Source organism: Amblyomma maculatum, chromosome 1 (genome assembly GCF_055883805.1).
Source record: "Amblyomma maculatum isolate TAMU_Amacu chromosome 1, ASM5588380v1, whole genome shotgun sequence".
Classification (NCBI taxonomy): domain Eukaryota; kingdom Metazoa; phylum Arthropoda; class Arachnida; order Ixodida; family Ixodidae; genus Amblyomma; species Amblyomma maculatum.
Window position 1 is genome coordinate 109,655,732 of NC_139344.1, and position 72,089 is coordinate 109,727,820.

Sequence of the window (72,089 nt, forward strand, 5' to 3'; positions counted from 1 at the left end):
GGAACGAGGGCAGCAGAAAAGGGAGGAATGTTTTTGTCATTGGCGACAAGGAGTTTTGCAGACCGGGTAGGGACGTCACACAAGACGGTATCACAAAGAGGTAAAAAGGAAACTTCCGCGCGGGCGCAGTCAATAACGGCACGATGGGTGAAAAGGAAATCGTATAGCCCAGGATGATGTCGTGTGAGCAGCAAGACAGTACAATAAACTCGATGGTATATAAGACGTCTTCGATTGGAACACGGGCCGTGCACGCCGCTGAGAGATGAATGCGCTGTGATGAGGCGGTGCGAAGCGAAAAGTCGGAAAGCGCGGTGGTCACCTTACGAAGACGACGGCAAAGATCTTCACTGATGACGGATACGGCAGCGCCCGTGTCGACAAGAGCGAGTATTGCGACGTCGTCGACAAACACTTGTATTACGTTAGTGGGAGAACACCGAGGACTTGAAGAGTTCTAACCAAGCGCAGTTATTGCCCCGGGAACTGCGACTGTTAGTTTCCCTCAACAGTGCCGGTAGAACGTCGAAGTGGGGACGGGGAACGGCGACGAGGGGAAGGTGATCGGCGAGTGGTACACGTTTGATTGCCGCGAGATACAAAGTCGGAACCGGGCGGAGTTCTCGGCGAGGGCTGGTCCGTATCGTAGGAGTAGTTCCACAGGTCAGCTCGAGAAGGTGGAAGTCGTTGGCGGCAAAGGCGTGCGACATGGCCCGGCAGCCCGCAAGAGTAGCAAATTGGCCGGTTGTCGGCGGTTCGTCATGGGTTCGTAGGGCGTTGGCGTACCCTTGGAATAGGGACATGGAATGCAGACCCAGGCAAAGGCGAAGGAAGGTTTGAAGGAGCGGCCTGGTAGGAAAGAGGTGCTGATGGCATTAGCGGCCTGGCCGCAACTTGGGCGTAAGTCAGTGGTGCCGTTACTTGCGCCGGCACGGGGCTGGGCGGCAGCACAGGGCTGGGCGGGAGCATGGAGCTGTGCGGAAGATCAGCGATGTGATCTTGCACGGCACGCCGTATGGTAGAGGCCAAAGACGGAGCCATGTCAGGAACAAGGTGGCCAGTATCCTGTAACTGAGGGATCAGTGATAGCTGGCGGGCGACCTCTTCTCGAACGAACACTTTGATTTGTTGAAGCAAAGGGCTGTCCTCTGATGGAGTTGAACCGCCCAGCGCTAGTGCAGAGATGGCGTCGTCTCTACCAGTGGACCGCCGGGTAGAAGCACGCTTTTTACGAAGCTCGTCATAGCTCTGGCAAAGTTTGATCATGTCACTGACCATGGCAGGACTTTTTACCCACAGCATCTGGCACGCGTCCGAGAGATGCCCTTTAGGATGTTTTCGATCTTATCCGCTTCGGACATTAGGGGGTCGACACGCTTGCAGAGGTCAACGATGTCTTCTATATAACTCGTGAACGACTCTTCGTCCTGCTGAGTGCGCTCGCGCAAGCGTTGTTCTGCTCGGAGCTTGCGAACTGCAGGGCGGCCGAACACTTCCGAAAAATTCTTCTTAAATGCAGACCAAGATGGCAGGTCTGCCTCATGGTTGCGAAACCAGAGGTTCGCCACGTCAGTCAGATAAAAGATTACGTTACTTAGTTTGGTAGTGTCGTCCCATCTGTTGTAGCTACTGACACGCTCGTACGTCGACAACCAATCGTCGACGTCTTGATCGGCCGTGCCACTGAAGAGGCATGGGTCACGCTGCCGCAGAGCTCCAGAGCAGAGGACCGTGGTTGGGAGGGGTGACGATGTCGAGGCGGTATCATCCGGCATAGTGAACGCAGATGGCAATATGCGGCTTCTTAGTTCCAGAGTGGGCGGGAACGTACTCAGGAGCAGTTCAGTTCAGCTCAGTCGTTCAGTCGTGTCCGACTCTTCGTGACCATATGGACCGATTCACGCCACGCTTTCCGGTCTCTCACTATCTTCCTAACATCACATAACTTCATCTGGAGTGCTTCGAGGATGCCATCTAACCATCGCGTTCGCTGCCTACCCCTTCTCCGGTGACCGTCAACCTTTCCCAACATCAAATCTTTCTCCAGCGACTCCTCTCTTCTCATCAGATGACCAAAGTAGCTGAGCTTTAACTTTAGAATTTGACCCTCCAATGAGCAGTCAGGGTTTATAGTCGACAATATCGACTGATTTGATCTTCTGGCAGTCCAAGGAACTCTCAAGAGTCTTCGCCAGCACCACAATTCAAACGCGTCAATTCTTTAGCCCACCCTACGCAGTACTTGGACAAGACAACTTTTGTTTTTAAAACTGGACTAGTGGGCGCAATGATTTGAAACAAATTTCCGTAGTTACGTCACAAAAATGCGGCATCCTCCATGTAGGATACTAGGCATACATTGATTAATTATGACTCATAGTTGTTGTTGGGTCATCTGCTCTTAGAGAATAGATGCTTTTTCCTGTGTGGCGCCAGTGAGTATAAAAAGGCGCTTATACATTCTAGCTGTTCGAAGTTAGTGCGTCCTGTCGTCATTCGAAGTCGGCTGTCAGATCACAACTATGTGGCTGAATTAAATTAACGTACCGCCACGTGCTATGTTAAATTGCATCTCATTTTGAAGACAACTTTCAGGAACGTGATTTGATTTTGCTTACCTCAAAGAACAGGCCGAATGTTTTGCGTCTCTCATAGCCTGAGTCGCTTCGGGACGTTAAACCCCACAAACCAACCAAGCCAGTCGGAATTTACGCGTTCGTTTGCTCATTAGTGCGCTATTTCCTAGCCTTCATAGTAGTCAAGTCTTACATACAGCTTCATGTTTAACTTGAAAATGATGGCATGATTGCCCTTTTCTCCAAATCACTGCAGCATGCTCACCGGCAAGAAGAATTTGAAACAAGCATACGTATTCCATTATCACTATTCCACAAAAATTAATGAGATGTAAACAGCCAATTGCCGCTAGTTGAAAAGCGGTGCGAGTTCTACATAGTTATTTAATGATCGCTAATTCGACGTGTGAGCGACATTAGAAGACATCTTGTCTTCATTAGCGTTAGTACCTTGAAATAGTGACTGTTTTAAAAATAATGCAGAATGAATTTTAAATGCGGAAACACTCGGCGGCTGTCGATAGATTCTTAATACCGTCCTTACCTAACCATGCGTGCATAGTTGGTTAACTTTGCTTCTTTAATTATATTATCGTCAGCACCATTGCACAGCGTGCACAGATCGCTGTTGCTACCAGAGGGTATCAATTTCCTTCACGCCGAAAACAGTTCCAGAGAGAGCATTTAATCTGTCCAAAGCAAACCGTGCATAAAGGCGTGTTATGTCCCGGTCAGACGAGCAAGTTTAGTGTCACTTTCAACGAGTGCCCTCGTGTTTAGTGTCCTTCGCATCGTGTCACACGATGAACTTTAATGACATTCGCCGCCGAGCACCCTCGGCTCGGAGTGAGTTTGGCGAACTCACTACACTTTGCCCGGCAGGCGAGTGTGTAGTCTCAACATGGTCTCAACAGCAGTGCACTCACATATCACTCAACATTATTGCAAATTACAGTGTTTCGAAATGTTTATCGTAATTTCATGAGCGTTTCTATTAATAGGCAAGATATTTAAGCTGTCACCAACTAAAAACGATGCGTACACTTGAATAGCTACACTCGCTCAGTGCTTAATTGCGCTAAGGCGAAGGCGTTCGTCTGCTGCTGCACTTCGATGGTATACGATAACTCAAGCTGCATCAACGCAGTTGGAGTTATTTGTTACCCAGTCTCTAGAAAGTCGTCACTTGACACGGCAGCATTTCGCTCAAGCGCCGGCCGCAGACACCACCGCTTTTCCGCCCGCAAGCCGCCAGTGCCAAGCCAGCACCTTTGAGGCGCATTCGGCCCCTCTGTCACCGGCGTCAGAAAAGTGTGGGAGAATTTGTTTTTCCCGTAAATAATAATCCCTGGAGTAAAGCAAAGCAATGTCAGTAATTATTACTTCTTGTGGATCGTTGACCCGTATCGAGTAGCTAGCAGGAGTAATTGCTGCGACAGAAGCAAATTTCTGCTCACAACTTCCATCGCGCCATCGTCGCCGGCGGCGCGGCCCAGCACCCTTGCAGTACAAGTATACGCTATTTCCGCTCCTAATTGTCGTCGTCGATTTGAATTGAGCCTTTAACTTATTATCAACAGACAGTAAGGTTGACAACAAGACAGTGCCACGAGTGAGCCATATATCCTATTAAGCTGACCATACGAAAGCGCCGCCCACTGAAACTTCAATGCGAAACAAACTAGGCCTAGCGACGACCACGAAGGAGCGCACGACCAAGCGCTGCTTGCACCGCGCGCTCTACCGTTCAACAGACGCTCACGGGCGGCACTACAACGGAAAGCTAGTAGCATCCGGTGCTGTGAACGTTGCGAACTTCTCGCCTACTTTCGTGATGCTGGTGAAACCGGACCTTTTTCGACGTTGTGTATCAACTACACGCCAAGCAAACGCTGTGAAGACGTGACGATGCTGCCGTATGTGCTGCGCCGTTGGACATGATTTCGTGTGAAAATATGCACGCTGTTCTCAATCGTACAGCTCGTGCTTTTCGCGCTCGAACACCGGTGATTCCGCTCCATATGTAGGCGCTACCGGCATTTTCTCGGTTAACGATGCAAATCAAAGTCGCAAAGCTACGTTCGCGATAACTGCGGTTAGCAGCATAACTATAGCATAAAACGAGGTCGGTTTTGCATGTAAACAGCAGTAACTATGTTCGTTAGCAAAAAGCGCGGTCAAGCTAACATGCCCGTGTGACATCGCGATGCTTTTTTAGCCAAAACCATGTACTCAAATGCACAAATAAACTGAATATTAGCTTGAAGTTATTGTGTTTGCAATAAAATTGAATTTTAAGGTATTTCCGTAAGAACTAATTAATTTTCACATAGGGCTGCAGCATCCGCATCGGCACTACTGTCATTTCAAAATGGCACTTGATCTTGCCGTGTGAAAGCGAGCACCGAAATGGTCATTCTTCCTATGTAAGTGCACTTCGTGAAAGTGTCACTAAACTTGCCCGTGTGACTGGGGTATTATTTCCCATTTTATTTTCCTTGGATATAAAGCTGCGGAAGTGGGAAATGAAACTGCAGTCGCTTGGGTGTGTTTTCGAGAGTTTATTATTTTCAGCACACAAGAAACCCGTGTGCCAAGGTTGAAAAATTTGCAGTTCTAATGGGTAAAGCACTCCGTGGAGTTAACTCCACCAAATACACTCCTGTGCAGTACTGCTGCCCCTTAGAATTCATTTTCGGGAACCGTTATTAGTTAGCAGCTTTTTTTCGCTACCTCCACATCAGTACAGTGTATATCGTGGGAATACAGATGTGATTTTTTAAAATTCTGGCCAAAAAGGTAAAAGAATGTCGCGAGTTCTCTATATGATTTTTTTTTTCGCTAAGAGTTAGACAGCCCTGTCGCTAGGATGGTGAATAGTACTGACCTACTAAAATATGTAGTGATTGAAGTCGTGACAGAGAACCAGCACTTAAACTGCTCGTTCCGATAGCTCAAGAAGACATCATGTTTGCGCCCTTTTTAGATGGTGGTAGTGATTATATTCAACCTTTACGATCGGTCGCATGATTGAAACCTTAATCATCTACCATGACTAGGCATGGGGACGGAAGTCATGGAATGATGATAGCGCGGAGTGCTCGAAAGCAGCAGACAATAAATGCTGAGATAAAGCCACACGAGTGCACCCTGCGCCGTGCTGCTTCCTCGTTTCAAACATAGCAGACTGAGCAATGCAACGAGCCAGCGCCGCTTATTATTACCAACAAAATATCGAAGTTCACATTATCTTGATTTACTCACCATCTGCCTACACACTCGCTCAAGGGATTGTCACCTTTTTCTGTTTGTTCTCTGCCGATACGCTCTCGAAAGCGAATACAGCATGAAGCAGTACATTTCGAGCCAACACTTTTTTTCCAATGCATGAAAGTATACCGTGCAATATTACGAATATTTTACTTAGATATTTAAGCGTTTTTATTACAGAATGCAAGCATGCGTTCATTTATAGTGAATAGTGAGGTGAGCACCAACAAGTTGGCACTTTCCGCCGCCAGTGGCGACAGTGAGCCTTCTTTCAGGTGGCAAAGCCGTACGCGCCGAAAACACGAGGAATGCCACACGATGGGATGCCGCAAGAGGTGCTGCTGTGACATTACCATTGGTTGGCTTCGCTCCAGAAGACTTTGCGTGACTGCTACAGGCCATAGACTCCTAACGTTTCATGTCGCGGTGGCGGGGCCGTTCATGATTGTTATCTAAATGCATGGCTGTTGGTGCCGCTTCTCGTGACATACCAAAACAAGGTGTTCGTCGAGATGATGCGCATTTTCGCAGGGAGGCGCTCGCACCACAAGGCTCCTGCTTTATGCAACGTGCATAATTCTGCATGGGGATAACAGCCGCAGTCACCGCGACCTGTTATGATCTATTGTTTGCGCGTTTTAAGGGGGTGAAACAATTCGTATACATTTAAAAGAACGTGTTTTGACAACAGCAGTGAGTAAAATTAGGTGAAATAATGGAAATGGGCCAAACATGCGGACTGGGAAAACGGAGCCGGAAAGGAATTCAAGAGCCGTATGTAGAGTCATGAGCAAAAGTGGACAGACCACGAGCTTTGAGAAAACTGCCCTCCAGCTTTTTCTGGCATGAAGCGCTTATTTGTGAGATACGCATTAGGTACCCTTCTTAACATACTTGTAAAAAGAGGTCTACAACACACAGCTGGTGGTGGAGCCTGCGAAAACTGAGTTGCAGCACTATCTCGCAACCGCTGTCTGGAATCTAGATAATCGTGCTGGTGCTCAATTTTATCGGCATGTGTGTGTCACAGTCGCTGTCCCTGTCGCTGTCGCTAGATGGCGTTTCGATGGAGTTTTCACGAGCTCCACCACCGGCTGCATGTTGTATACGACTTTTTCTCACGACTATACAATCTGCTTCACTGCTGTACGAAGCGGACCACAGTATGAAAATCTAATTAACGGATCCGATCACTCTAGGTAAATATGTTAAAGTTCACGTGTGGGTTGAGGCTTTATATTCGGGACTAAACGCGCATGTTACTTCAATAGCCTAGCAGCTTCGCTGGTCGAGATTTCCCTTTATTTGGAAGCTAATGAGATCTTTAAGCACTTTACAGAGATCAGGGTGATGCATGCAAACTGTACAGTGCCAAACCTTAAAAAGCGAACGCAAGCTTACAAAAGAATAAAAAGACCCAGAGACTGACTAACGCGTGGTGTATAGAATGTCAGAAAAGAAGTGCGAGGCAAGCCGCAGCGGGTCGTCTTCATTTCATTCCGCACGCTGGTGACAGAAAGTATTGGTAAAGCCACTGAAAGGCCACAAACGCTGGCACACAAGACGCCGCGGGCTACTGTTAAGATCGCCACGCAGATGCATGCGCGGCTGGTTGTATGGACATGGCGGAAGTAGAGTGGTGGCGAAGGCTAGGCCCAAAAGCGGTTTAGCGGTACCGCAGCATAGCCACAGGTCGGGGGCCAATCACTTAGATTAAGAAATTATGCTACTATACATTAAAAAGTATCAGTCAACATAAGAAGATAGACGTTTTGATAACTTTGCTTGTGAATGAGGTAAGCTATTTTATTAAGACATTCTTAATTAAAAAAACATATCTTGCAATACTTTTATCGCGCCCCCTTGATGTTGCATCGGTCTTGACAAAACTTTTCAGGCCTTGTTTAGTTCTTGCGAAGTAGGCAACCAGAGGTAACCAAGGCAACAGAGATAACGAAGCTCACGAAGCACGAAATGGCTTCTTATCGCCGCCTGCTGTGGCGTGGGCCATGGTGCGCCCGGGAAAGCGTATAAATTTAGTTCGCAAGTCTGAAAATATCACGGTTGCAAAGATTTCGACATCCTTGCTGGTCGCTGCTCTGTCGCCGTTTGATGAGATTTAATATCCCTCTGCAGCCGTGTTTTTTTTTTTTTCGCTTTCGTCTCCTTCGACGTGCGGGCAGGGCGAAGCCTTTTTGCAGCATTGTATCGGGCTTAGGGCTTTATCGCAAGATGAGCCCGCACAAAGTGAGGAAGTGATGCTCTGTGGCACTTCCCGGCTGACGTTCACCGGTGAGCAGATCTGGATGTTGCACATACACTCATGTATGCTCTAATGTTCCTGTGTTAAGCACGTTTGTTGATGCTAAAGCTGTCTTGACTGGTGCAACCTTTAAATTGCCTTGAAAACTGTGTATTCGTTCTGCCGAAGAATTTAAATGTGCAGAGTAATACTGTGATTTGTGCTCCACGTGTGCCTTGGTGCGCCTACTTTCATGACATTTTTATTTAAATTGCAGCTGTCATAGCTTTGTTTTCTGTACATGCATGTTCCTTCTCTGGTGATGCTTTGTGGCAGGCACTTCAAGCCTTTTCCATGCCTCGGCTGTGATCATTGAGATGATTAGCCCGCCTAAAGAGCGCTACTGTTTGTGCTGTCTCCGACATGCATTTTTCATTGTGATTTATTTCATGACGTGACGTCATTTCACGTCATGGCCCCCCAATTTTAATTGGTCGCTGGAGCCCATGAGCCGCCATGCTTTGTACGTATGGGCGTCTATGGAGCCTTCGATAGCTACCATAGTACTATAGTGCCTAGTATATTCTAGGCACTGTAATAGTACATATACCTTGGTGTGGAGAGCGCGCTCTCCTCCTCACCTCGTGACAGGCCGTGGTATAAGAAGCACAATAAGAGGCGCAGTTAGTAGATGAGTTCGATCAGTTCGATAGAGGAGCGCTTCCCGCTTCCCGCGCACAGCAATATAACAGCAGCAGCCTCGCGGCGCGAGCGCCCCGTTTCGGGGAATCTTGTCAACTTCACAAAGCACCTAGTTTTGGCGCACGCCGCGACGCGACGCTTCTAACATCCTACAACTCACCCACTCGGGCTCGCAAAGGCGTGGTCAAAACGGCGATCTCGCAGAGCCGCGAGACAGTCAGCGTAACATTTACGAATCCCGAGCGCCAAAGGCAGCACCTTTACTATGGACCTTTTTCTGTCGCTCTTTTCGCAGCCGTTTCTAGGGTGTGCCTCGCACAGGCCCTTTATTTCATTGAAGTTGTGCGCGTACTTGAGACGATTCTTTTTGGCTGGAGGAGCGTTCCTTTATAAACCTGCGCTCCGAATTCCGTATTTACGACCGCTGGAGGCCGATACCTTCTCCCTACAGGGCTCTTATTTACGGACACTGCAACGTAGAAAGCACTTCTTTCTATTGAGTTCATAGTTATGGCATTCTTTCCGTGCACAAAAACAAAATATTCAAGGCAGTGGATCAAGTTACCAGTGTGGAGTTTCAGTCGAAAGCAATGCACGAGGCTGCCTGTGGACATCGAGTTTCTTCAGTTACCTGAGCTGCCGCGATCTACAACCAGGAATCGACTTTGGCGACAAGATGGTATTACACGTTTTCTTGTCAGACTGAGCAACCAACCACCGGAGGCTGCGGTGTTGCCTCCATAGCTGCTCGAGGAGGCGACCCGTGTGTCTGCGCTCGGAAATACGGTGCTTTGGATAGTTATCGGCACAAAAGCTTCCACTTGCGTCTAGACGGGCGTTTAAATAAATAAAAGAGACATACTTTTATGTTGCAGAGTTTTACTGCTGGCAGAGGCTGCGAAATTTCATCCCGCGTACTACTTCCCCGTAGGAACGCCAGCAGGATCGGCAGAAAGCATAACACCTTGACTCTTCTGCAGCTGCTTCGCTTTTCTACATCGCACACCTGCTTCTTCGCACATCCTGGCAAGCTTCATTCGTACAGGCATATATCCACAAATATACAACATTGGCTGACACAATGCCACACAGCCTTCTAGTCCCATGGCTACCCTTTCACTCTACTGCCACCGTTGCCCATCTGGCTCGCGTCCTGGGACTTCTGCCTTCAAAATTCCCTCCACACCTTCGTGTCGTCTAGACCCGGCTGTGGTGTCCTTGAGGTCCCCAGACATTCACTGAGGAGTCGCGAGCTTTCGCTTTGTCAGCTTTGATTGAGCGGGGTAAACCTTCCCTCAAGTTATTTCGCCTCATTTTTCTTCGATGCGGTAAAACAACAACGTATAAGACTCATTTTTCTATTACAATATTAGCGGTACAAGACAGCCGGTGACCTTTGATGTGATACACGTGCGATCGAAGAAACACTTCCTGACAGTACCACGCGAGCGCATGCTACTGTCAGTAAGCACAGAAGCGCACAGAAGGGTTCAGTAGCCAGAATCATTTATCAACGCCTTTTCATGTACCACATACGTGTCGCATGTTTTCTCAAAACAACCGATTGAGTCTAAGGCAACGTGGATACTCCTAGGCCAGGTGAAAAGGGTAGTCTCCATCGCTCGAGCAATTTTTGCGTTAAATAAAGGCCGCCCCAGCTGGTCATGCAGCATTCGCATTCGTTCGCGGCGCAAAGCAAAGCGTAATAAATTACATGTTATTTCGAAGCTTATTTAGCTCTCATCTTGCACAGTAAAAAACTGCTTATACAGCGTCATAAAGTGCACAATAAAAATGCGGTAAAACATTTCGCCTACCGTTTACTCGCGCACGTAATACACTGGGTGTACATAATTGAAAGAATGCCCCAAAGGTGTGAACACGCGAGTCGTATTTTGTCGAATGACCACTAATTGCCCATGGACGCCCAGATAATGATAACCCGAGAGTGGCTCTAGATAAAGTAATAAAACTGGAGGGTTGAATTTCATGTCTTGACACCATTCATTCATTCATTCATTCATTCATTCATTCATTCATTCATTCATTCATTCATTCATTCATTCATTCATTCATTCATTCATTCACTCATTCATTCATTCATTCATTCATCCCAAGGCAACGTCAGAGCACAGGGAGATCTTAAATTTAGCAGACGCGGGGTATCCTGCCTCTGGTGTGCGTGTTGATCAGGGTGACCAAACTCCATAACGCACCCCTTCACCAGAAAAGGCTATGGAACGAAAAATGCTAGGTGTAAAGTTAAGAGATAGGAAGCGTGGAGAGTAGGCCAGAGAAATAACTCGATTTAATGACAATCTAGTGGATATCAAGAAGAAGAAATGGGCATGGGCACGACATGTAGTGTGAATAGAGGATAACCGATGGTCGCTTAGGGTAACCATATAGATTCTGAGGAAAGAAACGCGTAGCAGGGGCGGCAGAGAATTAAGTGGGCGGATGAGGTTAAGTTCACAGGGGTCAAGTGGATGCAGCTAACACAGGACCGGGTTAGTTGAAGGATAATGGGAGAGGCCTTCGCCCTCCAATGACTACAATCCGGCTGATGATGATGATGACGATGATAACCATAAAATGATTTGGCTACCGAGCTGTAGTAACTAGCCACTAGCCCAGCATGAATACACAATGTTTACGAATTATGTAGTGCCTAAGCTTGGCCTGTTCGACAGCAAGCACCGGTTCTTTTTGTTTTGTCAGCTGTAATTTGATCATAATTCAACAAAACGCATTGGATTATCATCCTTTGGTACTAACAATGGCTTGTTGGAGCATATGCTAACCAGAAATTTATTTTACTTACGCAATGAGGCGCATGATTGTCCACAAAGCTGCAGCGCGTTTTGTGAGAGCTACAAGGAAATCGAGAGAGTTTTAAACTCCCCTGTCGCACGCTGTAATTGCGCATCGATATCACTTTTACGAGGGTATCTGTTGCGCATTCCGTCGTCCAACTGCCGCTTCGGTGGCTAGACAACAATTATTGTCACGCCATCGTTATGGGTGCCATCGAATGTTTACAACAACGCCATACGGATTTTCGCGTAGTAAGGCTAGTAAAGTACTTTACGCTGTTTACGCCACAATCTTAACAGCCACTGCACATAGTCTAAAAAAAGACTTCGCAGAACGTGTTAGTAAGCGGCTAATTAAGCAGTACAACCCCGAGCAGAAATCTTGTCAGTCTTGCGTAGAAATGCAGATTGGTGAAATAGGACTGCGACGCCATCAACAACCAACGCGAATTTCGAAACCGTTAGTAAAAAACCACGCTAATTTAAGGGTGGACCATCTTGGATTCGGCCCTTGCCCAAACTAAACAAAAAACAGACTGTGCTTAGTTCGATGATCAATCTCAGAGGTGCGTCGGGCAACCTCTGAAATTTGACCCAGGTCACCTGGAAATCAACCGGAGCCAAACTGGATAAAAAGTAATATTCAAGTGTAATGGACCGCGTCCAGTTCGATGGTCGTAAAAAGCTTTTGCATGTACAAACTAAAGCATTGCCTCAGATCCCCAAACAAATGGCCATCATAAATTCTCCAAGTGGGCACAAATTTCGGGTGAAATCACGTTAAACCTCTTGGATATTTTTGTGAAATGGTCCAAGTTTCCACAATTTTATTACAGATGTGTCCAGAAAATTGAACATCATAAACACATTAAGTGAACCGTACGTTTTGCCGAGTTTTAGGTGGTACGACATCAAACCTCTGTGACCTTTTTGTTAATGGGGCAAATTTTAACACATCATTGCAGATGTGCAAATTGATGAGCAGAAGAAGAAATCACTTGAGGCTTGAATTTCGAGGAGCAAGAACTGGGATTCTGCTGAGTAATCGCGCAAAAAGAAAAAAAAAGTGGTTTTCTTTGCTGCCTCATCTGTGCTTCCTTGGTGATGTACAAAATAAATGCTTTGTACATCAAAATCGTTGCAAAAATCGTTAAGTAGGCTTTCCCACGCTGCTTCTTTCCCCAAACATGGCGTCACTGGCCGCCAGAAAAACGGCGATATAGACCTGAAATCGCATGTTGCTTCTACACAGATGCATGTAGTGGTAATAGAGCAATTATGCGAATATGTTCTGATGCATAAATGATATGAATTATGGCCATAATATAATGTTTCAATACATTGCTGTTCCTCCATTAGAGGGGAATGCAGCATAGAGGTGAAGCTGATTTAACATTTACGAAAGGGGTCTATACATCCTAAACAAGCCTGGGAGATTTCATTCCAGGGTCCACAATTTTCGGAATTTTCTCTTAAAATTCCTTTTTCAAAAACGGTGCTGACGCATATCTGTTTTAAAAGGTTAATATCAAACAATGCCAGTATTGATTTTCACCTAAATTTTGTACACATAAGATTTGACCACCACTGACAAGGCTATGACATAAAAAGGCAGGGAGACGTGACTGAACACTCTTTTTTGTTTTTCTTTCACTCACTATCAGGGATGAACCGAATGAACCGAATGAACCGAATGACCCGTTGACGTTGTGAAATTCCCCAAATGAAGATCGGTTCTTTGCATTTCCTATCTGACATATTACCTGAAGAGCTGTTCTTCTATTCTGTGCGCTTTGTTTAATGAACAATAAGGTAGTTTTAATTTCCTATACCTGGTCATCGTATGGCATGCTTTTGTAATTTGTCCTGGAATAGCACATTCGAGCGCTGCGTTAATGAATGTGTGGGTTACGGCTATGGTAATGTTTTCTATGTTTTTTCAAGAATTCGAAAATCCTCCAATTCCTTCGCAATTGCAACGTATTTCGCACCATTCTGGTAACCTGATGCTACGAACAGCTCGCTCATTTATTGCGCGGAAGTCTTTACAGGCTTATGGTGAAAATCCCGCATAGGCGAGATTTGCTCGCGAGATGTGTCAGCGCGATTCCGCACGTGACAGGTACTGCGCCTTTTCTGTAAACCAGTTATAAAACGCCGGTGAACTTTGATGCGTTCAGCAGAATGCAATTGATTAGAAATGACTAAAAATGCTCAGTAATGAGTAGTACTGCGGAAAATACCTCGAACACGAACTAACTATGGCTGCTAGATGCTACGCAATGTGTTCTCATCGCTTCTAAACAATCGATATGTTTCATAGCGGCAGTACTGTTTTTGTAAATGTATTATAGCGACAATATTTACGCCTTTGCCTTTTTCTTCATTGCTCCATATATTGTATGCTTCATTAAAAACTTTGTTTATCTTGCTATTCTCCTCGCTTATGTCTTGATTTTGTATCAAATCCTTCCATACTTAATGCGTTGTGTTGCATCCCCATTTGCTGCCAATGCCATGTCAAGGGGCCGTGAACCCTGTCAAGTCCAGTTTTTTTGTTCACGGTCGTATGTATCTGTAATGTTGATGTTGGAATAAATGAAATTTATATTGAGTAAAATGGCCTAATAATAACTGCTTAGTAATGACTACTTATGGCTTCTAATAATAAATGTCTTTAAACGACTTGTAACGACTACAATTGATTACAAATGACTAAAATTACTACTGTCTCAACGTAGAAATATATTCCGTCTTTGTCTATTTCATAAGATCTACTATAATAACCCCATCCTTAAGAGAAAATTCATTACACCACCTTGCTACATGTCTGCTCGGATCGATCACCGTCATAAAGTTGGTATTCCGTCGTGCCAAACAAATAACTTCTACAACTCATTCATCCCCAGCACATCGGCATAATGGAATCGCCTTTCCCGATGGGTTGTTGAAGTGAGTGACCATTCTGCGTTTAAATCTGCTTTAGCTAATCTGATGTTAACATAGTGCATTGAATTCTTCCACACTGCCATTTGCTTATAGTTTTTAGTTCATCTGTGGTTTTTGATAAACTTTTTTTTTCTCTTCTTCCTCCCGAATTGTGCTGCTGATTACGTGTATGACGGTATATTTCAGCAACTTTTTTTCCTTCCTGCTAGTAACATTGTTGTTTTGCTCACGTGGTATAATTGTGTGCTTATATAATTCGCTCATACGTCTGTGTCAGTAGCTAATAATTTGCATTCTTATATTGTTGTAACTTGCTTATGTGTGCCAGCCATACTACTGTTCACATTTGTTTTAATACTGATTGCTGTTCTTCTTTCCCTTTTTTTTTAATTTATTGTACCCCACTCCCCTCTGTAATGCCCTCGGGCCCTGAGGGTACTTAAATAAATAAATAAATAAATAAATAAATAAATAAATAAATAAATAAATAAATAAATAAATAAATAAATACTAATGACTATAATAATGACCAATATGTATAATGAGGACTTGTAACGACTGCCACTGATTAGAAATGCCTAAAATACTTAGTAATGACTAGTAGTGACTAAATGATTACTAATGAATGCTACAACAACTACTGCTACTTCTTAGTAATGACTACTAATGACTTCTAATAATTAATATGTTTTAGAACAACCTGTAACGACAACAATTGATTACACAGGACGAAAAATGTCTAAAATTAGCCGAAATGACTAAAATGACTAATGAGGCCTTTTAATGATCAATATGTCTAACGTCGACTGTAACGACTGCCCTTGATTGGATATGCTAAAATAGTAATTAGTAGTAATGACTAAAATGAGTGCTGATGACTACTACTTCTATTACAACAACAACAACAACTACTACTACTACTACTGCTGCTACTACTACTACTACTACTACTACTACTACTACTACTACTACTACTACTACTACTACTACTACTGCTACTACTACTACTGCTACTACTACTACTACTACTACTACTACTGCTACTGCTACTGCTACTGCTACTGCTGCTGCTGCTGCTGCTGCTGCTACTACTGCTACTGCTACTGCTAATACTACTACTACTACTACTACTACTACTACTACTACTACTACTACTACTACTACTACTACTACTACTACTACTACTACTACTACTACTGATGTTGCTGCTGTTGCTGACACAATTCTTCAGCCGTTCACCTCTTCATGATATATAAAAAAAGCCTGTAATTTTATTAATTCTTCAATCGCCTGTCCGCGCGAAAAGTGTTCTATAAAATTAATCACTAGTACTAGAACCTTTAGCTTTTAGATTTGTTGGCGCCGCCTAACTAAGAATTAGAGCATGCCACAGGCCGCGGCGAAGGCAGCCAGCAGACTATGAGTGCTAACTTTCTAACGTCCTTTTCTGCGCCCACTTTCACAATGTCAACAATCGTATATTTACTCACTATTATCGTGAAATCAATTAGTACGTGAAAATTGTAGAGATGATTTACTAAAAGCGGCAGAAATGCATTTAAAACCCCACTCTACTTAAATGTAAAGGGACTCATCAAGAGAACAGATAGGTTCTTGGATAGTAAATGTTTGTACAAAATTTACAAAGAAATGATTTTCCAGCAAATTAAATGCGAATCGAATAGATAAATACCGAAATTACATACATTCAAATCGTAAATACTTAAACTAAGAATATGCTACATTACAAGTTACCTGCTTGTTCTTTCACTTTTTATAATATATGCCAAATATTTGGCAAACATTTATTCACTGTAACGAGCATTATGAATCATGCATAAATTGGCTAAAATTGAAATACTTCATTACAAAGGTTAAAAGCTAAAAGTTAGTAACCAAGACGAATAGGTTGAACTTGACCCGGGAAGTTAAAGCTATCAAAAGAGCCGGGCTCTCTATCGAAAATCACAAAGGTGGTCTTTGAACGCGACGGTGTAATAGTGAGGTTGAAATCAGTCGAAGAACCCGGCTATGCTTTATAACCCGCCTTGTCCAGAATGCTCATCCGAAGTTATCAATAATAAAACTGGACTAAAACTTTCGCATAAGTTAGAGGTACTACTACATTGCGGAAGCATTTCTCAGTCTTCGACTAAATCATTGCGAGTCATTGTGCCACCAGAGGCGACTGTAGGCGTAACGAGCCTGCAAAACCAGTAAGCGAAAGACATAGTGGCGTTTTATGAGAAAGTGTGCACGACGAGACAGTCGAGATAGTCTTGCCTGGTCCCATGCCGGACTCGCTGAAGCCGCTCCCACCGGGTTTACATAAATGCCGCTAATAACAGAAATGCTAGTGGTTGCTTTATGATAATGACGTAAGAAATGTCGAGAAGAATTATGCAAGGAAAGAAGCAACCTTTTGCTATTAGAGGAATTAACTCTTATTCCAGAAAATGATGAAACAGGAACTGCGGGTTTTATGTCAATGTAGAAAACAAACATATGGGTCCGGTGTTGTGCTCCGCTGCCGCGTTGGAAATGTAACAAGTCGGAGCGCGGTCCCTGCGGCTGAGAGGGGACAGTTTTTGAGATCCTTTTTGTTGAACACCTGGATAAGAAGTTATAATTCAAACACTGGCGAAAACTTTAGCGCAAGGTGATCAAAAAAGGTACGGAAATATAAAACTATTGTAATGAAGCAGTTTAGATGGTTGGCACAGCAATATATTTATATTACGCAGCAGCTACGACGACGAGCGTTCACAGCGACAGCTCGAGCTTCGTCTTCTTTGTCGTCTTCATTTCTTTATCGTCTTCGGCGCGCGACGTCTCCGATTTCCCTTTCTTTCTCTTTTCCACGGGTCATGCATCTCTCTTACAATACTGTGAAAAGACGCCATCCTGGCGGATTAAGTGGAGGTCACGATGGCAGGGTCATGCATGGTACGGTTTGAAGCGGTCAAGGTGGGCAATTTCACGTCCTCTTCGGCGATGATCTGTTGATGGAGTGAGGGGCTCTATAAGGTAATTAACCAGAGAGGTTTGCTTAATCACACGATAGGATCCCTGGAATCGGCTCAGAAACTTGGGCGACTGGCCTGAAGTAGAAGAGGGCACCAATAGCCATACCAACGAGTCTGGACGATAAGCAGGCGGCATACATGAGGATCCGGTGCGGTAGATTTTCTAGTGGTACTGATTTCGAGCTGTGATTTGACGTGCGATCTGGCGGCACTCTTCGGCATAGGCAGCGGCTTGAAATTGAAAAATGGGTGTCAATTCGGAGGCATCGGCACGGTAGGGTAGGATGGTGTCCATTGTGCACGAAGGTTCCCGGCCGTACAGGAGGAAATAAGGCGAGAAACCGGTAGTCGCTTGCGTAGCAGAATTGTAGGCATAGGTTATAAATGGTAATACATGGTCCCAATTTGAGTGGCTGGATGAAACATACATAGCCCTCATCTCTCCGAGGGTCGGATTAAATCGCTCGACCATTCCATTTCTCTGGGGATGGTAGGCCGACGTCGTACGATGAACAACACTGCACGCCTGAAGAAGGGCTTCTACGACATCAGACAAAAACACGCGACCACGGTCACTAAGTAACTCCTGTGGCGCACCGTGACGCAGGATAAGGTTCTCAAGGATGAAACCAGCTACGTCACGGGCAGTTGCAGCTGGTAAAGCAGCAGTTTCAGCATATCAGGTCAGGTGGTCGATGGCAACAATGATCCATCTGCTGCCGGCGGAAGAGCAGGGAAGAGGCCCGTAAAGGTCGATTCCAACACGTGCAAATAGCCGAAGTGGACGTGGTAGAGTCTGCAGGGGAGCTGGAGGGCGTGGTGGGTTCTTGCGACGCTGAAAGTTGATACAAGAGCGGACGTACTGGCGAATAAAACAATACATGCCCCGCCAGTAGCAGCGATGACATAGTCGGGTATAGGTTTTCAGGAATCCAGCATGGGCGCACTGTGGGTCATCGTGAAAGCTAGCGCAAATGACTGATCGCAGATGTCGGGGAATAACAAGCAGTCATTTTCGACCATCAGGGAGGTAATTTCTGCGGTAAAGGAGGAGCTCGAGAATGGTGGCATTGTGATTGGTTGGCCAGAACGTTCATGAGTGAAACAATGCGGGGATCTTTGTGCTGCTCAGATGCCATATATCCATGGTTTCTAGGCAGAAAGGCGTGAGGCCGGCTACAGCGTGTGGTTCAGGGTCAGAGGTCACAGGGTAGTGCGAAAGGGCGTCTGCGTCGGAGTGCTTGCGACCAGAGCGATAAAGGACACGAATGTCATAATCTTGAAAACGGAGAGCACAGTGGACGAGGTGGCTGGACGGATCTTTGAGGGACAACAGCCAGCACAGAGCATGGATATCGGCGATGATATCGAATGGCCGACCATATACATAAGGGCGACACTGAAGTAGAACTTGTTGCTGGGCTAGTTGGTTCATCATCGTACTGGAGAAAAGTAAGCGCAAAAAAAGACAAACACAAGAGAGGCGACAGGATAACGCGCTACTTGCAACTGATTCTTTTATTGAAATCCACACACAATATATAGGGACATCGTCACACCACCTATCAGCTCCGTACATGTCAGAAGGCAATAGTATTATCTAACAATAAATTCCATGTTTAACATAGGGTGATCTAAACCGGATAAAAACACCTTACTCTTTCAAAACAAAATGACAAGTTTTACATAAAGTTTTACGTAACATAAATTAAAACAGTAAACAAATGGTGAACTGAAACTGATAAAAACAGCGACGACTTTAAAAACAAAATGACATGTGGTGTAAAGGGCCAAAGTAACATGTTGGAATGAATAAGAAGTGAGCGAAACTTTAAGGCACAAAAACCAACCCCGACACCCCGAAAGATCATGTAACATCCTAAACCTTCTTCAACGTTTTAAGCACTAAGCACCTTGTGCCACCACAAAACAGGTAAACAAAACTTCTATGGTGATGGGACCCAATGATATGTTAAAAAGGGAAAATGAGATAAAAAGCACACGGAAACATAAAAACCATAACAAGCACATGTACCAGCGTAAGCATTCAACAACGGTTTCGTCTTCTGAATACACACAGTTAATAGTAGCACAACTCGTACTCTTGTTCTTTGTTCAACCAAATGTTTCCAAAAAACTTTCTTCACTCTCATATAGGGAAACCGAGGCATCGCTTACAGAATTATGGCCCTCTCTTTCGAATCCAAAAAGCTTCCTTTAGTTCACGGGCCACACGTTCGCGGCTTTGGCCCAAAATCAACGTCCTTTCTAAAACGGGTTTGCACTGGCGGAGATCACAGTGCTTGCAAAGCAGCGGCAGATTAGACACCGTTCCACTGATCATTGAACGTTCATGCTCCCTTAAGCTTTCATTCAAACAGCGGCCCGCTTGCCCAACGTACGTCTTACCACAAGTTTGAGAAGCCTGATATATAACCCCTTCATTACACTCTACGTACCTATGGCCATGCTTTGTTTCACATGTTCTGTCTTTCCGTTTCTCTGTGTGTATACGAGGACACAACGCGGCCAGCTTACAGGGGGCAGAGAAAACTACTGGTACCTTGAACTTGGAAGCTACCTTTTTCAAGTTATGGGCTACCCGATGGCTATAGGGAATAACCACCGGCCTATTTATTTCAGGTTCAGGATTCGACTGTTTATTTATAATGCAATGTTTATTTTATTCAGGATAATTTACATCAACGAAACAAGCGACGACCAATAACTGACATTGTGTGTCTACAATATGGCTGAATTTATGATTCAGAATAGAGGTTAGGTTTGGCAAAATTCGACTTGTGTTGACTGCTCTGCGTCGAACTACTAGGTAGCATATTAATCTATCTCAAGCCAGTGAAGAAGAAATAAAAAAAAAATACAAAACGTTACGCTAAAGACCCACTTTTCTATCGGGATGAATAAATTGCAGCAATAACATCACCATATGATATATTAAAGCGTGAGAGCTTCCATTCCGAGAACCACAAGAGCGATGCCCCTTATGGAAAATCTCATTATGCAGCTGCACAACGCGAGATGTTTAAGGAGCTTGCTTGTATATTTATTTCTGCCGCCTCGTTGCAGAGAATCTGCGAGAGCCCCATGGCCGCTTACATGCCAATAATCCGTGCCTCGCATACTATAGCCTCATCCCCATCAGCCTGGAACAAAATAAAACGCCACCAGACGCCTGGAAACGCCACTCATGAAAGCATCTCGCAGTGACCGCTGGATGGCATGGCGTCCTACGTTCTCACTTAGTGAAGTCATACGAAAAGGAAACTTGAAATGGCGACTACATTCACGGCAGTACGAATGTACCGCCGCCAGAATGTGTAACCCGCATCCTCGACGGCGTGACCTGGACTGATGCCAGTGTCACGAAGCGTTGGCCGCTGTAGCTGACGACAGATAGCTTGATTTACTTTGACATGTTCTTTGCCATAGGAGTGAGCGCGGTTTTGACGTGCTTGTATCGCCGCGTTCACTCGTCGCACGATCCTACACGCGCGCACAGAAAATACTAATTCACATTTGTTTACCTCGTCAACATAGCATGTGATGGTTCGGGTGCCTTTCAAGTTTGACCTCAACGCTGCTGCTTGAAAGAAAAAGTGGGAAAGGAATTGCGAACACGGAAACTTAGTATCTGTAAGGTTCCATGACAAATAAATATGTCGGTTAGATTTGTTCACGTTCATGAGGCTAAACTTCCTCCTTGGCTAATTGAGCTTTGAGGCTAAGCATACAGGCGCGCGAGCAATGGCACGCCTTGCCTAGTTGCGGTGATAAACTTCAATGTGTTTTCTGTGCGCATATGCTTCACCCACTGGTTTCACCATAGCCACGAGCGAAACGCGAATACTTGAGTCCTTAAAGGAACGCGCTCACTACGACGGCGAAAATACAGGACATAAACTACGCTCCAGCTGTCGTTAGTCGCCGCAAACCTACTGTGTTATTGTTTCGGCTGTAGCGGCCAGCGCTTCGCGGCTCTGGCGTCGGGCCATGCTGCAAGTGTGCGTACGGTGGTACGGCGCCAGCTGGCCTTGTCTGTGCAGTTCCATTGTTTCGCGATGACATCCTGGGATTTATCACGCAGACGCACATAATTCGTGACCTTGACTCGGCAGTCCAGCTCATCAGTGCTTACAACGTAGATTGGACGAAGCACAACCAGTCTGTAAAGAAATTGGTGTCATAGGACGGGTCTGCAACCTCGACCAGCTCATCACCTCACGCAACACAACTTTCTGATCTTGTCCAGTAGGCGTAATATCCTGACAATTGATAGTGGTCCTGATTTATCGACCCTCTATTGTTTGGCAGTTTATGTCCGCGTTACCTGTAATAAAACACGATAACTAAATTATACTGCATCGTTGCCCGTTTTGCCACTCGCCAGCCGATGTGATGCATCCGTCACAATCGAAATTCAAACACAATGCAAAAGAATTGCAATGCGTACCACCTAGCGCTGATAAATGCCTTTACCGTGAGTGTAATTGCCAATAAATGTTTTTATTATAGCCTAATATGCCAATGAATGCAGTGACGACGCCTAAAATCTTGGGAGAAAGTCTGCGGTATCGCTGCCATTGTAGGTAAATAACTACAACGTAAAATTACAAACCTTCCAAGAACCACGCATAACGACGAATGCTTTCCGCAAAATACAGCACAGCATGAAATCGTGCTTGATGATACAGGATAGGATAGGATAGGAAATACGTTAGTTTCTCTAGGAGGGGCTTATGCTAGTAGCAGAAGAGTTCCATCTTCCGTCTTCTCACAGGGTCGGTGCCCCTATTCCAGGGCTCCGCTGAGCTTCGCTGCTCGCTGGGCGTGCTGGATTAGACCTAGTTGGCAATCCAAATCGCCACTGGAGAGCCGGCTCTCCCACTGTTCCGCACTCGGGTCTTTACGAAAGCTGTCGTTATTTCTACATTGCCACGTGATGTGGTATAACGAAGGTTTGCTACCTCACCATGGGCAGGTGTCCCGATATTGTGACTTGATGATACAGTGCGATTAAGCTTTTCGGGCCTGGACTTAGTGTATCATGTAAAAATAAAAATTGAGCTGAATGCACTACTTGGCATTGTGTATAAACGTCTGGAAGTCATTTAGCACAGTAGGAGTACAGACTAAATTCTAGGTAACATGCCAAAAAGAAATGATTAACACTTTACCTGGATAATGTTTCTTTTTTGTTAGGCCTATGTATTAATGATATCTTCGACAAAATGCACACTAAATTTAGTTTCCTTTGTTCAGAGTTGAGTAAACGAAATTTCCTGTGCATACAAGAGTCCGTTTACCTTTTTGCAAACAGGCCGGTTCACCATTGCAACCATAGAAGCCACGAGTAAGGCTGCCGCTAGTGCCTCATTCATGCGAAAACTGACGGCGCCACTTTGTTCTGGTTTCCTGCCCTTTAAGGCCCTCTGCCATTCAGGCAATATGTGAACCAGGAGAACTGACTGAAAATAGTTTTCATCATGCGATTCTGGGTATTCGTGCGCTGAGTGGCCGGCATCAATTCTAAACGTTTCTTCAGAAATTTTTAATGTCGAATCACAATATCGTCGTTTACCGCCGCGGGTGGTGCATGTCTGGGAGTATTTATTTGCCATGACTGACGCAATTCGTGATTTTTATGCATATCAGTTTGTCACGAAAAAAATGAAGGAACATAACACTGCTAGCCGATGTTTCCCTCAAGGTGGGTGGTATTCTCGGACCGGCTTGTGCACTTTGTGGACAGCCAACTCAAAGATGCTAACAAAGGAGGAAGTTTCAGCTACCAAGGCAACCAACTCCGCCGCTATTTCTTGACACTTCTCGGTTCCACTCAGTGGTCGCGCTGGAATATTGTAACCGCCAGCGAACGGTGGCGTGCGTAAACATGGGGGTGCAGGTGAAAGCCATAAGTACAGGGACATTTCCGCGAGAGTCCCTTCGGGATGCAGCCTTGTGTGCAATAAAGGATATGACATTCAGAAAATAAAACAGGCCCGTGAGCTTCAATCTAAACGAGTCACCCGAGGGATTTTCCTGTTGTAGATCACCACGGACTGCGCCTCGTTTGTGTACGGTTGGCGCTCTAGTCCCCAGACATTTTATTCATGGCTGCGCGATTACCTTTCATACTTTTTCTGAGGTGGGTGCTATGAACTGCACATTGTACTCTGTACGAGCCGAAAATAAAATGGAAATCTGGATGATCGCTGGAATATTACTTAAGTAACATCTTGAACGTAAGTGTAAACAGAAAAGAGAAAGCACTCCTCGCTTCGCCCCTGTTCTAACCACAGAGATGGTATAATCAGCGTAATACCCACATTGCACAGATGAAGCTGTGCAATTCACTCCCCATATTCACAACACATCACTGTGTAACATATTAACAACGAAAAAACTTGTCAGTTCTTTTAGTCGCCGATGCATTGCTGTCTATGCCTCTTTCAGAACGTTTGCAAAACTTCATTGCACCAAGCACTTAACAATGTTTACTGCCCGAATATATCGAAAAAGGCCCAGACATCTGCTTCAAGGGTTTCGCCAAAGCTCACACCCCTACGTTCTTACCTCTGTTTTTTTCCCCTAGCAGCATCTGATCTTAACAGTCATCCTCATCAGCCCACAAAAACCACCTGCTCATCAATATTTTCTAAAAAAACATAGCATGACTGATTTTACGAGTAAACCTTTGTTAACTTCACCATTTTCTTATAAACGTCAATAAATGAATAGAGGAAAGTTAACACAACTAAAATTAAAAGGCCACGACATGACCCTTGCGCAAGAATGGCAGAGAAGCTGTCCTTGTGAGATCAAGAATTGCTTTTTAAACAGCATGTATGTGTTGAATGTATATGAAACAAATCTGCTACTGACGTATCGATGTCCGCCCTAGTTCAGCAGTGAGTTCCAAATGAAACTTGCTTCAATGCGATTATTTCCCCTACTCTTTCATCACGTTTCAACACACGACTCCTAGTGGCGCTTTTCTATTGTGCGAACAACATTTCTGGCATGGAAACAGCCTGTCCTGGCGCGAAACCACGAGCGTGGCGCTAATTTATAATCATGGTTCAGGGTTCTCAGGACTTACTACGTATGCAGCGTTTACTTACCTTTAAACTGTCTGTTTTGGAGTAATATATAGCAATATATGTTGCTCCTAGGTGCTTGAAAAATCCAGAACTCGGTGTCACAGAAACGAAAAATGTGCTTAGAGTTCCGCAAGAATATGACAGGATATTCCGCATTTTTAAAAAGCATCTCACTGATTCTGCAGAAAAATCTAATGCGGCTAATGACGACTAATTTCTATCGTTGAAAACGGGTAGAGATAAGTGAGGATATCAGCAGAAAAAGTCGAATGACATGCCTTAAAATGAACATTAAGAAATTTAAAACATTTTTTTTTGCAGTCTTGGCAAGGAAAAGCACTTGTCCACTGCTAATGAACATACATGACTTTGACTAGTTGGCATAATGGTATACAAATTTGTTTTCAGCTTGCAGCCTCTCGAGGGCTGCGTATTAGTGACTGCGTTCTTTGCTAGTCCTTGTTATTTTTTATTGTTTTACTGAGATGTAATCAGCCTTAGAAAGCAGCAGATGGGTTTGAAATCCTTGCCAGATGTGTCAACTCTTTCTCGCAATAAGAGTGCTACATTCATTTTGCCACTGTTGTGAAATGTGAGGGCACCAGATACGCGTCTGCGGTATAAATGCGTACGGGCCTAGTCGTCACCATTATTTCGCTTTCCTCTCCATCTCTATTCCTGACTGGCTTGATGCCAAAGTTGTTCAAGAAAGTTTCGTAAGCAGAATTCACAGGAGAAGGTATCATTTATTCGTTTTATTTCTGAAGATCGGCTTTCATAAAATACACTCCAATAAATGATGATGGTGGCGTTTTTACAAATGAGCATGAGATGTTCGAAGAAAGTTTCAAAAGACAAATAAAAAAATGAGAAAAACAGTTCAGTGGCAAAATAGGTTTAGGAATTCATAAAATAGGCTTCATGAATGAATGGTGGGTGAAGTTTATACAAATGAATCATGAAATTCTTGAATGGCTCATATTCTCCGTCGAACTCAGCTTGACGAAGGATGTTTCCTTGGTGTTAGCTTGATTTCAAGCCCTTGCATGGGCTTCAGTATAAGCTCCATAGCCAGCTGAAGCTCGTCGATAGGAACTTTGGAGGTGACTTGAAAGCGGCGTAATATGTGCGTGAGTAGAATTTTGTCTTCTCTCATTGCGAACTTCTGTCCTGTAAAGCATATAGAAAACACGAGTGCATAAAGTAACAAAGTTGTAATTTTTTCAATGTGCCTCTTAACGGTGTCAACGCAGAAAGAAATGATAGACTTTGGATGTTATGGTTGCGCATGATTTATTGCAATGCTCGGAAGGTTGTACCTGTGCCCAGAATTTTGCTACCACGGTACTGAGACTTGCTAAGAGAAGAACGTTGACAGCATAGTTTGAAAGTTAGCGACCTGAAATACGATATCAATTCCACATGATTACAGTATTTGAAAGTAATTTTTTGAAGTTAAGCGATCTTAGCTTAGGTGTCAGCTGCTATATCACCAAAGTTTCTACTTTGTGCGGGCTAGGTTCAACGTAAAAGATACTTTGGCTTTTGTAAATTTCAATCTCCTTGCTGGTATAAATACCGCTTTCACGTTTGTGCTGAACAACACTTCGCCTTGGACATCAAAAGGCTGGCGCCGCAGACTTTATTTGACATCAAAGTATGTGATTGAATCAAATAGAAGATAAGAGGATCCTTTCTTCACAACGAGATTATAGGAGAAACGCTCTGTTACTGCAGTTCTATATTTGGGAACACAGCGCGGAACAGGACGCAACACAAGAGAACGAAGGTAGACAGGACGGAGCGCTGAACTGACAACTTTTCCATGATAGAATCAACTCACCGAGACAGTTTCGAGGTCCAGCAGAGAAAGGCGTAAATGCGTAGGTGTGCATGCCTTTTGTATCCATAAATCTTTCAGGTTTAAAAATTTCGGGCTCTTTGTGGTATCTTGGATGTCTGTGGAGGAAGTAGAGAGCCGCAACCGCCACAGTACCTCGCGGTATTGTGTGCTTTCCTGCCGAAAAATAAAAAACAATGTCGCTTTTGCGTAATCGCTTAACTGTTTCGATGGCTCAGAAATATACTTTTGCGTTCTGAGCTTTAGCTACGTTGAGGCCTTCAAGCAGTTAGTTAGCTTCTTTGTATAACTGCATGACTCAGCGACTCTCAGAATAGAGATTGCTTGAGAGGTGGGTAAATGAGAGACATCAAATCCATACTGACACTTGCAATAGAAGCGGTGCTGCTCGAATATTTTTGGGGAATCCTTCAAGTTGGAGCGGATTCGTATGAAGGTAACAGATACTTATTAGCAGGGCTAATTTTTCTCTTTCCAGGGAAGTGTATAACTTTCCGCTGTAGCCCCATCACTGCGCTTGGCTGGATGTTTGAGTTGTTACTTCCTGATTGCAGTGCGACTGACAATTACACACCTCTGTTATGGTTCGATGCTGGCAGATTATTTTCCGTTCATATACCTCTTAATATTGGCGTGATTCCCAAATAGAAGTTTATTGACGTACTATAAGAAAATAAATTACTTACCAACTTTTATATCTGTATCCAGACCACGAGCAATCATAGATGCAGCTGGATAAAGTCTCATTGACTCCTAGAAGGGGAAATGAAATATAGCAAAATTTATAGTTTGTTCGCGAAAACTTAATATAATCCTCAGCATGAAGAAAAGCGTCGATATTGATATCGTCACCAATTTTTAGATATTATAACAACAAACATTTTCGTAATACTGCTCTCGATAAATTGGGTTGTTACGCACCTTTAAATTCACCGTGGATGATTATCGCACTGGCGACAATGAATAAAAACTATGACTTACGTACGAATAGGTTTGTGAATTTCCCCAGCTTAGTCGTTATGAATAATGCTAATTATAGAGATATCTAAACGTTTACTGGTGGCTGTTAAGCCGGATGTCAGTTTGAAAAGGCACTGTCAACAAAAGTTTGGGTCCTGAATGCCCGCCAAATGGTGTGCAATCGGAGCAGATCTCGAGTCAGTAGGCTTCCATATTCTTTATACTTCAAGGCTCTTCAGAAAATTTAACTGCCGGCTAAAAGTTATTTATACGAAGGTATTTCATGAATACATTCCGGATATTATTATGTAACATTGTGTTCAATTATTCTATTCCAGTTTTAAAGCAAACTTTGGTCCACAAACATAAATAAAACTGTAGTTATCGATGAATAAATAACTTAAAAGGCATACTGCGCAAACGAGATATATGCTACTGAGTAGCGGTGACAATTTTATTTCAGCAAAGGATAAGAAATAAAAACACAGTATTCCCTGTTTACGTACGTTTCTCGCGCGTTTTCGCATAATCTTATTTCCTTGTTTAATCAATCATTGCTGTTGTAACATCCTGCTACTTCTCTGGCTCTGAATATTCTAGCTCTTACCACTTCATTGCATGTACAAAAATCGTATAACATTCGGCACTTTCTGAGTACGTGCACACATTTTGTTTAGCAGCAGTTTGTCGTGTTTTTTTTTTTTTTTTTTTGGCCCATGATAGCCCTACATCACACGTAATATTCATCCTGAGGTCTATATATGCTTGCGGAACCAGCAGAGATCTCAGCTTTGATACATGCCTTGATCAATTTCTGCATATGCAGTGAAATAGTATTACTCTTCTAATAATGTGATAAACAAGTTTAGCTTCTCTAAAGATGCATTGAGAATGGCAAATGCAAGGAAGTTTCTTCCTACAGGCCAAATATTTCACGTACGCTGAGCGCTACAGCTTATTCGGAAGCATTTAAAATTTTTGAGCACCTGACCTTCACGCTCTGGTTTTTAGTTTTCAAATGTAGGCCGTTAAATAAGCAAGTCTGGAAATACAATTAGATGATCAACATGTAGAGGCAAGCCCCGTCAGGGGATCACGCACCTTTACTACGCATTCTGTGTAGGTGAGATTTTTTATGTCTTCAATGGTGATCGGCTTATCCCAGTCGTCTCCGCACACCTGGTCGATCTCGTTGTGAACCTTATCTTGGATTTCAGGATGATGGCCCAGCAGGTAGAGGGTGTAAGCAAGGGTTGTCGCCGTTGTGTCAAAACCCTAAGATTGAGGAATGACAACAATCATCACTTCCACTTATTAAGAGAAAGAGAGAACGGGAGTGTACTTATCATTCCATATATATATATATACATTGAAAGGGGGTTTTTAGTGTGTTTTAACAGGGATAATAGCCCTCTCGAAGTTGCAAGGCGAACCACACAAGAACACAGCCAGTCTAGGTCTCCACAAGCGAGCTCGAGCAACGTAGCGGCACTTCGTCGTCCTTATCCTCGTCTTCGTGGTATTCTCGCCTACTTCATCCTTGTCTTCATATATCCTCGTGTAGTTCACTACAATATATATATATATATATATATATATATATATATATATATATATATATATATATATATATATATATATATATATATATATATATATATATATATATATATATATATATATATATATATATATATATATATATATATATATATATATATATATATATATATATATATATATATATAAATATATATATATATATATATATATATATATATATATATATATATATATATATATATATATATATATATATATATATATATATATATATATATATATGAAGCGCATTTAATGCTTCTGACCTACATTTATGCAACAAGAGCCCATAATGGCTGAGTGCATAATTGCATGGCAGGTCCATTAAAATAACCACAAGAGGGCACAAGATTAGAGCAAAGGTTAAGCAAAAAATACTTTGAAATCTTAAATATATAGGCGCTAGTACATTTGTTTTCAATATTGCTGGGAGAAGAACTGTGGAAAATAATTGTTACTTGTTCCTATGGTCGGATCTGTGGTTACCAGCTGTCCTTAGTAGACATATTCGCCTACCACTTCTGGTACTTTGCTTTATGTTGTAAACTGCTGCTCCTTCTCGAGGCTGTTGAACATTTCCTTAGACTTCTGCAAATTGATTTTCAGGCCTACCTTTTCTTTTCCTGTCTAGGGCATTAACCATTCTTTGCAGTTCATGTCCTGAGTAACTTAGCAAGGCAATGTCATCAGCGAAGCCCAGATTACTGAGTATTCTCTATCAAACCTTATCCCTAACTGCTCCCATTCCAACTGAATACTTCCTCTAAGCAAGCTTTGAATAGTATTGAGGAAATTGCGTTTCCTTGCCTAAGCCCTTTCTTTATATGAATTTTGTTATTTTCTTTATCCAGAGCTATGGTTGTCGTGCAGCCACTGTAGATATCTTCACATACTTTCACATATGGCTCGTCTACACCCTGATTTCGCAATGCCTGCATGAATGTCAAGGTTTATACTAAGTCAAGTGCTTTGTCGTAGTCAATGAATGCTATGTGTAAGGGCTGCTTATACTGAGAGCAACTTGTTATTTATTTCCTCCCATATTATATACTGATAGCGGGTGCAAAATCAACAACAATCGCCGCATGTATTTTTGTAAGTACCACCGCCCCGAGCATTGGAGACAATGACTGAGGAAAAAAAAAAAAAAAAAGGTCTGCAAGGAGCAATATACCGCGTGTAGGACTTTCCTCTCATGAAAGGTTCTGCAAAAACTACTAGTCAGCGATAGCTGTCTGCGGCACGCGATACACCGTTCCGCGACACGCCATTTCGTTCAGGCTTTTCCTAGTCGCATTGCCGCATGGAGGCTTCGTCACTATGCATCAATCTGTCTGTACTGTCAGCGTCCATAGTTGATGCCTTACCCCAATGAGCGTCGATAGTAGCTCGTCCCGGACGTCAATTTCGCTCATCGTGCCCTCGTCGACGCACATTCGTATCAAAATTTCCAGAAAAGAATTCTTCGAAATAGGGTCCCTGATGCCTTTTCGATAGTCGTTGAACCTCTTCGTCAGGATCTGCAAATGAATGAAAATTGCTTGTCGAGGGGCCATTGATGTAGAACGTTCTAGCTATGGCAAATGATGCCTTACAAAAACTTGCTTAGCGCGCGCATACTCATTTGCATTTATCTTTTCCCCAGCTTTAGATCCGGAGTGACGTCGAGAACTGCCGCGTGTCATGTGGCAGAGTGACACTTTTGATCTCTCTCACTAATCTTCTTTCTTCTTTGAACTACTATTTTCTCGTTTGCATAGTCTCAGCTTCCAATTATTGGCAAAAGCCCGGTCAGCGGTGCTCGCTAGATGGTATTGGGCACCAAAAGGGCGTCGTCAGTGCAGTCGTATAGTCAGCAAAGGTAATGTGTGTCGTTTTCCAGCGATTTTGCAGCGCTCTTGTGCCGTTGTTTTGCTTTTCCCGTCTCTGAAAGTTTCTTCCACAAAATAACGGTACTGATATGAACTTTGTCCAGTGCTAATATTCGCTGCAATGAAGCGTCAGGACCGTGCGCTGAACTAATTGTCCGTCTACTTCCCCAGGTCCACACAGGTTATAGGATGACATGAACATGTGGCAGGCAGCACTGACAAATGTTTCTTGAGCCGCATTCTAGTTTTCCACCATCCCCGCATGGAATTCATCTGCCTATTGCCGACGCGAGGGTATATGGCTGCCGTATATAAAGAAACTGGTTTTATGCATCTATATTACAAAGCTTATACAAGGTTATGCCAGTAACTAAAACAACTAATACATAACAGAGACATTACAAGCAAAATTGCGACGGGGTAAGATGGATGTTTAAGGCATTGTAAAGGATTGTGACACTTACGCCTGTGACGAACTGCTTAGCCGCGTCCACGTTTCTCATCGTCTCTTTGTGCTCGTTGGTGAACGCATAGATGAAGTCGAACCAGTGGTGAAAGTGAACGACGCGGCTCACTATGCTGTCGGAGATTCTGATACACAATAATAGGCAATAGATGAAGAATAATTGAGTACACAATCAAAGTATTGAGTACGCTAGAAGGCGTATGCGAAGATTGTATAACTTACGCGTCGTGAATTTTGAGGTAACCCACTCGCTCTATATCTTCTTCATTGTAATCAATGCCCATGGATGTTTCTGAGGAGACATGAGCAAAATGGGAATATTATATAGGTCTATCGACAAAAATTTTATCCATAACAAAATTTGCTATATTAGCAAATGAAATATTCATTACTACAGCTAGCTCAACCTCAAAAACTAAAAATAATTTAGTTCTTTAATTATTTTCGAAATCCTAGCTGCGTATATTGTACTGAAAAACGCCATAACATAGTTCGAGCTGTATAAATGGATTCTTTAAGCATTGCTCGTGTAGCTACGGCTCATATTTCACTTTGCCTCCCTGTGACACTGTTAACACAGTTAAGGCATTGTATCAACTATGTTACTTACCGAGGAGCACTCCGAGGGCCGCGGCCCGAACGATAGGCAGGACGTCGAAAAATTGCCCGTCCATGCTGGCCACTTTGTGCACGAGCCTCTCGCCTCTCTTGTTCATAATAGGGATGTAATCGTCCAGAATGCCGAAGTGAAAAGCGGGGGTTATGGCCCTCCGGCGGGTTTTCCACGGCTTGCTGGCCCTATTGGTTAAATATACACAGAGAACTATTAAATATTCGCACGAATACTTAGATCAAATGCGCTTATGTTATTGTTCGGCTACTTTGTCTCGTCCCCAACAATAAGGGTCAACAGGCTTCGCGACCACAGCACCAAAGCGCAAGGTGTTAGCGAGGCGCCAGTGGGGAAAAACAAATCACATAAGAGCTTACGCTCCATTGCTAACTGTTGGCAGTGACCTTTATGTTTGTACAGTATGTTCTGGCGAATTTAGGAGATAGAATGCAGTTCCGCTCATTCTCCAGGAAATCTAGGGATAGTTACCAGACAGTGAGTAGTAGCCCACCAAATTAGTTTTTTTTTTTTCTGAAAAATTGTGGTAAACTTATTACATTTTAAATTTTAAATTTAAAAAGTTAAAAAGTTAAGTTTTTCAGAGAAGAATTTCAATTACATTTTGCTTCTGCGTAGCCTTATAATACCGGTTGTGCATTTTCGTCCTTTGTTTCATAGAAACTATCCCCAAATCATTTGGGATTTAATGAAAAGAAGACAAAGTCAGTTTTTCAATGAATGTGACATCATGTGTAGAATCACTAGGCCTGATATATTTTAGGTGTGCGAAAACATTTTAAAATAGCAGGTTCTTTTTTTTTTTTGGATAAATACCTGCTTTGATGATATTTCGCAATAACATGTGATCTGCATTCGCATGCAGACTGCACATGAAAAACAATTGGACCTTGCTCACTAAGTACCTCAAAGACACTTCTTTTACTAGCGTTCTTAAGCGTTTCGCGAGCGAGTAGCAAACCCTTGAGGAATGCGCATTGCATAAGAAATGATCTGTTGATATGAACAGATGGGCTCCTAAACACGCGAGGTGTCTGCACTTGCCGAGTGGCGGTTTTTTGCTTCTTAGTTTCTGGTGCCATTTTAAGCTATATTATATGCAGACGCCCAGACGAAGACAATTGTCCTTTTTATTGGGAATGCTGGATAACGAGGCTTTCCTCGACCCGTGTTCATTTTGGCTGGTGTTTTTCGTGTATGCAGTAGTGTTTCCTCTTATTGGCTCCGCACTATATTCTATGATCGATGATTATAAATTCTCTATGTTCACCCAGTGCCTAATTCTCAAATAGAATTTACGTAACTGTAGGAAGTGACAGCGCCTTTCTTCTTAAATATTCTCTTGCGGCACTCTGTTATATCGGCACTAGTCGAACTAGTTATATTTTTGTCTTTATGAAACCACCCCGCACCCCGGTTACGAAAGAGACTGACACGTCTACTTAGTTTCCAACGTGCGTTTCACTGACAAGTTCCGATTTACGCCTGTTAGTAGCTAAGAGAACAGCTATGCTTTTGCAGTAGTCTCAAAACTTCAGCTCCATTGGAAAGCTTGTAGGATCGGTCTTTCGTATACGAAAATATTTGGCACCAACTTCGACTTTCTTGACACTGTTATGGCTATATATTTCTCAGTAGTATGAACAAACCTTGTGATGTAATTTCATTCGTCAATCTAGTATTTCATCAACACCAGAAGTGCTGTCGACATCGGCCATGAGCTTCGAGACTTCATCAACGATAAATAATGGCGTGAAGAAATCTCAATGCCAAAAGATAGAAATGACTTCTCCGTTAACTGCTTTCGCGGAATTCGTGCGGCAGCTTGTGAAAGCATGGGTAATCTTTCCTAAGCCAGAGGTGGTACAGCGGCGTGTAAACTCCTTAATTACGGATAAACACCAATCTGCAGATGTAATACCCATTGCTACTAAAGCTTTCGTGCAACACTACACCGTTGTGCTCCAGTGGTTACCTGTGCACTGCGCCATTGGAAGCAATATCTGACGCTACGGTAAAGCTGCAGTGGTGGAATTTGCTCGATTCATTCAGTCTTCATAACGGTCGCGGAAAGGCATGTTCTTTAGCTGGCACAGAGGTCACACAAACCAGCACAAGGTTAGCGGATATGAATGACAACGATAAACATTCTGATGTTCTTTCGGAGTGGTGTACTCATCCATGCTTAACAAACACAACTTGCACGCGTGTATTTCTTCTGGGTAAACTCTTGTGTTCCATACACAGATTATGCGTTATGTCACGTAGAGAAAGTTTTAGACCGCAACTTAGCATCGGAAGCACTCACAGGTTTAATATGCCTCCCCCGATCCATGGTTTCGTCATGTCGTAAAAAAACGCCTTGTTCACGTTCTTTCTGTGGCCCAATACTGCCTGCGAAAGAGGAAAAAGCAAGGAGAAAGGTGTGTATACAAAATGATATGTTTTTTGAAAAAGTAGATTACAAATACAAAAAGAAACCAAATCTTATGGCTTCATAAAGATAACATTGGCGGTGTAGAAAAAAATCGTCATCATCGTGAACGAACACCAGCACGCACTGCCCCCCCCCCCTCTCTCTCTCTCTCTCTCTATATATATATATATATATATATATATATATATATATATATATATATATATAATTGGCTACAATTATATCACATACGAAAGCAGGGGATGATCCGTGAAAAGCAGATGAAAGCACAGCAGACAGCAATTTTCATAAAGCATGTAACTGCATCTACGAATATAATCATGCTTTATGGATAAAATAAAACTATTTAAAGCAAAAACATTCGTCGTGGCCTAGAAAGGGCGCCTTTTGCAGCACGCCAGCAAAAAAAAAAGAAAAAAAATACCTTTGGATATACCTTGTTCTAATCGTTGACAGTTTCAACGTGCATACATGTCTGTAATACGTGTTCAAAACTAGCTATCGATAAATGAAGCACAGTAAAAGTTCAAAGCGTCCACTTATTTATTTTTGTTTCGATTTTCACGGAGAACGTTCTTAGCGTTCTTTTATGCTTCCCTCGAAATGGGTAATTTGGATTTTCTCCTTTTATATCCTATGTAAAACCTAGTTACGCGACATGAAATTTCTCAAGGCAGCACTCCTTTTGTGCTTTGCTTCTGATGATTGCACAGTGCAGTAATTGAGCTATATAAAGAAAGAAAACAAAATGCACTGAATTAACGAGCAGTCTAATATCAGTTCATCGAATGCAATATCAGAAAATAAGTATTTTGAATCAAAATGACATGAAAACAGATAACCGGCTTTTTAATAATTGAGTTTGACCCTCTAGAATTAGTGGTGTTTGTCATATGTGTAATGATGCCCGTTACATTTTAAAATGCACGCTGAATGTTTCCATCGATGTAAAGCTTTATCCACCTGCCCAACACCTCGGAGGACAACAGGAGACTGTCCCCGAAACGTACTATTAATGTTGTTTATACCTTCACCTTCGTCTCCAGCGCCTGGCTGAAGGCTCGCGCTCTGTGGCGCGCACAAATGAATGCGTTCATTACCCCTCGCGCCTCTTCTATTGCTGTCGATACGATCCCTCCTATATGAACTGCCCCTAAACGAACGCGAACCTGTACCATTTCCCATTGCCCTTTTTACTGCCCGGCTGCCCATCAGTCGGGTTCTAATCGCTCTCCTCCCATCACTACTTGCCTGTGTAGAGAACAGCTAACCTGTAATTTTTAGCCGAATAAACATTTCATACTGCGGATATATATTCATCGTAATTGACGAGATTTTTATTGCCGGTTGAAACGCTCGCACTCACACTGTTGAAGAAAAGCGTTCAGATTTACGTGGGTGTATCCTTCTTTCCTAACGTAGTCAATTGTACTACTAGGTTCTTTGCAGAATGCCGTAGCAGACACGTCGTACATAGGCGATTTCATTTTTGCATCACGCTGTAGGATTGGAAAATCTTTAAACCGAATTGGGCGTTTGTTGAAAATGAACCGACAATAAAAATACAAAAAGGGGGGGGGGGTTAAGCTGCTTACATGGCGCGAATGTTCTTTACCGTGCTGTAGTTTTGAGGTCACAAACTCTGAACCCTTAAATATGTTTACTTAAGAAAAAAAAAAAAAAAACTTGCTCCACATTTGATGTGTTTAACTGCTCGCTTATTTCACCTTTCATGTAAAGTGACTCGGCCAAAGATAAACTGATGGCAAAGAAGAAATATGGTGTGTTTGGTTTAGGTTTATGGGATTTAAAGTCCCAAAGCGACTTGGACTATGAGAGACGCCAAATATATGATGCGTCTCCAGAAAGGGGAGGAGGAGTGAAAAAAACTTTCTCTACGATCTTGAACGTAGATTTGTAAAATTGTGTACAAAATAAAAAAGGCCCTTCGCAAAGTAAGTGAAAGATGAAATGCTACAGAATATTTTTTCCTAGACTTCACTCACAAAGTATAATTGTAATAAGGGAGTAATTACTCATTGCATCCACCCAAGCGCAGCCATACGGCTACAAAGGAAAGCTATACAGCCTTCTCAGAAACTTCGTAGTTAAAGAAAAATTCGTCCTGATCCGTCCCGTGATTCGTGATTCGTCCCGGATCAGGACGAATTTTTCTTTAACTACGAAGTTTCTGAGAAGGCTGTATAGCTTTCCTTTGTAGCCGTATGGCTGCGCTTGGGTGGATGCAATGAGTAATTACTCCCTTATTACAAACCTACTCCACCTTGCGGGATTCCCCTAAAATATTTGACCAAAGTATAATTGTGCAGCATAAAGGGGATGCTGTAACAAACGGAAAGCATCTCGTGAATAGAATTGCGTTCGTCAGTACTACAGAACACAGAAATATCAGCAACTGATGGTATTGAGAAATTTATCAAATACTTGAACATGTGGCAGCACCACAAAGGTATTACCAGTATTCCCCCCCCCCCCCCCCAAAAAAAAAAAAAAGAAAGAAAAAGAATGCAGGTCATATAGTCTCTCCTTTTTATGCAAGTAGAGGCGTTACAACTACAGGGGTTGACAATTTCGGACATTGGCCCTTTGAAGGTAAGAGAATCACCTTGCTAACGGTATGCGTTACTGTCGCGCCAAAAGGCGCGTCAGCGGCTATATCCGGGTCTACTTTAGCATGTGCGTGCCCATCTTTACTAACAACTATTAACTCGCCAGAGCCTGGCACTAAAGAGTTGCTGCTAAGTCTTGCGAGGTATATGCTATAGCCAGGAAGTACGCATGCATATCGAGGACAATTGTGAAGCCCTGAACGCATGATATGCTGTGAACGGGACTAAACGCAAGCGTGATTAAATACTATTACACAATATCAACGCGCCGCCTGTTTGGAAAACTCTTGGATTACGGCGCCCGCAACAGCGGTGAGCGTGTGCCCGGGAAGGGTCGCCGCTATCCATGCCAGTCTCTCCTTTTGCGGTTAAAGGAGTCGCTAAAGAATTATTTTTCTCCTCCGCCCACACGTACAAAGTAACTGTCCATTTCGCAAGGATCCGCATGGATCCGCAATCCAGCCACTGGCACTTTGGCCGTGGAATATTTTCGAAAAGTGGGAGCCTCTTCTCCAAGTAAAAAGGAAAAAAAAAAAGGAGCTGCAAATTTATTTCCTCACTACCCGTTATAACCACTGAATTGGGGTTATTTGGGTAATGCACCGCGAAAGAAAAAGAAAATGATTTTAGTGCACTGGCATTGTGCTCGTTGCCTTATTTCTCCTGTCCTTGTCGCTGTTTTGTGTTATCTTTATGAAAACCACCACACATTGTAATAATGCTGTAATAGCGTATGAAAGAGATTAGTAAGCACTGCTGTAATTGTAGACTGGGAAACTAATTTCTTCTAAGGATCATTTCAATAGAGTTGCTGGAAATATTTTCATTCTATATGATTAAAAATGAAGTTCTTTAAATAGCTGCTGTTTAGTTGACTTGTTTATGCCATATTTCTTAGTCAGACCGGGTAAAACGTACCTTTCTCAAGCTGAAATAATTGCTGTAGCTGCCTCGGTTATCATCTGGTGTTTGAGCGTACACGAGCATAGAGCGATGTATTGTAAAATGCATCTCGGTAACATATTCGCAGAACAATATGTAATAAAATCCAATTTACTAAGATTCGTACATTAATGCTAAAAACCTGACATTTATTTGGACTCCGCGCAAAAACAGTCGTTTATAACAGTACTGGGCACGTTCGATCTTTCTAGAAAGTATCTTTGCATTCGTTATATACAAAAAAAAAAAAAAAGCTTTACTAAACTACTCAAAGCATCATTTTTTTTCGTCAAATCCCTAAAAAGACAAGGAGATGAAATTAGGCTGCCTCTCGAATTATATGACCTTGTTCGGGACGCTGCTTCTGCAAGCACATGAAGCGTTTCAAAAAGCGAGTACTAATATTATACCTACGTGTTCTAACAAGGTTTTTTTTTCGCTGCCATAACTTGTTAAAAAATGGGTTAAGAGTGTACTGCAGTCTAGTTGTAACTTTGTCTTGCATGAGCCGTGTTGCAGCCTCTTGTTTTGCTTCCATCCAAGCCCACAAATAACTGCTACAGTGCGGTTACAATGAGCATGCCACTTGTTTTTCTTCAGGTCCTCTGTCTATGCCTTGCATATTTTTTACTCACAAGCGTTCTTTCTTGCTAACAGCAGCTTAAGCGGTGGTCAGAAACCGCTTAAACTAGCTGCCGGTTAGGCTTTTTTAGTTTTTTTTTTGTCATTCTTTATATCGCAATCGATTACCTCAATCACAGGCGGTGTCGCCCCGAGAAGAAACGCATACGGTCCGAACCAGGCTACTGTCACGTCTTGATCTTCGACTGACTTGAACAGGCCCTGTAGGTACTTGAATGCCTCTGGACACAAAATGAAGAAACAAAAATGCTGAGCATAAATGGCAAAAATAGAACATTACACCGAAGCTTCCATTTTGCTGATTCAAGCTCTCAGGAGTTTATAGTCACGATTCATTGTCATTGGCACTCAAAAACAACAAATATAGAGGCCGGTTCGTTTTGTCACGTACATTTTGCATTTTACAAAAATAAAATTTTAACTTGCTCTCAATTTATGAACGATGTAACGAGACTGTGCGGAGTAAATGAAATAAATCATGGTCAGCATTCTTTTTACATAAATGCACTTTAGTGAGCATCAAAAAATACAAAAGATCGCTACAACTAACCTTTCGCAGGAATCCTCACTCTGAACATTTTTTTTTTACTATCGGTTTTTCGCTATGAATGTAACAGAAACGATGCCATGATGGGGCATACCAGACGGAAGCAGAGACCCTATCCTTGCAATTAGCGCACACATTCGTGGAGAGTTTTCAAAAGAATATACTCACTGACTTTGGTGTCGAGTCGAGGATCCATTGCAGATAGCTGCTTGTACAAGTCGAGGAGAAGCGTAAACGATTTCTGTGGTTTGGGGTTAGGCACATCGCGCAAATACCACCACATACGCAGCCATTCGGCCACGCCGCGTACAACGTGGATGATGAGCGCCGCTGCGATTGTTGAGGCAAATGCGCCCAGGGCCCAATATAATATGCTCGGGGCCCTCTCGAAAGTCCTCAGAGCTGTCAGTGTGGATATCATCTCCGGCGCGCGCGAACTTCCGACTGGCGGCCGAACATGAAGTGGTGCTATTTAAGCCAGAGCTTATTGGTGTGTAGCCTTTCCATAGGGAGTATTTGCGCAAGCGTTGGCGAGAGAGGTTCGGTGACCACGCCGCACACTGTGGCGAGGGAGGCTGCGCTGAGAGAAGGCGTCAGGGCTAGGTGACCAATTGATGGCGTGCCATGGAAACGTTATGCGGACGAAAGCAAGTAGCCACGTGGATGTTGGCGTCGTCAAGGGTGCTGGCAAAGAGACGTTACTAGAGCTCTGACGGAGGGGCACCCTCGCAGGCTGAGGCCAATCTCTGTTTTGGAGCCACAAGGCCGTCTGTGGAGACCTAAGAGGAAGACACGAACGGGAGGAAAAAAGACGGTGGATAGGCGAATACTCCTATCAGTCTCAACCTTGTGTTGACCTTCCAAAGCTGTAATAATGAGTCGCGGAAAGCGAACGTGGTCTGTGCAAAGCGCCAAACTATTTCGGGTGCTTTTGGGGGCCAACATTAGTCATTCTAGCTTCGTGTGTATAGTTCTATAAGCACACCTTTCAATTTTCTGATGTCTTCCTTCAGAGTTTTCATTTTTTGACTGAGCCGTTTTGTTGTTTTAAAGTAACAATTTTCACACAAAAAAGGCCAGCTGTCGCCGGATTTTCTTTTATAGTTTTGCTGAGCTGAACATGTCATGAGGTTTCCCTATAATTCTTGAAGTTGTTAGGTCCCCTCTTCCCCTTCCTCCGTCCGCGTACTTGCGATGTCAAATCTGTTACAACTATTTGAAGCTTCATTGCATTGACTGAGCCCTATTTCGGACTAGCCCTTCACACCTCAGCTGTATGTTACACGCCTGGTAAATGAAGCTTCAATTTGTAGTATACAATTATTTTTCCTTTTCAGCATTTATGTTATCTCTTTTAAAAGTGCCACCACCCTTAGCTCTCAGACTCCTCTGGGGAGTCACGCAGTGACCTATGCTCTCATGTGATGCGCACCTGAAATGAACTGAGCCCATAGCATACATTTCAGGGAGAGTGTCACAGTCTGTTGGTGCCCTTTGGAGATCTCGCTCTGAATTTACTTCATAAATAAAGCTGATAATCAACAACGGAATATTACAATATTATCTTAACTACCGTCATTGAGCTGGGCCACCGCATCAAGCACTAGCATTCATAAATTATTAATGCTTCAATAGAAAGCGATTAGATTAATTGCCGGGGCCTGTTACACCAGCCATACAGCAGATTTTTTATGTCCTTTTTAAACACCGGCTAAAGCATTATCTTAGGTTATCTTCTCCCACAACAGCTGTTTTTTTATGTCACTCGCTAAATGAAAACCTAAAGAGAAATATCTCTTCATCCGCTCCCCTGATAAATTGGTTTTACTACGCACAAGAGCGAATTACGGAAGACAGGCGCCATAGTTTTCGTTGACTCATTTTGTAAACAAATGCACTTGAAATGAAAATCTATTTGCTTTGTCTCTGAGGGCATTAAATGTACGTTTTGTTACCAGAACCGAGTAGCTTCAAGTGTTCATTTTCTCATATTCTTGTATGTGATGGTCCTCCGACGTTATTTTATATGTATATTGCCTTGTACATTATTAGTACTGTTTGTTCGCGAGCCACCTTGTATGTCCCTTTGTTGTTGCTTTTGCACTGGGTTACAGACACTTTCAAGCTGCACAGTCGTAGCTTTTCGTCTGCGCTCCATCTTTAAAGTGGAAAGTAAAGTTCATTCATCTTCAAGTATGAATTGCCCTGTCGGCACCTTATTTTCCAAACAGTAGAAGGCGAACGTACACGAATTAATCAAGATTGTTTTCAGACAGCTTTTTTGTAACATTCTTAGAATTAACTAATGCATATACCGTCACTCCAAAACAATTCCATGTTTCTGTGGCGAGTAACGTGACAGGTAAGCCCCCAAAACATAAGATCATTATTTATGATACCTATGTAGTTAATTCTAACATCGCAAACGGTAGTCCGATATTGTTCGCCTATATGCTCATCCCTCCTTCGGGAAGGCGGTGCTTGTTGACAAAAAGCATGATTCGTCAAAATGCGATTGCCGTCAAATTTGAAACAGCTCTTCACTGCCTTTCCAAGGTCGTTACGCACAATGACGCAGTTTTCCGCTTCCTCCTCAAGCGAAGCGACAAGCAGAGTCACTTTTGTTGATCTATTCCTGCCCCGCCTGCAATGCGAGCATCATCAAGAATACGGAGATGATACCCTACTGCTCTGGCCGTTCAGGTGATCGCTTACGAGATTTATTATCTACGGAGCGCAGCTGCTGCATGATCCAGATGGTCTCTCAATCACAACTGTGGAGACTGAGAATTCGGCGACATTGTTGGAAACCTGGTTATCTCCACCACCACTTTTATGTACTTTCTTTCATATTTTGCTACATTTGAATTTATAAAATGTCTGGAAAAACCGCCGAACTCTGGCCGAGCTAGAGCAGATAAAGGCGACAGTTTCAGACAAAAGTTTTGCTGTGTCACTGCCGGCGCTAACTCCCAAATCTCTGGCGTTAAATTTGGTGAGTTGCCAGAGATGATAGATGCATGGTTCAGAATTTTTCTAAACAGCATTTTACCAAAGGTTTGGGGGCTATAGGCCCTGTCGGATGCGCAGCCTTGGTCGTAGCATTCAACGTGACTTGAAAACACTGCGGCTCAAAGACGACAGGACAGGAAAAAATATGACACCACATGTGCGCACTACCAAATGTTTATTGAAAAAAAAGGGGCATATTTAAACTCCTCGACCACGCATGGGTACAACGCTTAATAGCTCTCAACCGTGCCGGTAACAGCAAGCAGAAAGTTACATGACAAAACACACATGACTAAGCACTTCAAACGAAGGTAATAAAAAACAAAAAACCAAACGAATCTTAGCAGTAGCAAAGTCATACAATCATAGCAAAATCAGTGTTACGAATGCGAAGCGATAGCAGCTAAAACCTAAAAACAAAGCGAAGACAAGGTAAAATAATAAAAACAAAGGCAACTAACAAAAAAGGTCATTACACCAGCACCACCAAGACATGTCATCAGACACTGAATAAAAATAATGCATAGCGATGCAGACCTTCATAAAAACATTTCAAGATAGCCAATTTAATTTCTGGAACAGCCACAGAATTACTACTAATACGAATGCCCCTCTTCTTTATAATCAAAAAGGCTTCAAGAATTTCTCGTAACACGTGATCGCGACTTCTGCCCAGAATCCTGATACTGCTAAGCATTGGCTCACACCCGCAATCTCTACAGCGGGGAGGCAAATTCGACCCCCACCTTTCTCAAGCGATTTTTCATGCTCCCGTGCCCTGTAATTGATGCAACGACTCGTCTGGCCTGTGTAGATCTCCCACATGTTAGCGGGATTTCAAATATCACGCCGATGGCGCAGGAAAAAAAAAAGCTTACCATGCCTCTTGTCGCACTTGGGATTCTTCTCCTGCCCAATCTTTGAGCACTCCCCCCCCCCCCCCCCCCCCCCCCCTCCCCGGTTTTTGGGTGCAGAAAACACAACTGGAACCTCATAACGGCTTGCCACCTTCTTCAGGTTATGCGCCACTCGGTGTATATAGGGGACCAGATGCGGTCGCCTAGTTCCCATTTTGCTATTAGGCTTCTTCTTGCCTTTTATTTTTTGAAGGAGGGTCTCAGCTACACCACAAATCACAAAACACGGCAAACCAGCCCTTTAAAGCATTTCAGTCTGATTATTGAAGCTAGCTTCGGCCATGTGAACACAAGATTTAAGCAGCGCGAATTCAAGGCGACCGAGTTCTTATAACGACTTCCTTGTTATACTAAAACCAATGCTACAATGGCGTACCATAGCTTTGTGGAAAACATCCTATCTGCCTTCAGAGAACAAGGAAAAGGGCTTTTTTTTTTTACACGTCAACTACCAGAATATGACAGCCTATAGTGTTTAGATATTAACATCAAAATCTTAGAAGGTACACTGTGCTTGATGTCCTCCCTTCGGGCAAAAAAAAAAGAAAAAGAGCTACATTCGCACCGATCTGCACACTCCAAGATTGTCAAATGGTCTATCGCTTCACTTTGCCTGACCAACTCATGAACCAACTCGCCCCACAGGCCGTCATTCTATTCAACGTAGCCTTGCCTTGGCTGGTTGATAGTAATCACTCAGCTCTTCGGCTTTGACTGTATCCTGACATCATGAGAATCCCTTTACCCTTCCTGCCTCTTTCTTTCCTTTCATTCTCATTCCGCTTTTAAAGCTATTCCGTTCTTTTTTTCGGCATGCATAGTTAATTATATCACTTTCCTCAGAGTCACATTCTCAAGAACACACGAAAAAAGGCCGTTTCCAAAATACCGAGTGGACGATATTAATACAATGAGATCAGCAAACTAAAACCAAAAGTTGGTTCGTCGCCAGCGACAATCCTTTAGTGAACGCAGTGATGACGTCATACTAATTACTGAAAAACACTCGCCCACGCGTTGAACGAAATGACTGAAATGGAGTTTCAATATGACAACTCTTTTTAGAAAATGGATAACACGATATAATGCAAAACTGAAAACTCGCTTTTCTAGCGGGAAGAGGGAAATGACCCGTGATTTGTGTTTGTCCCATCGTAAACGCTCCGTGCTGCTTGGAAAAAAAAAAACTTAAATGTGGCAAACTACAAAAGTTACTTCAGCAGGAATGAATTACTGCACGGATCTAAAGTTGTTGAATATGATGAGGAGATGAGGAAAATATAATTGAAATTTGCATTGAATACACACCTATTAAGAGCTTTCAGAGCTGGGAATTTACCCCACACTTAAGCGCTTCTAAAGAGACGTTCCTTCTTTTTCCCTCTTCCTCTGTTTCAATCTTTGTCAGCCGGCACACAACGCCCGCCCGTCATCGTCTCCAACCTTCTCCTGTCACCGAGTGCTCATAATCCAGAAGGTCATGCTAGCACTCAGGAAAGGCGCACTGCGTACAGCGTTGCCGAACTGTCCAGTGGCGACTGTGTAAGGGATAGGAAAGTCATTATTTCGCTTTCAAATAACTCAGCGCATCTGAAGCCTGGAGGACAAGAGAAATGAACAATTCCTCCGTATGCACGCATTGCTTGAGTGTGCGGCGATGGCAAAATGGTCCGTGGCTGTTTGAAGTGAAGTTGCTCTGTTTTCGCCTGGAGTCGGTGGAGACCCTATTGGATACGCATTGTTTTTTTTTTCGTTTGTTTGTTTTTTCTACTGGATGGCGTTGTCATTACAACACGACGTCCTAATGGACTTTCCCTCAGCAACTGTGGAAGAAGTGGAACTGACGTCTGGATTGGCTGAACAATTTTGCATATATAGGAAACTTCCTATACCCTTCCATGTCGCGTTTCGCACGAACATGGATAGTTGATGGATTGGCGCAATCTTATTGCTTTGCTAATAAACGGGGAGCGGTTACAGGTGGCAAACCTGCAACATATTTCGTCTCTTAAAGCTTCTACGAGGCAAACAAAGAAATCTTTTGACTAAAGCCTCGTTCGCGTACATGCAGTTTGCTACTTATAGCTATATAACTAAAATTTTAATTTGTGCCTCTATTGTTCCACACATTGTAATTAGCATACAGCCGTAACCTACGATATTATATGAAAGCACACTTCACGCGATATAATGCACCGCTTAAACCAAGCCGTATGTACGCATGCGCCTGCATGGGCGTGTCAATCTCAGGATCCATGGGTCGTGCAAAGTGGCATTCTTGTACACCCCTGCCATTGCTAAGCTGAAGCCCACACCGGTAGCGCCTGCCAGGTGGGCCGTGTCACGTAGTCTCGGGACATCACATTACCCGACTACTAATCAGTGCACGACTATGTCATCATGAGACAAAATTCCACCTACAAAAGGCTTGCCCGTGTTATTTAGCAAACAACACCTAAGCCGACAAAGCCGAAGCCGGATATTTCAGAGAACGGGGCCTTTAACGCTGTCACATGACATAAGTGTCACACGACATAAACACCAGGAGAAAATATGAATAGATTATGGAAAATACAAATCGACGTTGAGCGCTGTAACGCAAACGTTATCATCTTTAGAAAAGTTCAGGCACGATTACTTTGTATCAGAGTTTGCTATATTTGGAAGAGTGGAAGCTATATGAAGTCATTCGAAAGTGTTTACGACTAAACACAGCACTGTGTTAGCCTCGACCCTTCTGATTAGAGAGAATATTGCTGTAGATGCCGTTCTTGCTTAGCACCTATTTCCTTTCGATGGCAACCGGCCCCATAATACTTGCTCATGTCATTATGTTTTCTGTAGTTGTAATGCGACAAAACGTCGAAACCATTAGAAAATTGAGAGGCAGGCGCGCGACCAGCGACGAATGCGTACGTTGATGCTGGGTCAGAAGTAGCGAGATGTGGCGTGCCACTGGGTGGCACGAATGCCAGGATGAGCCAAAGGATGGAGACCATAAAGACGGTTCGGCAGTATGGGCGAGGCACGTAGGGACGAGGACAGCCGGTCGATGTATCACAAACTAGGAACACGTCGCAGTCAGGGTGCAAGACGTCTGTGACACTAGAGAGTTGCTGCGTGTACGAAGCAATCGCATATACATCGGGCAGTGGTGGCGGCAGCATGTGCTTTTCAAGGGCTCTGAAACAACTCTTTTGAATTAGCAGGTTAGTTTCTTCTTTTTCTTTTTTTTTTCTTGCTGCCCCTGCCCATCGCTGCCACTGCTGCCTTCACATTGTAGTGTCCTGTTGAGTGAACTGTGTGGCTGAAATGCCGCCTGAAAATTTTAACCCTTGTTCGGCATGTTGTGAAGAATTTGAAGATGCTGAGGATTTTTTTACCTGTGCGGATTGCTGTCAAATCTTTCATATAGGGAAATGCGCAGGGTTTGAGGAACGGAGTTTTAAAACAAAGAGTGTTGAATCAATAAAAGCTTTCAAATGTCTGACATGCCGTTACTACTACGCAAACAGCTTGATGAGATTAGTAGAACATTAGCCAATTTCGCAGCAATAGTTGACAATCTGACATCCTTGAAGGAAACAGTGTCAAACATTGAATTGTCTGTCGAACACATGCCTGACACCTACTATAAGTTGCTGGAAGCGTCCAACAGGCATGTGAAGGAAAACGAACTCCTAAGAAAGAGAGTAGACGACGTTGAAACAAATCAGGACAGGAAGGAAATTGGGAAACGACGCCAGGAAATGAATGAACTAAGCCAGCACAGTAGGCGCCAAAATATGGAAGTTCATGGACTGCTTGTAACAGAGGGATAGAACTTGCTGGATAATGTCAACAAGCTTGCGATGAAGCTTGGTTTACCTTCACTTGGAGCATGCAACATTAAGGGGTTATATCGCCTTCCTTCGGAACCTGACAGAGTGCCTGCAGTCTTGATTCGTTTTACCAATCGATCTGCAAAACCAAACTGGTTTTCAAAGCGGAAAGAATGCGAAGACTATATTTGATTTTGTGACAACCTGACTGCTTTCAACAAGAAGTTACTCTGGCTGGCTGGTCGAAGGAAGGAAAGATTTACGCTCGGAAGCAAGCTGGGGCACAAGCCATAAGAATCGCTGGCGAGGAGGACATTGATACGTTTGCTTAAGTGCATGGAGCTACGAGGCTCAGCATCATACCTCCTTAATCATGACATATTTCACTCCCGAGTTATTCCCTAACATCTTGAAAACTGGCGCTACCAATTCAGGCAACACGCTGTCTCTATCATTTGAACTGTCAGAGCCTAAAAAAAAGTCGGTAGACGTAGAAACCGAATTACATGAACTTGATTTTAACTTTGACCTTATCGCTTTCACAGTAACATGATTTAGCTCAGATTCGGATGTAGTAAATTTTGCTGAATACAAACCTATTTCAGTATTTCCAGAGGGAAAGCGTGGCGGTGGCGGGCCTTTATATGTCCAAAAACGTTTGTCATTTGACATCTTGTCACAATATTCTCTTGTACATGAGGATTTTGAAACTGTGTGTATTGTTTCGCGTAGAACCGTCATAATGGTTGTGTGTCGCTCCCCTTAAGGTGATTCAGACAACTTCCTTCGGTGGATTGATTCCTTTTTGAAGTTCGCAAACCTGAATAAGTGGCGTATTATTGTGTTTCAATATTAACTTTTTGGAAACTAACTCTCTCATAATCGAATTAAATTAAGTGATGTCTAATGGTTGGGACAGTGTTGTTGAATTGCCTAGTCGAATATCCCAGCACTTAGAAACATGAATTCATTTGTGTTTCACTAACTTTCCACGCGATTGCAGTCTAGCTGGTGTTTTTTTATTGGTGATTAGCTATCATTTGCCGTTCTTTTTACTTTTACCAGAGAAGATTAAAATCAATACTCCCATATGCGCGAGGAGATTTTATGATAATAAGAGCATAGCCAAATTTTGTCATTTTATTTCTACAATTAACTAGGTTGATGTATATCGCGAAACGAACTTGTCCCAAGCCTACGAAATATTTATTAAAAATTGCTGGAAGTCTACATCCAACCAAAACTATAGAAAGGCCAGGCTAGAAAGGAGTGGATGACAGGAGCGCTTCTGAAACGAATTGAACAAAAGAATAAAATATTCTCTTGCTTTTTGAAAACGATATGTCCGGAAGATTTATTTGCGTTTAAGGCGTTTCGAAACTAATTAAACTCAGATTTAAAGAAGACTAAATCTTTATTTATTGTAAATAGGTTTTCGTATATGCTAAGTTATTCGAGACTACTTTGGCATGATGTTAATGCCATCCTAGGGACCAAAAAAAAAAAAAAGGACTTTCCTTTTGAGCTGAATATTAACGGTGAGAATTATGCTGGAGTGTCACTTGCAAATAAACTTAATGAACACTTTTTAGTGGCAGGAGTGCACCATGCTTCTGTTAGCGCTCACAACACTCGGACTAAAGATTGATACTTGCCCTCCCGCAGTACCGATTCTATATTTTTGCCCCCCCCCCCCTTTACAATATAGGAAGTCGTTTATATCATTAATACTCTTAGGAATACGTGCTCACCTAGAGATGACGAAGTTGTTGCTTATCCTATCAATGTGCTGTTAATATTATCGCTGGCCCCTTTACGCATATCTGTAATACAATGCTGCTAACTGGAGTATTCCCCAGCAAATTAAAAGTTCCGCGTGTTACTATATAGTTTAAAAGAGGCACCCGAAATGACCCGAATAATTATCGTACAATTTCGGTATTGCCTCTCTTTTCATATAAGTAGCCAAGCTTATAGTCTTTAGGCGGATAAGTAACTTCTTGCAAGTTAAACGAGCAATCTGTAGCCAACAGTACAGCTTCCAAGCTGCTAAATCAACCCAGAGAGCATTTTTAGGCAAGGTTCAATAATTAATAATTTCTAAAAGAAGCGTTTTTTCTTGGAGTATCCTTAGATTTTTGCAAAGCATTTGATTCGTGAAGCACTCAATACTACTTCCCAAACTAGAGACCCTACGGGATTCGTAGCAAATGCACTTTTAAAGTTACCAAACTGCCCGTACCCAGTATACTCAGATACACGGGGTAAAATCGAGGTCTGATGAGATACATCTTGGTGTCCGTCAGGGTTCAATTCTAGGGCCTCTTTTATTTATTTTGCACATTAATGACATCGTCAACATTCCATTCACTCCTAATGTTATGATGTATACAGATGAAACAAATGCCTTCTTTTCCGGTTCTAATCAAGTACTTGAGCAGCAATATAAAGCCTGGCTTGACGAGTTAATAATTAGGCTCTCTGTAAACGAAATTCTGTTAAACGTTAAAAAAACAAAATTAATACTTTTCCATTGAAAAAACAAGCCACTAATTTATCTCAATAAATTGGACTTGAATAACATAAAAATCGAACAACTGCATAGCTGTCGGTTTCTTGTGCATTTCCGCATTGATCTTGGGTGGGCAGATCAAAAAAATTTCATGAGAATGAGAATGGTCAGAGCTATTTGTGTGATATATCCTATTAGGCATCTGCTTCCACAACAGGTTAGAAAACAAATACATTTTGCTCTTATTCACTGTCATCTTGTGTATTGTAATCTAGTATCGGGTACTCGCAATAAAAAAGATTCTCATAATTTATTTTTACTTCAGAAAGGAGCCCTACGTACATTGTGTACAACCGCAACTGGTGAAGCAAATCTTTTTGAAAACTTTCATGTTCGAAATTTGTTTCATTCCTGCAATTTCAGTTTGGGGGTTTATACTTTCTTTAAAATCAAGCGGGATTTTATATCTGTCCTCGATATCTATCTTCCTAGGAATATTACATATGGTTTACGTAAGCTAGCTTTATTCTCTGAAAGACCTAGAACCAAATATGGTAAACAAAGCATCAGTAATCAAATTGCAACCCTGTGCAATACTAACGAATCTCTCATTGATATTGCAGTAGGATGTACTAGTGTTTCTGTCTTTAAGAAAAAAATGAAAATACTTTTTCCTCTTGTATAAATTTCAGCTAATAGTGTATTACGTCCGTTGTGTTGCTACTGTTCATATTTCTATATAAATTTTCTTTCACAGTGCATCTCATGTTTTTATTCTTATATGCTTATTGTGGAAGGTGCTGTTTGTTTATTGCCAAATGATTGCTTAGTTCGTTTGTTCATAGTTTCTAACGTTTTTGTGGATAGTTAGAACCTACTATTGTGTTATTATCAGTGTATCGTTTTGTAAGCACGTTTTCTGTGAATTTGCTTTTGTCTGTTGGTCACCCGTTGCCACGAAGTGTAATCTGGGGTGTAGGCCTCGTCAAGAGGTTGCGTTGCCTTCCTCCTTTAGCCTCACCTCGGGGGCATATTTGTAAAATATGGCCAAATAATTACTATTAATACTATTACTACTCGTCGTTGGTAATCTGGGCAGCCATGGCCTTGAAGTCGCTGACTGGTTGGCCGAGCTCCATTGCATGGATTAAGGCGCGAGAAAGTGCGTCGGCAACTGCGTTAAACCTCCACTGACATGAAGAATGTCGCTGGTGTATTCAGCAATGTAGGCAAGCTGCCTCATTTCGCGGGAAACATAGGAGATGCTACTAGACCCTAGCGTGGACGTCAGGGTTTGTGATCAGTGAGGTCATGAAAGGGGCGGCCCTCGAGAAAGTGCGAAAGTGCTAGATGGCCAAGTAAATGGTCTAAAGTTGTCGGCCAAAGGTTTTGAAGACCAGAATGTCGTCAAGGTAATTTATTTTACCAGGCCCACTCAGTTAGACAGTTATGAGAGTGTGCGTGGCTACGCTATCAGTAGATGCGCAGACCTTGTCACAGGAAGCTCGTAGTTGTTTGCTATTAACGCTTTTGCTATGTTCAAAAAACATTTCCCTTTGATATTTTATGGAATGTTAACTAGTCGATGCAAGGACAGAATTTAATTTTGCCTTAGCGGATCATCCAAGTATTGTTTCCTATTTAGAAGACTCGCTACAGTCATTTGACACCGGGGATGTTAACACACTTTGGGCAAAGTTTAAGTCTCTATGCCAATGTTGCCTTCACAACTTCTTTCCAGACAAGAAAAAGAGGGTAAGCAGAATGAACCCGTGGATAACAAGAGAAATAATCCACATCAAATGTAAACTTAAACGTTGCAGAAAAAAAAAAGCAGCCCACCACTTCCATCATTACCAGCCTAAAAGCTACACTTTCAGCAAAATTACGTGCATCTAGAGAGCGCTACTTTAACCAGACACTTACCCGTTTTGTTACCGAACGTCCCAATAACTTTTGACAGTTTCTCTCGAACAAAGCAGATCGAAAATTTGACAAAATAGTAGTAAATGACTCCCCTGTTACAGACAAAAAGCAGATCGCAGATGCTTTCAATACGTATTTCCAAAGCCTATATACTATACCTAATGAGGCGTTCGACCACCGATCCCCCACTGACTGTCACACGGCAATAACTATTAGCAGGCAAGGAATCCTAGAACTGCTATTGCGCTTAGACCCGAAGAAATCAGCCGGTCCCGATAACATTCCTACTGCTTTCCTCAAAACTTACGCTCAAATAATAGCGCAGTTCTTAGTAATAATATTTAACAAGTCTCTTGAATCTGGTATTGTGCCAAATGAATGGAAAATATCCCGTGTGGTTCCGATTTTTAAAAGTGGTAGCCGAATTGAAGTCAGTAATTACCGCCCAATTTCATTAATTTCTTCTTGCTGCAAATTATTCGAACACGTACTTGCGGCCTACCTGAACAACTTCTTAGAGCAATCAGGGATTCTAACTAATGCTCAACATGGCTTCCGACGAGGAGTTTCAACTACAACCCAACTGGTGGTCACTGTAGATGAACTTGCTAAAGTACTTGATAGTGCGGGTCAGGTGGACATGATTTTTTAGACTATTCTAAGGCCTTCGATAGAGTTCCCCATAATAAGCTGATAACTAAAATGAAAACGATAGGCGTCTCGCCCCAAATAAATAACTGGATTACATCATACTTAGCAAACCGGAAGCAATTTGTTGACATCGATAGGTCGAATTCTCGCTTCTTAGAGGTCTACTCAGGTGTGCCTCAGGGATCGGTCTTGGGCCCAGTACTGTTCAATATTTATATAAATGATCTAGTTAAAGCTCTAGAACCGTCTGTGTGCGTTAAGTTCTTTACTGATGACTGTATTCTTTTTAAATCAATCAAATCAGTTGATGATCAGTTCGTTTTGAACTCTAACCTACAGCTGTTAGCAAATTGGTGCGACAAATGGGAAATGGTTATCAACTTCGATAAAACTGTTGCCATCCATGTGAGTAAAAGCATTAACCAATTAAAGTTTGGATACCATATCAATAATAATGCAATCAAAGAGGTAAATGAGTATAAGTATCTAGGTGTCACAATATCCTCCTGCATGAAATGGACAAATCACATAGACAATATATGTTCCTCCGCCCGTAGGAAGCTTTGTTTTCTCAAGTCTCGTATGGCCAGCTGTACTAGTGCATTGAGGTTGAAAACATACAAATCTATAGTAAGGCCGAGCCTCGAATATGCTTGCATCGCATGGGACCCCTATACAACAGACGACGTCCAAGAACTCGAAAAAATACAACGCCTTGCGGCTCGCTTTATCTTCAATCGGTATAGGCGCCTCGACTCTCCGTCCGCTATGTTGCAGCTTGCAGAATTGGAACCACTGGTAGATAGAAGAAAGAAAGCACGTCTCAGATTCTTGCAGTCACTATATTTCTCTCGACTAGGTATCCGACCCGAAAACTATATCGCCAAAGATTCCACGCGACCCTCACGCCATAAGCACAGCTTCTGTCTAGCACCCATTTTTTCGCGCACCGACACATATAAATACTCTTTTTTTCCACGAACAGTGTTTGAATGGAATGTTCTACCCCCAAGTTCTGATTTCTTTCACCTTCCTTGATTGATGTACTGTAGCTGTTTGGTGCTGTGCATTTTCTTATTTTGTCTCATTGCACCATGTACTTGCTGTGTTATTCGAAATTAATGCATAGATTGTATAACTGCTTGCTCTTGCTGGCCTTTTCGCGCTTGCTGATGTCTGATATATTGTCACTTATGTACCCTCCCTCTCCTGCTTGGACATGCGAAATGTCCGCAGTATTTCATAAATAAATAAATAAATAAATAAATAAATAAATAAATAAATAAATAAATAAATAAATAAATAAATAAATAAATAAATAAATAAATAAATAAATAAATAAATAAATAAATAAATAAATAAATAAATAAATAAATAAAGTGAAAATTATGTCGTGCATTGGAAGGCTGGATTATTTCCTTCAATAAAAAAGAAAGATTTTGGCGCTCATCGAAAGACTGGACGATTTCTTTCAATATTTTCATAACCGTCTCTTCAAATATTCTACACTTGAATAAAAATTGAAATATATGTTTAAGAAAGCTGGGCGGAGAGTAAAAGAGTAAACGTAAAAGTATTTGCGGAAGCAGCACACTACAAACTAAAAAAAATGTGTTATTTCAATACAGCCGGCAAATCAAATAACTTTTTTTCATCCGTGCGTACACTTCACTATATCCTCTAAAACAGCAGCCGAGGCACACACTTCGTATATTTTATACATATTTTTGCGTTTAACACTTAGCTATGCATTGCTAACGAGCAGTTAACATCTTATCGCTGCGAGAAAAACAAAGCTAATAGCAGCTTGAGGCTAATTGGCACTCTATTTTATCCTTGGAATTCACACAGTTTGGATAGTTTTGTTTCATATGGTAGCATATATGCCGAACCAAAACAGATGGTCCCGCTGAGCAGGCGAGGCTATTATCTGGTGCATATAGTGCAATACTGAGCATACAGAGGGAAGTTTAAGGCATTGCCATGTTTGTGTAGCGATGACAGCTCGATATATCACCGGTGAGTCATTTCTGTTTTGGAAGGCATACCATCTGGAATGCGCGCGCCCAGCCGTAAAGCACGAAAGACCTGCGCTGTTTCCGTGTTCCAGAGCTTTTTAAGCTCACGTAGCCCATTCCTGTTTCATTATTAATGACAAAAAATGAGTCCCTTCGTACACTCCCGGCTGCCGACAGTGTGGCTGTCAAATGAAGACCCACTGTCATGAAGGATTTGAGCATGATATGTGTGTCTTCACGGCGATTAGCGGGTAAGGTGTTTGTCGTACGCGTTGTGTCCTGTGAGTTTCAGTGAGCCTTGCATTAAAGACTATGGCTGGGCCAAGAGCTTGAGAAGCGGAGTACTTGAATCCTGAAGATCTGAACAAGCGGCAAGTACGCAAGCGAAAGCGAAGGACGCAGGAGATCGTACGAGCTTCCTGAACACCGAAAGAGCAGCCTGCAAGGCTGGATGTTGACATAATCTAAAGCGTGTTAAATGCGCTTTTTAACGGCAGCGGCGTACCGTTTTCGCACGACAATTGATTTAACCATGCTTAAACCTGTCTAAGGTTTTCTTAGGGTGTATATGCTGCAATATAAAACCGAACGTTCTACACTGCATGGCGGCTCAGCAAGGCGGCTCAGTACTGAGACACTGGCGCAGGGTCGGAAGTGTTAAACGTCTTTATTTCATGACTTGCAATTGGAGGTACAGGCTGTTTCGTACTTCGAGGAAAACTGGGAGCGCGGGACCGCCTACTATCAGACCCGCTGCTACCGTGAGCCGGCGAGAATTCCCTTTGTTTCCCTTTTTCGAAACGGCGCATGGAGGCTGAGACGCAGAGCTAATACCGGGTGAGAAACCCCTAGGTGACCGACGCAGTACGCCGTTACTGCTAGCAGGCAGGAATGCTGCCTCAGCAAATAAAATATAAGGACACAACTCACTTTTCGGAATTTTTCTGAGATCTGATTATTACTCCCCGAAAACAGTCAACACCCGCAATTGGTTTCCCGTCACACTCGCATCGCACTGCCGGCGAAACAAAACAACGCAAGACGCTAGTGTTGTTGTTGTGGCTATAGGAAAAAGGAAAAGAAAATGCACATGCCTGCTACTGGCTATGTAGCTGAGCCACCTCCGCTGCCTCGTGTGGACAGAAGAGAGAAAGTAGAGAAGAAAGAAAACGAAGAGGGAGAGAAAGACGCGCGCCGTAACAGCCGTCGTTCAAAACTAAGTGGGGGAGGGGGGGGGGGTGCAATGACGGCCTACCAAGGAAGAAGGAAAGGAAAATGCACGAGCCTGCTACTGGCTCTGTAGCTGAGCCATTTCCGCTGCCTCGTGCAGACAGAAGAGAAAATAGAGAAGAAAGGAAAAAGAAGAGGGAGAGAAAGACGTGCGTTGGGGGGCAACAACAGCCGTCGTCTCGCTTTTAAACTAGCCCTTGAAATCTTGATCAATCGTTGTCTGCGCCTATATACCGCTCGATTGCATATTTATTATGAGGTGACAGTTTGTCCGTCACTGACAGAAAACATGTATACCTTCGCGCACACAGGTATCCGTAGCATCGCAGGTTCGTCTAAAATATCTGTATTGCATGAAGCACACACAAATTACGCAGCGTAACCGGGAGCAATAGCGTAAACAGTGTCCGTTTGATTGTCGTCTCCCCCCCTCACGTTTTTCCTTGGTCATCCTACTTTTTATGTACAACAAGGTACATAACAGTATATTGTCGCCTTACAGACCTTTGCATTTTGGGCTCTCTGGGCACTGCCATATTGTTCACTGGACAGTCGTGTGCACCCTGCCCAACCACTGTGGAAGCTCCAGCGAAACCGGTTTCCGACTGTCCAGAGAGGAGGAACTTCGTCAACCCCCTCGCCCGATGCAATGGTCTATACGACGATAAATGCCAACTTGCGCATTGCTAATCCCGTACTACCATATAATGGGCTTTCCGGAGTCCTTCAACTTGGTGAAAACGCGTATAGTCATCGCAGTGGGCGCCAGCGGTCCGGGAGAGTTTGATTCTTGTCACTGTTTTATCTGCATTGAGAGACCAGAGTTGACACCTTCTACAAAATCGGTCATGTCATGTGGTTACGTGACGTAGTGTAAACCTAGGACACTACAGTGTCCGGCCGTGGCAGCTGTCAGCTACTATCTGCCAAAGCTATGCCCGGGATTTTTCGGTATCAACGCGGGATTTTCTGGAAAAGGGGGTCGTTAACACCACCGCGTTAAATCAAGAACATCTGGGCGAGCAGGTTCAGGGCTTCCCCGGTGCATACATTGTAACACGAGACATGAAGAGGGAAGCTTTAGGCAACAACCACCGTGCTAGTGGCCTGGTGGCAGCTCGATATTATTGTACTGATGAGGCCTTACTGTTTTAGAAGGCATGCCGCATAATAGGCGCGCGCATCCGTATACAGCGCGAAAGGCCTCTGCTGCTTCCGTATTCCTGAGGTCTCCAGGCTAGAGTTGCCCGCTCCTGCTTAGATATTTCATTTAAAAAAGAAGTCTCTTCGCAGCTTTCTTGACGCTGGCAGTGTGACCGTCAAACAAAGATCATGTCTTGAAGGAATCAGGGCAGCATCCTCTAAAACAAAATATGCTTGCCACTTATACCCCAGTCACACGGTCATTTTCAAAGGCGATTGAGTTGTGATAGCCTTCGAGATTTTCAATCGCGATCGAACTCGAAGGAGTTGTGCCGCTGCTACACGGCAAAACGCGAAGGCTATTGAAATAGTTCTGGTGTTTGGCACCAAACTTTTATGGCACTACTATCGTTGCTTTCGATTTTGCTTAAAGAACTAAAATCTCTGTATAAATGCAAAATAAAATATAACTGTTACCATTTTTTAGTAACTGCAGGTGTTTAGTTGTTATTCAAGGACAACTGTTTTTTTTTTTTTTTTAACGCGTTGGCGTTCATACGACTGTGCTTTTCATTGTTTTTTGTTCTCGGCATCGCATGCAGTAGTAGAGAAGAGTACATAAATAATACGCCTAAAAAAATAGCGATACTATTTTAAAATTATTACGGGTATTAATATTTTACCGCGTAAATTAAAGATAAAAAATAATAACGCTTGTTCACGTTTTTTATCGTAAACGCGCTGTGTGCGTGTGTGCGTGACGCTCCTCTGGTCAACGCTAGCAACCTTGCGCGACTTTCGAAGGCCTTAGAGATCTCGATAGAGTTCTGAGCTGTTCCGTTGACTCGATAGACAATCGACTCACTGGCCATTGAAAACGCCCGTATGGCAGCTTTCGAAGGCCTTCGAGTCGATAGGAAGTTGGTTCGAGGGCCTTCGAAATGCCCGTGTGACAGCGGTATTAGACGGGAAGCTGCTGCACTATTTGTCAGATGCGTTATGCCCAGTGCATTCCAGCCAAGAGCAGTTGAAAAGCGCCGTGATTTTCGTGCAATGGGTGTACAAAAAGGCTTTCGCGCGTTTTTCGCCGGAGTTTTTAAAAAAGTGAAAGAACTCCCAAATTTTGGTGAAAACCCAAATTCACACATATATTTACCGGCGAAAATACAACGACAAAGGTAAGATGTTGTTGCGCATAGAACAGTACGGACTACATTTTTTTTCTATCAAAGTCTTGCTGCTACTCATTACACACCGAAAAGCAATGAATATTTGATAATATATGGGCTAGTAATGGGCTAGTGACATAGGCTAGTAATGCTTATTTCGCCCTTGCACTTAAACACAACAAACATTCCTATTTCCGTTATGGAACGCGGCATGATAGTTTGAATGCTTCGCCGTGGCCATAGACCGTACGCGTTTGTCTATCCTTGTTATAGAACCCGCTGCGGTTGGTACAGTGGTTAGGGCACTCGACCGCTGTGTCCTAGAATGCAAGATCGAATCCCGGCCGTGGCGGCCGCTTTTCGATGAGGACGAAATGCAAGGCGTTTGTATGCTGTGCGATGTCTGTGCACGTTAAAGAACCGCAGGTGATCGAAATTTCCGGAGGCCTTCACTACGGCCTCTCTCGTAGTGTGAGTTGCTTTGGGGCGTTAAACGCTATAAACCAAGCTAAGCCAAACTTCATTCTGGTGTTGTATGATCCAGTGCCCCGTTTATTTTGATTCAGAAATTTACATTTTGGGGATTGATTCATAAATTTAGATTTTTGGCTTGGTTTGAAATATAAATGTCCCTGTTAGGGTTTTACGAAGCAATAGATCTTTTTTAATCATCCGTTATAACTTGAAGCGTACCTTTATTGGCCTCTATAGACAAGTACAAATTTCTTACATAGAAATGTGAGAACGTGAATGTCTCACAATGAAATATGAGCGGACCCACAAAATGTGACATTGCTGTGTGCTGATCACGAGCTGCAGCATCAATGTTGAACAAGTTTTATTTTGCCCACGACTGTCCTCGTTCATCTAAAAAAAGGTTCGTTTAAAAGAAACCCTGCACACGTACACTTATACAAGATAATTTTCGGGAAGATTATAAAGCAAGTGACTGACCTAGGCGGCTTTGAAGTGTTGACGACATCGAATTTATATTTCTTTGAAAAGGAAACTGGATATACTTGAGACATCATGGCCTCTTCTCAATCAGAGCATAGGTATGGTACGCCTACCAGGACAGTACAGACACATTTTTCCCACGTGCCACACATTCACCTCACTACGTCTAACATAGATACGTACCCAACGATGCATCATATGTTCTTGGAAGATCTGGGCATTTTACGCGAAGCGCATACAGTTCATTAAGACAAAAAGGCGTCGCCATCCCTGTAACAAAAATTGAAAAAAAAAAACGGCTTTCGGAGAAAACATGCATGTGAATTCGAATCAAAACTATGGCGCAACCGTACTTTGCCTATCGTTCAGTGTGGTGTCGCACTATTTCGCTTCTCATTCAGCATCAATCATCTAGTCACGTTGGCAGTTAGTTTGCGATAAGGATTCTAGCCTACGGCATATGCACCTCTAAGAAGTGTAGATTGCCCCTGTTAAGTGAGATACTGCATCTTCAGTTTCCCAAAATGAACCTAAAGGAAAAATATAAAAGTATTCGCGGAATACAAACGCGCTTCATGTTCACTCCTAAAGCGAAGCCTGAGTGTCGCCCGGATCTTTTTTTTTATGTTCAGGTCTTCCGTCGTCTTTCAGTGATGTTCTGCTACTTTTGAACCACTTGTGCCACTCCGAGCTCTTTTCAAGATTTTTTTTTTGAAGGCGAACGCTCTGTATGTCTCATGCAACACAGAGCATTTCGCCGGGTGTTGTGACACCAAAAGTCAGGTAGTGGAACGTCATCAATAAAAAAATTCGTTGTGGTACTTATAGGTATAAAGTGGATGAGAGTGCAGTATACTAAACGAGAGCTAATGAACATCGGATATAATGAAGTGTCTCAGTAAGTCGCAACTGAAAATCGGATATAAGGAATCAGAGCAGATATAACGCAGAATTGTAGTATTTCGTAGCTAAAAACCAGATATAACAAGCAAGACCGCATATAAAGACGTGTTGCAATGTGTAGTAACTAAAACCGGATATTACGTCATGCCTCGCTGCTCTTTCCACAATCGTTGTGGCTCGTTTGCGTCACAGCTGCGATGCCAGCCGCTGTCGAGCCACCAAAGCAGTGCTTCAGGTACTACTGTGGCAGGAACTTCCCCCCTTGCCACATCTGCGCACCATTCTCTCGAAACGGCTCACTAACGTACCTCCATCTGGATCTAGACTCCCCCTCTTTGGTACACATTTGTTACGCAATCGTTCGGGCAGCCTTCCGGGTGTAATTATACCATTTGGCAGCCTGATTGGCAAATATCTAGTAGTCTAGTTAAGGAAAGGCATTCGAACCGACATACGTACATCCAGTTGAACTCCCTAATCCCCTCGTATACCACGTGACCTAGCTCAGCGGGTGTTTTCAGAGTAGGAGTGGAGTGAGTGCCGTTAAAGCATCTGAACGTGTGAAGGGCATCACGCTACAGGTTGCTCCGAAGAGCGCGGCCATATGCTCACGTGTTCATCCTAAAATTGGACGACCCTGTACTTGTTCTGCTCTCTGTAACTACCTCGTACATATTTGAAACAAAAAAACTTGGTAGAGGTTCAACTGTCCTTGATCGAAGTTTCACGAGCGTTAGCCATCGACCGCAGATGCAGTCGCAGCTGCCGTTTTGAACTTGTCTCGCTTCTGCGCGTGGTAAGCTTCTCGGCAACGGTCCAGTCTGGCTTCTCATCGTTCGATGGTCTCGGCCGCCTGTTTAGCACAACTGCGATCTCGGTCTTCTGCGAGAGGGTGTATATATGTGTATGGTGTATTCAACTAAGGGCAATACATTAGCGGTGTCCAGGGAACTGCATGAAGACTACAATGCTCAAAGTACAGCGAGAAAGGGTCTTGCAGTTGCAACTTGGTAAAGACGGTGATGTTCACTGCTCAGCGCGAGGGTGCTTTGCAGTTTTACAGGAGGCGTGATTGACCGCGGCGATAGCATAATGCTGTCTTGCCTGGGCACGACGGTGAAGACGACGATGTTTGTAGCATAGCGCGAGATGCTGAAGATGTTTGCTGTACAGCATGAGATGAAACAAAATGCGGTGCACTAGTGTTCCTGTATATGCTCCTGCAGGGAGCAGAGTTGCGCGTAGGTCCGCCATTTCGTTCCAAGCTCTACGGGAAAGCCGCTCTTTGTGTCTACAGGGGGGGACTCTGCGGGAAAGCCGCTCCTTGGGCGTACAGGGGCTGTGATCACGGCGGGGCAGACGATGTCAAGCAGTGCGCCTTTTTTTTTTATTGGCATGTAAATCACGCTCTATTACAGGCATCCCTTTTCCTTACGCTGTATAAAGGCGCAGACATCGATTCTAAGCCCATAGTACTTTTGCTGGAAAACATAACATGGAAAACTCATCTGATTAGCATAACATGATGGCACAGCATGATCTGTCAGAGATCGCGAAGCGCGGTTGCTGTAGCTCGTAGCTGTGACATTAATGATGCAAATATGCTCAGTATGACAATACTACGCAATTTTTACGTGAAAACAAAGCACGTTTTGCATCCCCTGGCCGAAAATCATTAAAATGCACGATACCGTAGGTTTCTGTCTGCAATATTATACGATGCTTGCAACGAAACCCCGCTGCACGCAATGCAAAGGCAGGCAGTCTAAAGCAATGCATTTGACAGACAGGTGAACTGAACCAATAGCATAGGTCGCAGACTTTCTCGCGCTCCACTATCTTGCAATATATTACCTATACCACCATATATGACTTCCATTCGTCTACTGAAAACTTCTCACGCTGCGATCGTTCGAACTGCCCTTATCCAGTCCCGTGTTTTTTCTAAGCGTCATTCAGTTCGGATATATGAATTAGTCGTCTTCTAACGCCTGCATTCACTGTAATGCAAAATGCTACGATTGTAGTATTCCAATTTGCTTTCTAATATTCATCTTCATTTCTGTTCCCCCCCCCCCCCCCACAAGATCGTTATCAGAGGGTCCTTCAGGGCTTTTTGATAAGTAGAATAGTTAACCAACGTAGACAAATCTAGTTAAATCTAGTTAGCATGCAGACATAGGCTAGCAACCTACTTCTGTGTAGGAGACAGGGATTAGAAAAGCACTTTACAAACAGCTTGCATTTAGAACTTTATTGTATACAGCCGACCAGTGTTCCTGTATACAGGTACACTACAGAACACCATTACTGCAGAATGCTAGAAATGGCAGCAGAATAAGCAGAGAGGCTAAAGAGACTTGACAATCGCTGTACACTTCACTGCAACGCTGAACACTCAGAGGGACATGCAGGCCCTGTGAAGAAACACTGTTAGTCATTAAAGGCCATAACATCATACAGGGGTAGACACTAGTTTTCCGTTGACTTCTTTATTTGGGATAATACATGGTGTAGAAAGACAGGTTATTCCAATCAATGCAAAATATAAAAACGCCCATCAGCTGTGTGATGGATGTCGAGAGCTTTTGTAGAACTTCAGGCTGCCTCAGTAAATGTGGAGTAATCCACTTTTGTGTCCCTCATTGCCGATGCATCACTGAGACTTAAATCCCCTTACTATACCATCTTGAGGACATGTGTGCATGCACTTTTTTTTTCACCCGTATTAGGCAGGAAGGCAGTAGCCAAGTTACAGCAGTTTCTCACTAGCCTCTGGCAGTATTTCATTTACGAGGATTGTATTCACTGATCAGCTTATATTTTGGCTTAAAATGCGCATCCCAACACTTTTCGAGCCAAACTTTCCTGGCTGACGCAGTTTCAGCAAAAGTTGTGCATTTCTTTCTCTTATGGAAAATCTCAGTCTACAGAGGAAACAATGGCATATAGCCTTTGATGCCACATTGTGGCATGAAGGGATATTGGCGAAGGATTGAAATTTGGACTCTGCTGCCTTTTTCAGAGTCTCAATACTGCACTTCGACTCCAACAAAAACGCCCCATTGGCACGGAAGAGCTGCTCACATGAGTGCAGCAGTTTCACAAGAGACTCTGAAGGAACCTTAAGTGGATTTCGCCCTTGTCTGGTATAACATATTAAGGCCACCAGCTCAGGCACTTCCTTGTTCTTATCAATGATGCTGGCATGGAATTGCTGACATAGCTTGTATTTGTGGACGACAGCATATGCAACATAACCAGCAAAATACTAAAGGCTGTCTTCTTCCTCTTTGCAGAGCTCTATAACTCCATCTAGACTTCTGTTCACAATATCATCTACAGAGTGCTTTGTCAACTCTTGTCGGTTTCCTAAGAAGGTCAGAAGATCCTGTGAGGCATCAGCAGAATATGAACTGTGCCGAGAAGGCTGCGAAAATTGTGCAAGCACAATTATCCTAAACGTTGACTTAAACTCTCTTGACCGTGGAATGGGAGACTTCAGTCGAACAGTACTAAGCAGGTTTTCGAGGGCATCTTGGCTATTCCTGCTCAGCATGAGAAACCTGAAGTTATTTTTAACAATATAATACTCTATGAGCTGCAGAGCACACAATGTTGACAGTACAATTCCTGTTTGCAGTGGTTTCCAACACCCCTTACCCAGCTTGTCTGTGATCTGCAGGTCACTAAACATGCTAATAAACTCTGCGAGAAGGCCTTTGCCTCATCTGCTTTCTGAAGGCAGATTTCACTCAGTTGTTTTTCTTGAACACGAGCTCATTATAGTGAACCACCGGAACACCTGCTCAATAAACAATGCAGTTGTGAGGGCCTCCTTGGCCAAGTGGTCATTCTGCACCAAGTACCGCAGGCCCGCAGCAGTGGCGTGATGCAAAAGAGCATGTGCGGATGCCACATTCACTTTTTCGAAATGATTTGGATCCAGGTCTCTCAACTTCAAGTGAAGCATGGGCTTGAGCTTGTGCCTGGAATCAATTTCACAAGCCTGCTTGACGTACTCCAGGGAGACCTGCAAGAACCGTAGAACATCTTCGTAGTGCAAGCCACTCATTAATTATGCATGCTTGCCCCCATGCTGCTTTACTGAATAAACGTTTCTTAAATTATTCTGCTCATCTGCTCTCTTTACTTGTTGTAAAAACAAAAGGCTACTAGTTTGAGTACGCATGCAGTACAAAAATTTTGCTACAAAACAAAAGCAAACATCCACAGCACAGAGAAAACATTTGCCCTTAAGTTAGAAGAATAGAAAAAGTTTCTGAAGCTACTTGCTAAGGGGCTATCCCACTAGCAGTACGCAATGCCAATAGTGGGTTTACAAAAGTAAGTCTGGCAACCATGAGCGGCACGCTGATCTGGCGCTGGCAGCCATATTTTGTTCGCTCCATCCGTTCGCTTTGGTTCGCTTCGTGTCCGTCCGTCAGCACCCGCCGTTCTGTCCGCGCTCTTCATGTTGTATCCTAGTGTGCTGTGCTTGGATCTCTCTTCTGTCCCTGGCGGTGTCTGTTAGCAAAGCCAAGAAGCGTATTTTGACAGCCGAGGCGTAGCGGTTACAAACTGCTCTACGAGTTGTGCATGGGCCCCTCGTCGATCCGCGCAGCGTCATCCGTATCCAGGTACAGTATCTAGAGTTTTGTAACGTACAGATTGTTTTTGTCTGTGTTCCTTTGCTATTTACTTTAACGACTATGAGAGACGATCGCGAGATTGCTTGGTTTGCGCATCACCGTCGCTCATCCCACTGCTACCAGTGGGATACTTGTTGGTGAAATGAGCGAGGATGCAATATGTTTTGAGATGAAAGAATCGTGCGTAATTTGACGTAAGTCGGAATGGCGCTTATCACTTTCCTCCTATGCCGTCGACGCAGTTATTGGCGCGGGTCTCGGAAATAATTGGGAGCTGCGTAAAAAAAAAAGAAAAATGTGTCATGGTAATTTCTGCTTCCAGTGAGTGAAGATGATTGGTGTGCAATAGGCGATGATGAAATAATAAAATATTTGTAATTAATGAACCAATTGATGAAATAAAGCATCAAAACAATTAAAAAATGGAAATTGAGGGTTTAAAGGTGACAAAATGCTCAGAAGGAAAAACCAGTACTTGGTGATGCTAATGAAGAAAATTTAAAATGCGTAATTGATTATACTGAAATAATTGAATGTGTTCAAAGGTGTCAAATTGCTCAGAATGGAAAGGTGATTGTTGCTGACCCTGAATAAGGGTGTATAAAATATAAAACATTAAATAAAATAAAGAAACAAATAATCGAAATATAAAATAAATAAAAGCTAAAAATTCAAAAAAAGAAGAAAGGAAATGTGTGTGTGAGAGAGAGAGACGCTATCGCTTCATACCCTTAACGGCAGAGCTTAAGTGTCCCCCTAATGTTTTATAACAGTATTATATAATATAAATCTGACTTTATGAACACAGACAGTTGCACCAAGCACTGACACTTCGCAGTAATGTGAGTTGACTTTTCAAATTTCTTTTTTTTTCAGCCGAGTTCCTCGAAGCTTCCCATGACAGCACTTTCATATGAGGTTAAGGCTTCAAATGTCTGCTATCTGATAGAGGAAATAAACAAGAAATCGGCATATTTACAAATGCAACTGAATTTCAGGTGGCTGTCAATTAGCGAACCATCGGGCGACTCGTTAAAACGCACAAAACTGAAAAGCAAACTTCGTTATTTTATCGGCCGCACTGGCAGGTATGAAAGCACAGAATGCAAACCTGAGCTGCGCGCTCTGGACGCGGACCGGACTTCGCATGCATTATCACGTGATAACATCTTTCGAAACGGGCTGGACGTGAGCATATTACAACACACTAGTGGGATGTCATCTAATGCTTTACTAGACGCAGCGGGTTTGGCAGCCGCTTTTGCAGCGTGAAACACGCACCTCGGGCGCACTAGACAGCCGTATTGCCCTCTGCACCAAGCAATACAATTTCATACGACTGTGAAAAGTAGCTTCTGTAATCATGCCCTTGTCTTAAATCAAATACACAATAGTAAATGCAACCTACGTACAAAAGGTTTTAAAGAACGCATTTGAACTATAGCGTTCGGTATACATGCATTGCTCCTTCTCCCGTGTCCTCCATCGAAGCATAAGCTTATCCTTCAAGTTAACAAGGCTCCATAGCACGCAAAAAAACCTTGCTGTTTTAGGTGATAGCACGTTCTGAGAGTCCGTGATAGCACGTTCTCTCAGTCAGAGGGACGTGCAGTAATGTTTTACGTGAAGCAAGTGACACTTGTAAAACCGATTAGGATTGCAAACGAGCGGTCGCATAAACACGTGTACCTTGTTTCCGTGCGCATCTACGACGGTGCGCTTGCTGCAGAAGGGTACACAGCAACATGCTAGCCTCATTCCGAATAGAGCTTGGTGCTAGCAGCGACTGCTGTGATGTTAAAAAATGAAACAATCGCTTGTGATCATTCCAGTGCACTTTGCGATGCAAGCACGGGTTCCACGAAGGCGCACGTTGACAGCGTACTCGATGGGAGGAGCGGGCGGACTGAACAAAACATGGCCGCCGCGCACAGTTTCTGTCTCTTTCACTAGATGGCGCTAACTTTTGTAAAGCCTCTATTGGGCCTGCCAACACCTTGTCTTCGTGATTTTTCATCTATGTCAGCACTGTACCATTTAAATTGCAAGACTGCCGCTGGCCGATGGTTCCACATTCTGTGTGACATTAGCGAGACAGCCTGCTAAACCCCAAGCCAACTTGGCCCTCTGTCATTCTCACTCTCCTTCTTTCTTCATTACTTTTCTTTTTTTCATCATTTTATTTTAATTGCTACCAAAATTTCTAATTAAAAGCTTCTCTCTTTCTCGGGTGAAGAATATGCACTGCCATGTATCAAATATACTTTCAGCAAAACATGCCTCACAACATTCCGAGTGAAGCAACAGATTTCTCTTCGCAGCAAAATTATGTGCCTTTGTAGAGAGCACCAAACATGTACAAACATTCAAAGTCCTATTTTCAGCAGTCGCTAATTGCACAACATTCCAGTGGGCTTGCAGTTCGTAACTGTAATCCAACATATCTTGTGTACTGCAGCTCACACTGAGCCCGATATTACATTATTATTATTGTTTACTAATATTATACCACCGCTTACTAAAAAATAATGCTTGCTTTATTGTGAGGCGTATAAGCATTATATTGCTGTACAAGCTTTAATTTCAATAAACGCGGTGAGTGGTACTAATACAAGTTGAAAGACGTAATCCGAATTTGCAAATGAACAAAGTTATAAGCACTGTTAAATTCAAATGCAAGGACAGTAACAAAAAATGCGCCCAAGTATATGCAGTCCAGATGCATGTCAACAGCTTCAAATTTGGCTTGCTCTACTTTGAAGTTTGCACAAGCGTGTGCAGAGCAAGTGTTCACAACAGTAAAATCACAGCATAGATGGCATATAATGAGTGAGGCTTGCCTTGTTACTGGGGAGGTTATGCTTTTTCACTGTGGATATGTCCAAAGTTATCTGCTGCCCTCGTACCAGGTGGCCTCTCAGGTTTTTAAGCAGATGTGGACAGTCAGCCAAGAAGTAGAGCCGCCTTCCTCCACCACAAGGGTGAGGGCATGGCACACTTGGTTTCCCATATTTTGTCACTTGAATGTCACAGAGTCGCCAGATGGCCGTGTTGCCTGGTCCTATATCGGTTACTACTGCACCGATGGTAATCCCAACGTCTTCCTCACGGCGACTGATTGCGAAAAGGCAACTTTTCACCTCCTCTGCATTGAATGAGAAAGCTGCAAAGAACAAACATCATGATGAATAATGTATCAGATAAAAGGTAAACTGCGCGAATAAAACAGGACACTAGACGAAGGAACAAAAACTGCCCCCGGGTTGTGGTTTTTGTTCCTTCGTCTAGTGTCCCGTTTTATTCGCGCAGTTTACCTTTTATCTGCAATGAATCAACTCGCCCGCAAAAATATTCCACTCCAATAATGTATCAGATAGCATATGACATTTTAAAATATCTTCACATCCCTTTTATCTGCAATGAATCAACCTGCCCGCAAAAATATTCTACTCCAATAATGTATGAGATAGTACATGAAATTTTAAAATATATCACATCACTATCGCAAAATGCAGCGCCCTCCAGCGTCTTCCAGTATGAAACAAGTATTTTTTTCTCATTGGTTTTTACTAGGAATGCTGGCACTCTGCGAGATTCACTGGATCGGTGCTGTGAAGACACTGGTAGCGCTGCTACGATGGGACTAAACGCTGGTGCTTGCTTTACAAACTGTGTTATGACCTTGCATCGTTCGCCCTGACGGGCTCTATTGTTCGCCTGTGGGCATGGATATGTGCTGAGGATATGTGCTGCTGGTGCAAGGGCGCTAAGTGAGCCTGTTTCCATGAATCCTTTTGTGCAAGCCTGTTTTGCTTTGTGGAGACCCTGCAAATGCCAAATTGGCCCTGTCAAGGGAATGTCTAGAAAAATACAAAGAAATGTCCCCCTGCGGGAAATAGCCGGAAGTGCTTTCGTTCAATTGTTCACCCTTCCCGTCGAAAAGCGCTATCGTCCAGTGAGGAATGCCTACTGTCCAAAGGAGACGACAGAGTGACACGTCCGCTGACGTACAGGACAAGAAAGGAGCAAGGTGATTACGGCCATTAGAGGATTTCCCGGGAATGCAGGAAAGATTTGCAATTGCTGGAAAGGGACAATGCTGGGAGCAGTATGCGGCGCGCACGTGCACTTGGGTTTCTGAGAAGGAAATACACTTACCGGAACCAGCATATAGAATCTTTGCTGAAGAATAGAAATGTACCTCCTCGCCGTTCCCAAGCTCTTCCCGCCAACAAGTGACCACGCCCAACGAAACAATGCCGGACCAGTGCATCAGACCATCAGTGCAGTGATGTGTTCGATTGGATGCCGATATCTGAGGGGCGTGCCCTGGAACTGGTTGGTCAGCATCTTCAGAGAGGGGCTGGACATAGGGGGTTTTAAGGACATTGCAGAGCACGAAATGACGCTCTGAGCCCTGGGTAAACGGCTCATCCAGCCGCTTCTCGCTATGAACTCTTTACGCTTGCCATTTTGTTAATATACCCTTCTTTTTCATGTAAATAATCATGTAAATAAGTTTTCTCAAAGTGCCATTAAACCTGCTTGTATATATTTTACCAACTTCGAAGATTCAATCCTTCATCAACCCCGAGTCTCTGCACGCTGCTAAGTGAAGGCCGGGTCAACTTAGTCCCAGCGTCACGACAACTGGGTGTGCCACGGGTATTTTTCATGGCACTCGGAAATGCGCTGTACGCGTGCGCTAGAGCCGCACTGTTCCCAGTATCATTATTAAAATAATCCGAAGTCCGAAATCTGGGGAGCCGAGACAGAGGAAATGAAAAAATATTTTCCTGCTAAGCGCTGTTTTCATGAAACACATTGGGCACCTGAGTTGAAAATGAAGGCAGATTTTTTTTTCGTTCGAGTGTTTAGATGGGCGAGTCTACCTTTCTTAAGCAACCTCGATCAACGCAGCTGTGATTCGCACATCACTCACTGTGTCGGGCAATTAACTGACAACTGAAAAAATAAACGATTAATGTAGGCTACCACCAAAAACTTGATCATTTTTCGTGAAAGCGCTGGAAAACGATGATTACTGCCAAAATGCTTACTGTGGCTCAATCGCTGGCTACAAACAAGGTCTAAGCATTAGCTAGCGTACCAGCCAAGTAAAAACAGCTGATTGAAAGAAATATAACTGTGAAAAAATTGCCTGCCGAACGATGAAACACTGGGTGAAAAAACGAACATACAGCGCTTGCTATGTAAATCCAACACGCGTTTCTAAGTTTTTCAGTGCTCTTTCCTGCACTACGTATGAAACAGCTAGCTGAGCCCTCGGTCATTACCACGCTTTCTGAAATGTTTACATATGACTAAGATTGTTACAACCAAAATATGACTCTCGCCGCTCCGTGTGCCGGTTGTGGCGCTTTTTTGGGCAATATTCCTTGAAGTTTTGTGCTGGAGCTTAGTGTTTAGCAACAATTACGCGCGTGGTAGCAGAGCATGACCAAACAACCGACACTGTGAAACACGACATTTTAAAATGTTTTGCATGCATATCATAGTGCACATAGAGATCCAGAATATTACTGACAAGTTTCGAGAGCTAGCAGCATGCTCCAGTGCTCGAGACGTTGCAGTCGTTATAGCGGTGGCCATAGTCTCTACACTTCGAAACGTGAAAGTCGCAACCCCCCAAATATTGAGGTGGACTTAAAATGCAAAGACAATGATATGCATTTCAGTTATCTCCGTTGTGTAGTTCAATAAAGAAAAAAGAAATCTCCGTTGTGTAGTGGTTAGCGTCTATTGCTGGCAAACCGAGAGTTCCTGATTCGAATCCTGTCAGCGCTTGGCACTGAAGTTTTTTTATTACTAATTTTTTTTTATTCTACATGAGCTGCTTTATTCCATTTTAGTTTTTATTCAAGCCTTTGTTTTCCTGGCCAACCGCTGCCACACGTACAAGCGTGCTGGTAAACCGCGTGTCAGTAAGCCGCGTCCCAGTATGCATCCTCCCAGTCTCCAACGCCACATTGATCCGATAATCAGGTATGGCGCTGGGACGCTGGACCCCACTGGCGCTGGATTTTGCAATAGGGATATCAATGCACTGCTGGAATTACATTCGAGAAAAGCATAACACTTATAGGACACAGCTGCACAATATAGTACATTGATAGCATCAGAAAAAATCTCCAGTCTTTATTATACGCCAACGTCCTGACCCAATTTCTGCCTATTCATGACCCTGCTGTCCATGTTTTCCTCTAGACTGACCTCAACATATGTCAGCATTGGACTGAGGAATTCAAATTTCCTGTCATTGCAGTTAAGTCCTGAACAATGACACTCAGGGGACTTTGCTCTCCTCCTGGCACACTGATCCTTGCACTTGAACATCATGAAATCAGGGTTGTATCTTCTGTGCTCGGTGTTGAGCTAGATGTGCAACTGTTATTGACAGCCCACGTCCACCAAAGGTTGACAAGTCACGCCTTCCGCACAATTAATGGAATGCCATTAAACATGTTTCAGCAACTGTACACATCTCTCGGTTTGCTGCTTCTCAATTATTGCCTTATTTTAGCATTGGTAAATGATGCTATGGAGTTAAAAGGAAGAAAATATGACAATTTGCAGTACGTTGATGTGCCAACTTACTAATAAAGAATAAAGCAGTAGTTTAGTTTGGCTAAGCATAGATATACATGCAGAAGTATTATTTGCACTCCTCTAGCTAAGTTTTGCATCGCTTAGCTTTGATTTACACGTCTTGCCACATTTAGGCAAGTACTTACTGGGTGCTCAAATCTTTTATCAAAATGAAGGAGAACCAATTAAGGTCTTTGGTGCAACTTTGTGAGAGGAAAAGACACAAAAGACAACTTTCAAAGTACAGCATGAAAAACTGGCAGCTCAGCATGTAAGGAAACTGGCTACCGGAATGGCACAGTGGTCTAATGCAGTAGCCAGCAAAGCTGATCTCTCTGCTTTGGTCCGAGTTTGAAACACACTGGCACAGAGTTTTTTTTTTCGCACTGTTGCACGAAGGAGGCTTTATAGCTAGGCTAGCAAAATCCATGAATGCGGGTAGAAAAGCTTCTCCGTTAAACTTTTAGCTTGTCCAACCCTGCATGGCAACATGCCGTTGCTTTCAGCCTGACCATATGTAAAACCATTGATCGAAATTAAAAAGCAACTATCCAGTCACTTACATGTGAAGTGGTAGGCCACTGCTTGCTTCCATCTGCTTGTGATGCCATCCAGCATAAAGACTAGTGCATGTGTACCAAGTTCCTCTTTGGCAGATGGATTTGATGGGCCTATTGTTGGCTGTCCTGAAAAATCTAAGCATAGTGTTATATCAAGATGCGTGCATGCTAGAGACCAATTAAGGAGAGTATGAACTGAAAGAAATCTTCTGTTCCAATTTAATGCATCTAGATGGTTCTTATTCTCACAAAATCTAAATGCATTAAAAGTGTCAAAAGATGAATGCATTCAAAGTGCAAAATATGCTGAGAACGTAGTTCATTATATTCCATGACAAGCATTTTGTCCGAACACCTTGGACTAGTCCCAGCATGCAAATGACTTTTGAGGTTCCCAGTCTCTGTATGCGCAATACTGATCTAATGTGGTTTACTATCAATGCAAAGATTCTGACAAAATATTTGCTGCATCTATAATACATCCTGATGATGCATCATGATCCAATCCGGGCGAAATCTACATTTCATCCATCAAAAGGCAGGCGTGCCTTTCTTCTTGAGCCACGGCAGCCACCTTCTCATTCAGGGCAACAAAAACCTCATCCAGAATCCCTGTGGAAGCACAGTCATGGAGCAAATACAAGTGAGAATGTTGTGAGCTTTAAGGTAAAAGACTGAAATTTACTAGGCCTGAACTTGATGTGCTTGGTGTGGTTCT

The 72,089-nt window shown here is 43.1% G+C and overlaps 1 protein-coding gene across 1 annotated transcript; it reads right to left on the reverse strand.

The window, feature by feature from the left end:
• Window positions 1-25,696: 25,696 nt before the first annotated feature.
• LOC146203480 (cytochrome P450 4V2-like) lies at window positions 25,697-39,712 on the reverse strand. The gene is made up of 11 exons (XM_084585696.1): window positions 39,460-39,712; window positions 38,853-38,965; window positions 34,402-34,487; window positions 32,073-32,260; window positions 31,685-31,754; window positions 31,461-31,587; window positions 30,493-30,645; window positions 28,625-28,798; window positions 27,250-27,316; window positions 26,546-26,719; window positions 25,697-25,872 (listed from the first exon to the last, which is right to left on the reverse strand). Exons 1-11 carry the CDS (start codon window positions 39,710-39,712, stop codon window positions 25,697-25,699), a joined length of 1,581 nt encoding a protein of 526 aa, XP_084441822.1.
• Between the last annotated feature and the right edge of the window lie 32,377 nt (window positions 39,713-72,089).

Coding starts and splice junctions, on each gene's coding strand:
- LOC146203480 (XM_084585696.1), bottom strand. CDS start 39,712: ATGATATCCACACTGACAGCTCTGAGGACTTTCGAGAGGGCCCCGAGC. Junction 34,488..38,852: donor CGACACCGCCTGTGATTGAG/GTAATCGATTGC, acceptor CCTCTTTCGCAG/GCAGTATTGGGCCACAGAAA. Junction 27,317..28,624: donor ACACAGAATGCGTAGTAAAG/GTGCGTGATCCC, acceptor TTCCCCTTCTAG/GAGTCAATGAGACTTTATCC.